Below are 72,089 nucleotides of genomic sequence, written 5' to 3' on the forward strand. Positions count from 1 at the left end.
GCCTGGAGAATTCTATGGAATGTGTATAGTCCATAGGGAAGCCAAGAGTTAGACATGACTAAGCAACTTTCACTTTCACTTTCATGATTTCATTGTGCTTTATCAGATAATCTAGGAAAATATCTCCATTTTAAGAGTCTTGATCACATCAACAAAGACAATTTTGCCATGTATGGCAGCATATTCATGGACTTTAGAGATTCTAGTCCACCTCTTGGTGGGGACAGGGCATGGCATTATTCCACCCACCATATCAAAATTTGAATTATGTTATTATTTGGTAGACAGTGTAGGATACTAACCCTTTCTCACAGAAAAGATATCTGATCAGAATATTAGGTCTAGGTTATTTGACTTTTTAAAAAAGATTAAATTTTAAAATTTAACTTAGACTGTTTTATAAGCAAACTCTATGTAACACATTATTTGTGACAAAAATCAGCATATCTTATTATCTAGGGAATCCTCCTTATCTTTGCTATTTGTATTTTGTGGATCAGATATATCAAAACTGTAATATTAAAACCAAAAAATAAAACTTCAGTGTGCAATTGTTGTGGATTTCAGTATGCCATTTAGTGACAAATATGAGAATCCTTTGAGGAAAGTGTTAAGGTATAAGTAGGGTATTGTGTGGCCATATAACTTGTGATTGGGGCCAGTTTAATTTTTCCTGGGGTTACATATGAATGAGAAAATGGGTGTTAGCATTTTTATGAGGTCACAAAATGTCAGTTGTTGAATAATGACTATGAATAAATATCCTATCCACAGAATTTTATTCCTCCTCCTATTCTACTTTGAAGGAACAGTTTTGGTAATGGATAGGTACTTTATTACCTATGATTTCATTGCAGGACTCACTTTACTGGTCCATTTTAACATTTAATAACCAGTTTATATTTCTATGGGATTCTCTGGTAGCTCAGATGGTAAAGAATCTACTTGCAATGTGGTGTTGCAGCCTGGTGGAGCAGAGACCAGAACCTGCCCCATGTCAGGAAGGTTTGGCAAACTGTGCCTTCCTGATTGTCCTAGCAAGCATGCAGAAGGGACATTTTTTGGGCAGGCATGCTTTCTGTTCCTCTTCACTTCCTACCCCTGCATCTGTCTACATGGAAACAAAACAAGATATTCCTGATAAACAGCAGAGCCTGCGCTAATCAAACTCCCCAGTATCATCATCCCTAATGATTTCATGTGTCTTCTGCCAATAAAAGCGTGGGCTGAAAGGAGCCATTTTGTCTTCCTGCCACGGAGAGCAGAAGGGCTCCCTGACTCCCGGCTTGCCAAATCATGTGTTTGTCTTTTTCACTAGGTGCTCCCCCTATTTCAGGTCTTCCTCATCCGCCACGCTGGACGTGGCCAAGCAGGAGACCCGGATTAAGAAGATATCCTGAAATAGGGAATGGCTACCCACTCCATTATACGTTAAAAAGCAAGTTATCACTACCTAACTCTTTAGTCAAAATCTCATATATGATTGGTACAAAATGTGATGAGTAAAATATAATATGATCTATCACTCACCTAGAGCCAGACATCCTGGAATGTGAAGTTAAGCAGGCCTTAGAAAGCATCACTACGAACAAAGCTAGTGGAGGTGATGGAATTCCAGTTGAGCTATTTCAAATCCTGAAAGATGATGCTGTGAAAGTGCTGCACTCAATATGCCAGCAAATTTGGAAAATGCAGCATTGGCCACAGGACTGGAAAAGATCAGTTTTCATTCCAACCCCAAAGAAATACAATGCCAAAGAATGCTCAAACTACTGCACAATTGCACTCATCTCACACACTAGTAAGTTCAGTTCAGTTCAGTTCAGTCGCTCAGTCGTGTCCGACTCTTTGCGACCCCACAAATTGCAGCACGCCAGGCCTCCCTGTCAATCACCAACTCCCCGAGTTCACTCAAACTCACGTCCATCAAGTCGGTGATGCCATCTCATCCTCTGTCATCCCCTTTTCCTCCTGCCCCCAATCCCTCCCAGCATCAGAGTCTTTTTCCAATGGGTCAACTCTTCGCATGAGGTGACCAAAGTACTGGAGTTTCAGCTTTAGCATCACTCCTTCCAAGAAATCCCAGGGCTGATCTCCTTTAAAATGGACTGGTTGGATCTCCTTGAAGTCCAAGGGACTCTCAAGAGTCTTCTCCAACACCACAGTTCAAAAGCATCAATTCTTTGGTGCTCAGCTTTCTTCACAGTCCAACTCTCACATCCATACATGACTACTGGAAAAACCATAGCCTGGACTAGATGGACCTTTGCTGGCAAAGTAATGTAAAGTAATGCTCAAAATTCTCCAAGCCAGGCTTCAGCAATATGTGAACTGTGCCCTTTCAGATGTTCAAGCTGGTTTTAGAAAAGCCAGAGGAACCAGAGATCAAATTGCCAATGTCTGCTGGATCATTGAAAAAGCAAGAGAGTTCCAGAAAAACATCTATTTCTGCTTTATTGACTATGCCAAAACCTTTGACTGTGTGGATCACAATAAACTGGAAAATTCTGAAAGAGATGGAAATATCAGACCACCTGACCTGCCTCTTGAGAAACCTGTATGCAGGTCAGGAAGCAACAGTTAGAACTGGACATGGATCAACAGACTGATTCCAAATAGGAAAAGGAGTGTGTCAACGCTGTATGTTGTCACCCTACTTATTTGACTTATATGCAGAGTACATCATGAGAAACGCTGGACTGGAAGAAGCACAAGCTGGAATCAAGATTGCTGGGAGAAATATCAATAACCTCAGATAGGCAGATGACACTACCCTATGGCAGAAATTGAAAACCAGAGACATTACATTGTCAATAAAGGTCCATCTAGTCAAGGCTATGGTTTTTCCAGTAGTCATGTATGGATGTGAAATTGGACCATTAAGAAAGTTGAGCACTGAAGAATAGGTGCTTTTGAACTATAGTGTTGGATAAGACTCTTGAGAGTGCCTTGGACCACAAGGAGATCCAACCAGTCCATCCTAAAGGAGATCAGTCCTGGGTGTTCATTGGAAGGACTGACGTTTAAGCTGAAACCCCAGTACTTTGTCCACTTGATGCAAAGAGCTGACTCATTGGAAAAGACCCTGATGCTGGGAAAGATTGAGGGCAGGAGGAGAAGGAGATGACGGAAGATGAGGTGGTTGGATAACATCACCAACTCAGTGTACATGAGTTTGGGTAAGCTTTGGGAGTTGGTGATGGACAGGGAGGCATGGTGTGTTGCGTTTCATGGGGTCACAATGAGTCGGACACGACTCAGCAACTAAACTGAACTGAACTGAATGTGATCTATAAATACCAAACAGGAAAATACTTAATAGAACTGCTATATCATGTGTTCAACATATCAAATTATTTATCATATTATATATTGAAAATTTCATTGTATGCTGGGAGATGGTGCCAATGTGATCAGTGGAGAAGAAAAAGAGTGAGTTCTGCATCTATAGAACTTCAAGAGGATAGGATTTCTTTACAAGAGCTTCCTCAGATGTAGTATCTGCTATGGAAGCAATGTTTTAGAAAGACTCTTACCTCCTGATTATACATGCAAGCTAAATTGGCTGATAATTATATTTGGACTGGCAGAAGAAGGGCATATAGCATTGCAGCTAAAGACCAGGACTCAAAAATATGAAAGAATTATGGTGAGGAAATGATTTCAAGTAATTACTGAAGGAAAGAACAGGGTTTACCTTACCTGAGGAACTAGTCCTTTCAAATGTACTTTACTCATTGCTTTATAGCATTGGTTTTATTGAGATATATTTGAAGTATAACACTATATTAGTTAAAGTATACAGCATGATTTTATATGAGTATTTATTGCAAAATGATTACCACAATGTTTCGTTAACAACCATCTCCTCACATAGTTACACAATTATTTTCTTGTGATGAGAACTTTTAAGATCTAGCCTATTAACAACTTTCAAATATATCATTAACTTTATTTACATATTTACATTATGTAATGTAATATACATTACAACCCCAGAACTTAAAGTTGGAAATTTCTTTAAGATTAAGTTCATGACCTTTTAATTGGAAGTTTGTACTATTTGACCAAGGGCTCCCCTAGTGACTCAGTGTTAAAGAATCCTCCTGCCAAGCAGGAGACACAGGGTTCAATCCCTAGGTCCAGAAGATCCCTTAGAGAAGAAAATGGCTATGCACTTCAGTATTCTTGCCTGGGACATCCCATGGACAGAGGAGCCTGGCAGGATACAGTCCATGGGGTCACAAAGCATCAGACATGATTTAGCAACTAAACAACAACAAAAACAAAGCCATTTGACCATCTTCACTCATTTTCCCCACCTACAATACCTTGCCTCTGGCAACCACTGATCTGTTCTCTATGAGCTTTGTTTGCTTTTCTAAAAAAATTTTTATATTTCACAAATAAGTAAGACCATCAGTTCAGTTCACTTCAGTCGCTCAGTTGTGTCCGACTCTTTGCGATCCCAGGAATCGCAGGATGCCAGGCCTCCCTATCCATCACCAACACCCGGAGTTCACTCAGACTCACATCTATAGAGTCAGTGATGCCATCCAGCCATCTCATCCTCTGTCATCCCCTTCTCCTCCTGCCCCCATTTCCTCCCAGCATCAGAGTCTTTTCCAAAGAGTCAACTCTTCACATGAGGTGGCCAAAGTACTGGAGTTTCAGCTTTAGCATCATTCCTTCCAAAGAAATCCCAGGGCTGATCTGCTTCAGAATGGACTGGTTGGATCTCCTTGCAGTCCAAGGGACTCACAAGAGTCTTCTCCAACACCACAATTCAAAATCATCAATTCTTCAGCACTCAGCTTTCTTCACAGTCCAACTCTCACATCCATACACGACCACTGGAAAAACCATAGCCTTGACTAGACAGAACTTTATTGGCAAAGTAATGTCTCTGCTTTTCAATATGTTATCTAGGTTGGTCATAATTTCTCTTCCAACGAGTAAGCATCTCTTAATTTCGTGGCTGCAGTCCCCATCTGCAGTGATTTTTGAGTCCAAAAAAATAAAGTCTGACACTCTTTCCACTGTTTCCCCATCTATTTCCCATGAAGTGATGGGACCAGATGCCATGATCTTCATTTTCTGAATGTTGAGCTTTAAGCCAACTTTTTCACTCTCCACCTTCACCTTCATCAAGAGGCTTTTTAGTTGCTCTTCACTTTCTGCCATAAGGGTGGTGTCATCTGCATATCTGAGGTTATTGATATTTCTCACTGCAATCTTGATTCCAGCTTGTGTTTCTTCCAGTCCAGCATTTCTCATGATGTACTCTGCATAGAAGTTAAATAAGCAGGGTGACAATATAGAGCCTTGACGTACTCCTTTTCCTATTTGGAACCAGTCTGTTGTTCCATGTCCAGTTCTAACTGTTGCTTCCTGACCTGCATATAGGTTTCTCAAGAGGCAGGTCAGGTGGTCTGATATTTCCATCTCTTTCAGAATTTTCCACAGTTTATTGTGATCCACACAGTCAAAGGCTTTGGCATAGTCAATAAAGCAGAAATAGATGTTTTTCTGGAACTCTCTTGCTTTTTCCATGATCCAGTGGATGTTGGCAATGTGGTCTCTGGTTCCTCTTCCTTTTCTGAAACCAGCTTGAACATCAGGAAGTTCACGGTTCATGTATTGCTGAAGCCTGGCTTGGAGAATTTTGAGCATTACTTTACTAGCGTGTGAGATGAGGGCAATTGTGCAGTAGTTTGAGCACTCCTTGGCATTGCCTTTCTTTGGGATTGGAATGAAAACTGACCTTTTCCAGTCCTGTGGCCACTGCTGAGTTTTCCCAATTTGCTGGCATATTGAGTGCAGCACTTTCACAGCATTATCTTTCAGGATTTGAAATAACTCAACTGGAATTCCATCGCCTCCACTAGCTTTGTTCGTAGTGATGCTTTCTAAGGCCCACTTGACTTCTCATTCCAGGATGTGTGGCTCTAGGTCAGTGATCACACCATCATGATTATCTTGGTCATGAAGATCTTTTTTGTACAGTTCTTCTGCGTATTCTTGCCACCTCTTCTCAATATCTTCTGCTTCTGTTAGGTCCATACCATTTCTGCCCTTTATCAAGCCCATCTTTGCATGAAATGTTCCCTTGGTATCTCTATTTTTCTTGAAGAGATCTCTAGTCTTTCCTATTCTGTTGTTTTCCTCTATTTCTTTGCATTGATCACTGAGGAAGGTTTCCTTATCTCTCCTTGCTATTCTTTAGAACTCTGCATTCAGATGTTTATGTTTCCTTTTCTGCTTTGCTTTTCACTTCTCTTCTTTTCACAGCTATTTGTAAGGCCTCCTCAGACAGCCATTTTTCTTTTTTGCATTTCTTTTCCATGAGGATGGTCTTGATCCCTGTCTTCTGTACAATGTCATGAACCTCCGTCCATAGTTCATCAGGCACTCTGTCTATCAGATCTAGTCCCTTAAATCTATTTCTCTCTTCTACTGTATAATCATAAGGGATTTGATTTAGGTCATACCTGAATGGTCTAGTGGTTTTCCTCACTTTCTTCAATTTAAGTCTGAATTTGGCAATAAGGAGTTCATGATCTGAGTCACAGTCAGCTCCCGGTCTTGTTTTTGCTGACTGTATAGAGCTTCTCCATCTTTGGCTGCAAAGAATATAATCAATCTGATTTCAGTGTTGACCATCTGGTGATGTCCATGTGTAGGGTCTTCTCTTGTGTTGTTGGAAGAGCGTGTTTGCTATGACCAGTGCATTTTCTTGGCAAAAGTCTATTAGTCTTTGCCCTGCTTCAGTCCGTATTCCAAGGCCAAATTTGCCTGTTACTCCAGGTGTTTATTGACTTCCTACATTTGCAATTCCAGTCCCCTATAATGAAAAGGACATCTTTTTTGGGTTTTAGTTCTAAAAGGTCTTGTAGGTCTTCATAGAAGCGTTCAACTTCAGCTTCTTCAGCATTACTGGTTGGGGCATAGACTTGGATTACTGTGATATTGAATGGTTTGCCTTGGAAAGGAACAGAGATCATTCTGTCGTTTTTGAAATTGCATCCAAGTACTGCATTTCGGACTCTTTTGTTGACCATGATGGCTACTCCATTTCTTCTAAGGGATTCCTGCCTGCAGTAGTAGATATAATGGTCATCTGAGTTAAATTCACCCATTCCAGTCCATTTGAGTTCGCTGATTCCTAGAATGTCGACATTCACTCTTACCATCTCCTGTTTGACCACTTCCAGTTTGCCTTGATTCATGGACCTGACATTCCAGGTTCCTATGCAATATTGCTCTTTACAGCATCAGACCTTGCTTCTATCACCAGTCACATCCTCAGCTGGGTATTGTTTTTGCTTTGGCTCCATTCCTTCATTCTTTCTGGAGTTATTTCTCCACTGATCTCCAGTAGCATATTGGGCCCCTACTGACCTGGGGAGTTCCTCTTTCAGTATCCTATCATTTTGCCTTTATGTACTGTTCATGGGGTTCTCAAGGCAAGAATACTGAAGTGGTTTGCATTCTCTTCTCCAGTGGACCACATTCTGTCAGACCTCTCCACCATGACCCGTCTGTCTTGGGTGGCCCCACAGGGCATGGCTTAGTTTTGTTGAGTTGGACAAAGCTGTGGTCCTAGTGTGATTAGATTGACTAGTTTTCTGTGATTATGGTTTAAGTGTGTCTGCCCTCTGATGCCCTCTTGCAACACCTACCATCTTATGTGGGTTTCTCTTACCTTGGACGTGGGGTATCTCTTCACGGCTGCTCCAGCAAAGCGCATCTGCTGCTCCTTACCTTGGACGAGGGGTATCTCCTCACCGCCACCCCTCCCGACCTTGAACACTGAATAGCTTCTCTAGGCCCTCCGGCGCCTGTGCAGCCACCGCTCCTTGGATGTGGGGTTGCTCCCCTTGGCCGCCGCGCCTGGCCTCAGGTGTGGGGCAGCTCCTCCTGGCCACTGCCCCTGACCTTGGACGTGAGGTAGCTCCTCTCAGCTGCTCCTGCGCTGCTGCAGCCTGGCACTCTCGGCCGCCGCCCCTGACCTCGGATGTGGGGTAGCTCCTGGAGTATGTCTTTTTCTTGTTGACTGTATATCAATCTTGGTAAATCAAGAGATTAAGAAAATTGTTTCTGGATTCAGAGAGATTGAGGTGATTCCTGGTTTTGTCACTCATCATGTGGATCTTCAACAAGCTCCACAAGCTTTCTGAGCCTCCATTGTCTGTGCTTTACCACAGGGATAACATTATCCACATTACAGATCATTATGAGGATAGATTTACATGTGTAAATTGGCTGAGTGGGTCTCAGACAATTAGGACAATTTTACTATCTTTTCCTCTCAAAAAAACTTCTTCATTTTGATTTTGAGGTATATTCATGGCTTTTTCATTCATAGTTTTTTCATCCATTCATTCATGGTTTTTTCTAGTTTGTGATGTCATGAGTTGTCCTCTTGTTGCTATTCCTTTGTTAAAATGTTAAAATGTGAGTTGTCCTATTGTTGCTATTCCTTTAATTGTTAAAATATTCACATTTTCCTTATCATCTTCTGATTTCTTATCCTTTGAAATTTGTATTTCACTCTTATCACCTCATCTATATTCCGTGCTTACTTACCATTTCAGTTCTTTGTTTGAAAAACTCTCCTTTGGCTTCCCTAACTTTATTTTTTCTCTCTTGATATTCTAAAGTTCTAACTATGCCTTCTAAGTCCATACCCAGACTTTTCATTATCTTGCTGACTTTAAAAACTTTATTGTTTAACATTATGCAGTAGGTCTTTCTCAATTTTCTCCTCATGCTCTCTTCTTTTGTTAATCTACTCCCACAATTATAGATAGCATGTTTCTGAATCACTTCTGAAGACTGGCTCTGACTAAGTGTATTTCAAACCTTTATTTCAGGCTGGATTGGACTTGTATCATGGATATCTTGAAGACAGTACATACTCAATATATCCAAAATTAAAAGTTATTGGCTATCAAAAACCGGTCTTCTCTTTGGATTCTCTTTCATGTTTAAAGGTCTCGTCATCCTTTAAATTTCCCTAAATAGAAATCGTCAGTAATTTTAAACACTTCCCCTTCCTGAATAGAGAGTTCATCAATTCTTGCCATCTTTTAGTTTTAAGGTGGTTTTCCACTTCTCCAGATTATCAGATCAGATCAGATCAGTCGCTCAGTCGTGTCCGACTCTTTGCGATCCCATGAATTGCAGCACGCCAGGCCTCCCTGTCCATCACCAACTCCCAGAGTTCACCCAGACTTACGTCCATCGAGTCAGTGATGCCATCCAGCCATCTCATCCTCTGTCGTCCCCTTCTCCTCTTGCCCCCAATCCCTCCCAGCATCAGTCTCCAGATTATAAAAACTAATGAATAAAAATTTTAAATAGACTGAGGGGACCAGACGGGGGCGCTCTCATGCCTTTTGAGGCTGCTGCTGCTGCTAAGTCGCTTCAGTCCTGTCTGACTCTGTGCGGTCCCATAGACGGCAGTCCACCAGGCTCCCCCGTCCCTGGAATTCTCCAGGCAAGAACACTGGAGTGGGTTGCCATTTCCTTCTCCAATGCATGAAAGTGAAAAGTGAAAATGAAGTCGCTCAGTCTTGTCCAACTCTTAGCGACCCCATGGACTGCGGCCTACCAGGCTCCTCCGTCCATGGGATTTTCCAGGCAAGAGTGCTGGAGTGGGGTGCCATTGCCTTCTCCGAGGCTAGCAGAGCCCAACAACACGAAAAAAGACAGGAGTCTTTTTTTTTTTTTTTCTTCTGAGCAAGAATTCAGGAAATGAGTTCTTTTTTTTTTTTTCTTTTCTTTTTTTTGGTAAATTATTTATTTTAATTGGAGGCTAATTACTTTACAATATTGTAGTGGTTTTTGCCATACATTCACAGGAATCAGTCATGGGTGTACATGTGCAACTTCCTTTCCCCTCTCGATAAATGTGTTCTTACTTTACTGTGTGGGGACTTGCACATGACTCTTCATGGTTGCAGACCCCAAATTGCAATTCCCTGCTAATCTCAAATAAAACCATCTTTTCTGGAGAAATATTCAGCAGTCTATTTGTTTGGGTCAACAAGTCTATCATGTTTTTCTTCAGAAAAAGATTGAGCTCTTCAACTTTCTCAGAAGGCTTTCAGTTCAGTTCAGTTGATCAGTCGTGTCCGACTCTTTGCGACCCCATGAATCGCAGCACGCCAGGCCTCCCTGTCCATCACCAACTCCCAGAGTTCACTGAGACTCACGTCCATCGAGTCAGTGATGCCATCCAGCCATTTCATCCTCTGTTGTCCCCTTCTCCTCCTGCCCCCAATCCCTCCCAGCATCAGAGTCTTTTCCAATGAGTCAACTCTTCGCATGAGGTGGCCAAAGTACTGGAGTTTCAGTTTTAGCATCATTCCCTCCAAAGAAATCCCAGGGCTTTAGAATGTCTCAAATAAAACTCTTTAGTGAGACATCAAATGTAATATTTTCCACGTCTGACTTTGCCAGTTTCATGTGTAAAACTTTATAAGTGCCCGTTCCCTATCCAATCCATATATTTTTTTTCCTACCTCCACTCCTTTTCCTCATGGTTTTACCACTGTACCACTGCTTGCAACATTTACTCTTCCCTTTCAGTTCTCTAGCTATTATAGTATAACTGGCCTCTGGAAGACATTCAAGGAGTTTCTCAGCCCTCATGAAATATCTTTAGGCAGTCAATAAGACATATTGGTGTTTTAATTTATTTGTATTTTTTGTTTAAATGTATATAGTACTTTAATTATTTATGACTCTCCTCTACTAAACCATAAAGTCAGGTAGTTTTCCCTCAATATGCCATGCAATGCTTGCACATCATAAACATGATATGTTTATTAAAGTGAAATAAAATTAGAAAAGAAGCCATAGACTTAATTATAAAATTTAGTCAAAATAAATATAACTCTCTTATAATTCAGGAAAGGCATACATAGAGCTGCGAGAGAGGAGGAGGAGAACAGCTGCCTAGGGAGTCAGACACTTTCAATAATATTTGGTAATTAGTTGGTTGACATGTTGCAACATGATCACCCTCTCATTTTAGAATAAGTTGACATCTGTGATACCTTTCTAATATTTAAAAGGTAAGAAAATAGACTCTATCAAAGCTGTGCATAAGTTGTTAAAATATGATCACAGATTTGAATTCATTTTGTATATTTCAATTGTGAAGAACTCCAATATCATTATTTAAATATTTATAATTGATACATAAAAATGGCAGCTGCTTTTTTGGAAAGTGTGGCAATGGATGCTTATAACAGCTTAAAATTTTACCTTAATTTAAAAGAAGAAAGATCAGTGTAGAGACTGAAATGCTTAAGCTCCAATGTCCACGATTTATGGCAGCTAAAGTTCACAAAGCCCTATTTAGAAGTTTAGAGATTAAAAAATCTTTCATGCTTATTGTGTTAGAGATAACACTATAATATTATTCATATTCTCTTTCATTTCAGCATAAGCAATAAGATCTTTAAGATATACATATTCCCAGGTATAAATGTGTTAAAAATAATAATATGATTTAAAAAATTCTCAGGTCTTTTTAATCTTTACTATCCTTATTTTTTTTTCTTCATTTTCAAAACATTGGTAAGAGTGGCTGACCTCCAGTTTTTTATAGGTATATATATTCCCTTTCCCCTTAAAATATAGATCTCCTCAACTTGAGATTGACAAGAATACGAAGAATCCTAAGACTTGCTCAGGAAAAGAAAAAAGTGTATTTGGCCCATGGGTATTATCAACATTACTTTTGCTTCTTCTGTTGTACAGTGGACCCTGGAGTCCTTGCTATGTCTTCTGGTCACTTTTCTATTTTAGGCTCACAGGTAGACTTATACACTGGCATCAGACCCTTTTATTATGTTTCAAGTATCTATTTTCTAACTTTCCTTCTGTCTCTATAATGAACCCATAATGTTAGATTAGTGTTTAACAACATTCCCCTGTTAGGCAACAGATTAAAATAGTGGTATTGTGAACTTACACATCTCTGCTTATTGATGGCAATCATTATTTTGCTACTTTTTCAGACTTATCTCTCTGTCTTCCTTTGTCCCACTTAATGTTTGCAAGGGCAAGAGGGTAGAGGTGTCTAATTAGTTGTAGCATTAGGGTTTCTCTACTCTCCAAACCTTTCCAGAATCCAAATTGCAAGCCTAAGCTTTTGAATAGATTCTGTGGGATTTTTATCTGGGTAATGTCTGTTAGAAATACCCCTTTTCTTAATTAACCAACCTAATGAGAAGAGATGATAGTTGAGTTTTGTCTCAGTGTATCTTAGGAATTGCTTCACCCTCCCCAGTTGAGCAATGTCCTTATTCTCATTATGAGTGTGAGCTTGCTCCAATACTCAAAAGGTTTTCTTTTAGTATCCAGCCTCATCGTGTCAATGACACATTAAAGGAAGATACTGGATTCTTCTTGCCTCACCAGTTCCATTTTGAGGAGCCTGAGGAAGGATAAGCTTAGTGAAGGTCTTCAAAGTCTGTATATAGAAGTTAGCCCATTTGCCTTACATCTAAGGGACATCATCCCTTCAGGTATTGTGATTCCCTCTTTGTGAAGGTGAGCAGCTATTTCGTCTTACTCTACCTTTTTCCAGTGTAATAACTAGAAGATTATGGTGGTAGGGTGTTAAGAATGAGGTAGTGTTTGTACTTAGTTCTTCTTGGGCAAACTTGGAGTCAAATATTGCCCTTAACCAGCCACTGCTTGCTCTGCTCTGAATAATATACCAGCTGAAACTAGAATCCCTTTCCCATACTCTCGTGAGTGCGTGATAGTTACTCAGTCATGTTGAACTCTGCAACCCCATGGACTGTAGCCTGCCAGGCTCCTCTGTCCATGGAATTCTCCAGGCAAGAATACTGGAGTGGGCTGACATTTCCTTCTCCAGGCATGCTCCTGTAATCATTATATTGTAAGCAAAGATCAACACACTTTAAGTTGTTCTCTGATGAGTTTTCAGAAAGCTGAGTCTCACATCTCAGGAGCCTTTGCTTTGCCAAATCCTTGGTTTAAAGTGCTTAGGTATTCAGACAAATCTATTAGTCATCAAATAAATTTGAAAACATCACATGCATAATATCTCCCTGTGGAGTTTTACAATGCACATTAGCATCATAAATTCTCTAAACAGAAATGTTGTAGGGAATTATGCCTAACTATGTTTAACACAGCCTTTCTCAAAGTTATTTAACCCTAGAATATTTTGTTTTCTAAGTAAAATCTCATAAAACTAATGTTCTATAAAAAAAAAATCTAAGAAATGCTGCTTTCTTAGAGGCTGGAAACTGGGAGGCTCCTTTTGATGAAAAGAAAAACTTGCAACACATAGAGAGTGATTAAGCCTGAAGAAGAACACCATGACAAGCTGGAGAAAAATTCACACATGCCTAATTCTTCTATCCTGTCCTTTTCTTTCCATTTTTCTTCCTTTTTTTTTTTTTTTAATGGTATTTCCCTAACTACTACCCAGTAGATATCAACATGATCAGGGGAAAAAAAAAAAAATGAGGTATCAAGTGACAGTATCTTTTCATCCCAAAGCCCAGATTGGGGTTATTATAAACAAAATAAGCATATAAAACTTTTTTTTGTTGTTTTTAATATGTCTTTGAAGTATAATAATATACTTCAAAATTCTTGCTTTTCTTATGCAAACCACACATTTTTATTTAACACCTAATCTATCAAATATAGTAATGTTTCCAGAAGTCATCATGCCTTTTTGTTACAACTTTATTACTTTTTTTTAGAACAGTTTAAAGTTCACAGCAGAATTGAGAAGAAAGTATAGAGATTCCTCTGTATCCATTGCCTCCATGTATGCATAGCACCTCCAGTTATCAACATTTCCCACCACAGTGGTACATTTGTTACAACTACAAATGTGCATTGATGAATCTACATTGACAGTTCATAATTACCCCAAGTTCACCGTTTACATTATGATTCACTCTTGGCTTTGTACATTCTATGGGTTTGGACAAATGCATAATGGCACATAGCTGTCATTACGATATCATATATTTTCACTATTATATATTTCATTAAAAATTCTCTGTGCTCTACATCCCTTCCCACACCCCCTGTTTTGTCTTTTTGTTGTTTTTTGTTGTTCAGTCACTAAGTCATATCTGAGTCTTTGCAACTCCATGGAATGCAGCATACCAGGCTTCCCTGTCCTTCACTATCTCCTGGAGTTTGCTCAAGTTAATGTCCATTGAGTTGGGGATGCTATCTAACCATCTCATCCTCTGCCACTCTCTTCTCTTTCTGCCTTCAATCTTTCCAAGCATCAGGGTCTTTTCCAATGAGTTAGCTCTTCATATCAGGTGGCCAAATATTGGAACTTCTGTATCCTTCCAATCAATATTCATTAGTATATTCAGTGAATAGTCAGGGTTGGTTTTCTTCAGTATTGACTGGTTTGATCTCCTTGCAGTCCAAGGAGACTCTCAAGACTCTCAAGAGTCTTCTCCAGCACTACAATTCAAAAACATAAATTCTTCAGTGCTAAGCCTTCTTTATGGCCCAACTCTCACAACTGTACATAACTACTGGAAAAACCATAGCTTTGACTATATGAAACTTTGTCTGCAAAGTGATGGCTCTGTTTTTTAATATATTCTCTAGGTTTGTCACAGCTTTTTTTCTAAGGAACAAGCATCTTTTAATTTTATGGCTACAATTACTATCCACAGTGATTTTGGTTTGTCTTTTTAGTAGAAATGTAAAGTAAAAAAAAAAAAAAAGGACTTGATCCTATCTATTTATCCCATACAGTACTGTTACAGTTGCTCATCAATGAAAGCATGATATTTGATTAATCAAATTACAACACAAAAATATAAAATTCATGAAGTTCTTAAAATTTTAAACATTAAAATTTCCAAGACAAAAGGACAAGCAATTTATCATTCTTTAGTATAATAAGTTATATGCTTTCTAAACCCCCTATCTCAGATAGTAAAGTTAGTCTTATTGAGTTTGTAAGTAATTTAGCTGTAGCCTTCAGATTTCATCCCATTATGTCATCTGAAACATCTCGCATTATGACATTACCCTCTCTGGTGATAGCTATTATGTTTATCTCTATGGAACAATTCATTATAATGACCTAATGCTGTCTTATCACCTCTAACTTATAAAGACTTCCTGCTTTATAAACTCTGCTTTGAAGCTAACACCTGCATTTTCTTTTCAGCTTTTTCTTTCCCTGTGATCAAATTCTAATTAGAGTTTAAGGTAGCAAAAAAAAAAAAAAAAAGGTGGGGGGGAAGCTAAGCTATTTTAATTTTCATTAATATTTTCATTGTTTAAAATAGTTATTATTTCAAGATAACTGATAATTTGGACTATGGCAATTTTGGAGGGGGTGGACTGGTACTTTTCCATTAATTTTGAGTTTTAATTCCTGTGTTTTCAAATTTATGCCATATCTATTTGCTATATTTCATCTTTGTAAAGTCTGACTGGCCATTCTATAGCTAACATGCAATATAGTGTAGATTATGAAAGGCTAATGAAAAACTGACCTTTGATTTAAGTAGTTTATTGAAACAATATTGTGTTATGAGTTAAGGAGCTCCAAAAATATGCTTTGCAGGTTTTTCTCGTCACTTCATGCAAATTTTGCCTTTTCAGATAAATTATCTCTTCCCTATACAATTCAATTCAATTTTACCTATTAGACATTTGATAAAAATATCACTGAGTATTTTCATACATGTCATGCACTGTCAATAGATGCTGGGATATTAGAAGTAGTTGAGTCTCTTTGCTGTCTCTAAGTACCTCTAGGTTATGAAAAATAATGTGTAAATAAAGACATAAACATATTTTTGTACAAAAATATGTACATATAATAGGTACAAATATGTGCATACATATTAAATACACACACACACACACACATATGTATTATATGGACCACTGAATAAAACAATCCAGTACTACTTCTCCTTAGGAATAGTTACATATTAGTTTTATATGGGATGACTAAATAGGAAAGTCCATTACTACTTTTCTTCAGAATTAGTTAAAAGAAGAGGTCACAGCCAACATAGGCCTTAAAGAAAGTTTCTTCTTATTTGCAGTCTTCTACTTAATTTGAAAGATTTTGCAGAGTATGGTTCCCACCATAATGTTATGTGTGTTGTGTAGACACAGATGGCATTCAATAGACTTTAGATTATGTTTCAAAACATCTACAGATCATAAAAGAAGACTCATTATCAGCACAAAAGCAAACAACTTATGAAGCCAGTAAGATGAGAAAAAAATATTGGTTTTCTTTGAGTGTTTAAAAAGCCCAGTTTTATAATTTATATTTTAAAAAGCAGAGACATTACTTTGCCAACAAAGGTCCATTTAATCAAGGCTATGGTTTTTCCGGTAGTCATGTATGCATATGACAGTTGGACTATAAAGAAAGCTGAGCACCGAAGAATTGATGCTTTTGAACTGTGGTGTTGGAGAAGACTCCAACAGTCTTGCAGTCCCTTGGACTGCAAGGAGATCAAACCAGTCCATTCTAAAGGAGATCAGTCCTGGGTGTTCATTGGAAGGACTGATGTTGAAGCTGAAACTCCAAATCTTCAGCCATCTGATGCAAAGAGCTGACTCATTTGAAAAGACCCTGTTAGCAACAGAAAGCAACGGAAAGATTGAGGGCAGGCAGAAAAGGGGACGACAGAGGATGAGATGGTTGGATGGCATCACTGACTCAATGGACATGAGTTTGGGTGGACTCTGGGAGTTGGTGTTGGACAGGGAGGCCTGGAGTGCTGCAGCCTATGGGGTCGCAAAGACTTGGACACGACTGAGTGACTAAACTGAACTAAACTGAAAATCACAACTGTATGCCCTCAGTATTTTCAAACACTGAGCCCAAGAGTTAGTTTACTTTTCACTTAGAGAAGAAATTTTAATTTTCTAAATCATCAGCAGTATCAATAATATAGTCTCAAGTAATTAGTTTAGTTTAGTTTAATTTGATTGTATGATGATTCAGTTTTGATATTATGGCATCTTCACCAATTTACATAATATTTTTCAAAATAATATTCTATTCTAAAAGAATATCACTGATTTATTGGTAAAATTAGATATATCTTATTACAACATGGGCTTCTCTGGTGGTCAGATGATAAAGAATCTGCCTGCATTGTGGGAGACCCAGGTTCAATTCCTGGGTTGGGAAGATCCCCTAGAGAAGGAAATGAAAACCCACTCCAGTATTCTTGCATGGAAAATTCCATAGACAGAGGAGCTTGGAGGGCTACAGTCCATGGGGTTGCAGCAGACATAAACACAATGTATCTTTCATGATGTTGGTCTTTGGAAACAATATCTTTGAAACAAGTTCATGGAATTTTGCTCAGTGCTCAATTAGGTATTGTTCCTAAACACATTATGCTGATGCATAATGTCTGTAGATGTGCTGTTACATCTTTTGGAAAGCTCCCTCCATCAATCCATCAGCTAAAGCCCTATCTTTCAAGTCTATGCTGAATAAAACCTCATTTGGAAGACCAAGCACTCTTTTCAGTGTTAACCGCTGTCTCCATAATGCTGACTCTGACTCTTACTCGTATTTCATATTTCTTTCTTCTTACATTTTGTACTGAATTTGGCCTACATATGTACTTCACCTTGCTTTGTATTTCCATTCCTTTAACTGGCACAATATTGTTATATAACAGGAGCACCGAAAAGAGAGTCAATGTGAACAATCTAATTGAAACTATATTCGGAGCTGCATCCAGCCTATGTAATAACATGGGCCTCTTGTATTGGGAGAAATAAGTGTGTTCCAGCATTTCGCTCTCTCAATCTCCATGACTATATCTAGACACACTATTATTCAATATTCTGGTAGGTATTCTACCTGTATCAGTGGTGGAGAATAAATATGAAGCTTTGTATTCGAGAGGCTGAGAAGAGAATAAGGTACAAATTAGAGTGTGCAAAGAACAAAAGTCAAATATTAGATCTCTTGATCTAGGGATTGTTTATATTAGAGGTTCTCTCACTCAGCGACCAGACTTTGGTAAATGCCAGTCACCAATCTATTTTAACTGTGATATATGACTATCCTAGCTTTATGTTCTCTAGTTGTTGAATCATAAAACTCAGTTTTCTTGTTCTAATTTCATGCTTTTAAAGCATCCTATTGATTTCAGTTTGGCTTCTCCTGTCTTTTGCCTATAATGAAAAATATATTCTAGCCTGACAAGCTGAATTGAGTTCCATTAACAGTTACAGATTTTATAAAAAATTAGTCTGTCTGTATTCTGTTTTATTATAAATGAAACAAAATTATTGCTTGTGTGGTATGTATGCATTACAAACATACTATTGCTCTTTTATACTTCAAGAAAGAGTTGCTATTCATAGTTGCTATATAGAAAAATGCAATATAGGCGACAGAGGAAGAGATAGTTGGAAGGCATCACCAACTCAATGGAAATGAGTTTGAGCAAGTTCTGGGAGATGGTGAAGGACAGGGAAGCCTTTTGTGCTGCAGTCCATGGGATCACAAAGAGTCAAACATGACTGAGCATCTAAACAACAACAACCAGAGTTTTGTTCTCCATTGTTTAGGGACATTTGATCTTATGTTTTTTTCCATCTCTAGTTCTTACCTAAGATAAATGCCAAATTGCCAACAGAGCAGGTTCCAGAAAATCAAGGGCTTTGGAGGATAACTCCACTTAGCTGTACCCTAATGTTTCCCCATTTGCCCATTTATTTATCCATTCATCTACCCACCAATCAATTATATATTAGGATGTTCTGATGCTAATGAAAGAGATACAAAGAAAAATAAGATACTATCACACTACATGGAGGGGGTTACAGTCTAGTTGAGGAACTGAAATGTGTTGGATGCTACATTAGAAGTGTATGTGAGGCAGACTGAGGGCACAGGGAGAGCGTAATCATTTATATTTGTTGACAGTGAAGTAGATGTGAGTAAATATTAATAGCTATGACAGTTTGATAATTGCTTAGAAAGGAGGTAAATGAACAAACTCAAGAGCCCCATCATGGGGTATAACCTGTAATCATGATGCTATAACTACACCACTTTAGGAAACTCATTGTAAAATAAATCATGCTTTCCCCAATATATTTTAAGATAATGTAATCACTGAAACTAATCACTGCTCTCTAGAGGTTCTCTAACATTCTTGGTTCTTCAGGTATAAATGTGGAAAAAAAACCTGCCTTCTCATTGTCTTTTCCTTCCTTTTAAGGAATGATAGAATATAATTTTCAGAATGAACTTTACTTAAAAATTAGAAACTAAAGGAGAGTAAAATAAACTAATGCACATTGAATAAGTATTCCTCATACTGGTATCTGTAACTACTTAACAGTTCTATTTTGTTGTTTCTTAGTAATTTAAAACTATAAATTTCCAAAGCAGAGACCTTAATTTTTGAAGCAAACTTGTCATTTTTAAATTGAAAATCTAGAAATCATCCATGATTCTCCCATTCCAGAGCTCACATGCAATTCAGCAAATGCACCAGGACTCCTTTAGTCCTATATCTCAAATTCTCTTTACCTCTCTCTACCTTTGCAGGCCTTGGTTTAGCTGGATGTCATCTAGACATCACAACAGACTCTTGACTGGGTCCCATTGATTCCTCTTCCATTCACCAATCCCTATAATCCATTCTCCACAGAGGGGCTAAAGATTCTTTTAAATAAAATTAGGTCAAGCTTGAAAAAAAGAGAGAAGGAAGGAAGAGAGGGAGGGAGGGAGGGAGGAAGGACAAACATTCTGAGGTTTCTCCATTGCTCTTCAGATAAAATCTAAACCTGTTAGGGAGGCCTGCAAACCCTCTGGCCTCTGAGCTCTGCCAGTCTCTCCAGCACAGTTCAAGATAATCAGTACCCTATATCTACTCCCTGTTCTTCAGCCACACCTACTCTACCAGCCCTGGCCCCCCACTAGCTAAGTACCTTCATACCTGTGTCTCTGTCATTTGTTTTTTTGTTGCCTTCCTTGAATTCTCCCCCTTCAGTGTTCCCTGTGGCTGGCTTGCTGCTGCTGCTGCTAAGTCGCTTCAGTCGTGTCCAACTCTGTGTGACCCCATAGACAGCAGCCCACCAGGCTCCTCCATCCCTGGGATTCTCCAGGCAAGAACCCTGGAGTGGGTTGCCATTTCCTTCTCCAATGCATGAAAGTGAAAAGTGAAAAGTGAAAGTGAAGTTGCTCAGTCATGTCTGAATCTTCACAACCCCATGGACTGCAGCCTACCAGGCTCTTCCGCCCATGAATTTTCCAGGCAAGAGTACTGGAGTGGGGTGCCATTGCCTTCTCCGATCTCTTTAAAGTCTGTTCAGAGACTTAAGTCTCTGTTCACAGAACTTAAGGCATTCTGGAATCATCTCGTTTATATATTTGTGACCCTTACTACAATATAAGCCCCTTGAGGGAAAAAGCAGTGTCTCTTTGGCTTTCCACTCGGTCCCCAGCAGTCACCACATTTTATAGTACACAGTAATTATAAATACTTGCTAGTGCATGCACATGCTACATCGCTTCAGTTGTGTCCAACTCTTTGCAACTCTAAAGACCGTAGACCACCAGGCTCCTCTGTCCGTGGGATTTCCCAGGCACAAACCCTGCCCTCCTCCAGGGGATCGCCTCGACCCAGGGATTGAACCCATGTCTCTTATATATCCTGCATTGACAGGTGGGTTCTTCCCAGTGCCACCTGGGAAGCCCAAATTCTTGTTAAATTATGTATTAATGATCTTAAGATAAATCATTTTGAACTGTATACTAACTGGCTTGTGCTTACTATCCTACTTATAGCTTTTGTTTCTTTTCTCCACCAATGCCTCTGTGTTTTTTTTTTTTTTTTTTCCTTAAGCAAGATTTACCTACCTAGACAGCTGACATCAGATGGTTTCATGTGTAAACTACTGATTTCAGTGGTAAGAGTCATTGTCTCTTGGAGAATCGTTTTCACATCTGCTTCCTAGATATGGTCATGAGCCTGTCTCCTCCAGTGTCAGGCTTTGCTTCACTACTTCGCTGACTTGGCTCCCTTCCTAGTCTTGGGCCTCATCAAAGACAGAAGCATAGATTATTTGCACCCAAGATTCCTGCTGTATCCTGTGCACAGCTCCACTCTGACCCTGCTTCTTAGGCCTCTTACCTGAGAATTTCTGGATGTTTGACTTTTATCCCTTAATTCTTCAAAGTCAGACAAAGACTGAAGTTTCCCTTTGTGTTTTATGTTCCAGAATGAAGACGTTTGACACCCACACAATGGTCATTATCTTTTCAAATCTAATTTTCAATCCCATTGAATTCTTAACTTTTTCTCAAATGAAAAATTAAACACTGATTTAAAAGTAAAACACATCTTCCCTGTAGTAAAGACATGCTATGGAATCATCTTTCATCAGAATCCTGGCCTAGCTTTTGAGAAATGACATGGCATTGGAAGAAATGGCTATCAAATAAAGATTTTTGACACAGGTTACTGACATTAAAACCTAACTCTGAGGCAGGCTGGCTCCTTTAAGTGGAGATACCAAATCGTCTGGAATGAAAATTATTTCTCTTTTTCTTTTGCTTGTAGGCGACTTTATCATTTAAATTTGTGCAATTTTCTGTGAGGGAGAGGTTGGGAAAGTGATTGTCGGAAAATAGTTTTTACCTTAGGTAGGAAAAGGAGTAGAGAATATCTGTATTTTTTTCAAGATTTTTTTCAAAATTTTTTTCAAAAATTGTGAGTTCTTCAGGTTGATATGAATTGATTATATTGCAAATGATATTTCTTTGTTTTCTTTTTCCCCTTTTAGCTGTGGAGATCTGTTTTTAAAAACTGTGGTTTAAATACATATATGTTTATATATATGTATACACATACATTTTAATAGTATGATAATATAGATGTGTAAATTTTAATACTCAGGATAAAAATGTAGAGTGCAGATAAGTCTTTCAAAATGGAAACCTTTCAAGTATGTCATTTATCACTATTTTTCTAAAATTAAAAAAAAGATATATTATCTTCATCTGCAACAACAGATGTAGGTATTAATGAAGATCCTTCCAGCCTCACTCCAGTCAACACATATAGGCATTTATTTAAGAAAAAGCATACATCAGCACAAGAGACAAGTGTTTGATTTCCCACTCATTTTGTTTAAATCACTTGTCATCTGTCTTTTAGCTCTTGAATCAGTATATAAATGTAATGAACAGATTTAAACATTCAAGTATGCCAAAGGCAATAAGCAATAAGCATATTTAAAAGTAAAAAAAAATTACAATCAACTGACTTTATGGAATTAGCTCTTCACTCTCTCAATTTTCACTTAATCTTTAAATAGAGACAGTCATTTGGTATATCTTTTCCTGCTGAGAGAAAACATACTGCTGTGCATTGGCAAATACAGAGAATAAACACTGACACTGATCTTTTCTTCTGTAGAGATTACAATTACTTGCAATGAGTTCAGAAATAAATGCATTAAATGGATAAATTTTCTTAAGCATTTACTAAATGACTGCCAGCAAACTTAAATGTATTTAGATGCAATCACACATTTAATTATATCAAAAAACTATGAGGTAAGTAATGTCATTAAACACATTTTATAAAGGAAATTGAATAGTTAATATATTAAATACCTTTAACATCATTTGGTTTACTCAGTTACAAACTCCCCATATCCATCACTAAATCATCAGCTGGACATGTACCATATTTTGTTCATATGTTTGCATAATTTTAATTTAGAGACAATTGCTGACCAGTGTGTTTGGTAAGTCCATAATACTACTCAATGGCTATTTCAATAAGTATTTACTAAATATTTATTATGTGCTAAATATATTCTTATAATACAGCACTTCAAAACAAATTCAGTGTTTACCATCTTCTATGTCTCCATTTTCCTAATAAATTACTCTCCTCCCAAATTACTGTTAAACATTCCAGCCTTTTGATAATTTAAATCAACTGTCATTCATAAAAATTTATTTTAATTATCATATCTTCTGCTATCCATTCTTCTTAAATTCTGAGCTGTTGAGAACAATAAATATTTATGTCTCTACTCCAGATATTCTCCCTCTCAAACTTATAATATTCCCATCCAGACTTTGACCAGTCAGCCAAGACCTTCCCCACTCCCTACAATTCAATGCTCATTCTAAAATAGGTTTTCTTTCCATTCAAAGTAGGTGACCAGTCAATAATCAAGATCCCTTTCATTGGGAAGATTTCCTCTTTCACAGTATTTCAAGGTCACCTCATATACCAAACCAATCCTTCTTTGAACCAAGCTCTGAAGTCATCCTCCTTCATTAGCTGATCACATGGGAACATCCATGAGTCATAAATGTGAGCACTCTCTAAGATTAACTTCAGAGACACTAGTGCAACAATGGTGGTTTACATGACAGTTCTGAGCTCCCTGCACATACAGTGTTATGTCCTCTGCTACTGCTTAGGTGATCTCTAGAATATACCACTTCATCTTACAATGGATATTTCATATTTTCTGGGCCTACATGACTTATGAGTTGGTGGTCTGACATTATCCATGACAGGAAATTCTGGCTACATTTGATATACTGTAGTTAGACTCTCTGTCTCTAGCAAGATCCAGCAGAATGTGAAAGTTCTGTAATGCTCTAATACATAAAACATGGCTTTCCTCCAGGACTCTAGTGGAATTAATCACAATGTCTTCATGGCAACCCACTCCAGTATTGTTGCCTAGAGAATCAATCCCATGGACAGAGGAGCCTGACTGGCTACAATCCATAAGGTCACAAAGAGTCAGGCATGACTGAAGCAAATTAGCATGCATAAGCATGCATCAGAAATACTTTAGTATCACAGGACATATTGGATCATATTTTTTAAAATAGGGAAGTGTTTTATACCATAATCTGGATACACTACAGAGCACATTTTTGTACTAGACTCCACTCAAAGCTGGCAGTTCTCTAGTCTATGAATCAGAGCAGCATTCCTGGTATGGAACATGCTGCCTTCCAAACTCAAAGAAATTTACTTGGCACTGTGTGACCTTCCTCATGGAGGAAGGAACAATATGCAACACTATATCCTTTATTGTAGAAGTGACTGTGATTTATTTCCCACCCATTGGAAGGCATGTGTTCAAAATGGTCACTAATGCACTAGATTTCATCTGGCATTATTGGCTTTGTATATGCTCAGTTGCTCAGTCATGTCTGACTCTTTGCAACTCCATGGACTGTAGCCCACCAGGCTCCTCTGTCCATGGGATTTCTCAGGCAAGAACACCAGAGTGGGAGAGTGGGTTGCCATTTCCTTCTCCAGGAGATATTAGCTTAGTGACTTTAATATAGTAGCCCAAGATATTGATGGAGCAGCATTCCTTCTGGAGGCTGTTTTTCCAGATTTCATAGGCTGCCTACATTTGGCTTACAAGCCTCTTCCTTCATTCTCAAAGCCAGCAACATTATACAAATTCTCATGATGTCATCTGTCTGGTTCTCTCTTCCAAGTCCCTCCTTTATTTTTAAGATTCTTTTGGGTCTACCAGGATGATCTAATATAACCTCTCTATTTTAACATGAGTCTTGATTAGAAACCTTAATTCCATGTACAAACTTAATTCACCTTTTATGTGTAATCAATATATTATTTGTTCTGGGGTTTAGGACATCTTGGCAGATATTTTTATGCCTACTTTAGGCATATATATAAATATAATATTATAATGTATAATATAATATTTATTTTTATGCCTACTATAGTTAATGTAACTTCCCTGTGACTCAGACAGTAAAGAGTCCACCTGCAATGGGGGAGACCTGGGTTTGATCCCTGGGTCAGGAAGATCCCCTGGAGAAGGAAATGGCAACCCACTCCAGTATTCTTGCCTGGAAAGCCCATGGATGGAGGAGCCTGGTGGGCTACAGTCCATGAGGTTGCAAAGAGCCAGACACAACTGAGAGACTTCACTTTCACTTTCATAGTTAATGTGGGATATTACTTTCACTTGCTTCTGAGTAGCCATGCTACCAGTTTTTATTTATCACCTCCAGTATTCATGCCTGGTTGTTATATCATGTAACATTCTTTGTATCTCAGCCATTCTTACAATTAAGCATTGGGACCTGATTTTCAGTTTTCTTTCTCCTCCCACTGTAGGAGAGGAGATGCTCTTCATATGATACCAGGCAGAACTGCTGGCTTCCACATTTAGTTACCATTAATTGCCAATTGATCATTCTCAACCATTTGCTCTCTTTTAACAAAGGAAGCAAGCTTAGCAATTGTGCTGTACTTAATGTTATTATTTTTTTCTCAGAATTCTTCAAGGCCTTGTACAGTTTACAGTTTGTGCATTTCCACCAGTAAATAGCACCCCAATTAATCAATAAAAGTTGCACTGCAACCTGGGGCCAGGAGTTCTGTATTCTTCACTCCACAGTGATAGGATCTTCATTTCCATCTGGGTGGTGGGCTGTCCAGTTCCAAACCCAATCTAAGTGTCTTCTTTTGGGGAACAGTTCTTCAGCAATATTTCCAGATTGAAATCTTTAGAAAGCAGAATCTAAAATGCAGATTAGCATACAGCAGTGATGCCTTGGAGAATTCTTAGATGAATTCCTCTGAAAGGAAATGGAAGAAAGAATGAATGGTCAGTGAGACAAATCAAGAAATCTCGATGGAAACCTCATACTATGCTATGAGGATTTCTCAAGATGCTATGGAAGAATGACAGCCTTGAGCCCAGTGGTCCTCTTCAGCTGAAGCAATACCTGAAGGCACTGTCAGTAGAGGCTAATAAATCTCTTATTTCTGTAGAGTATCTATATGAGAGCCATAGTATCCCCCACATTATTGTAACTCTGATTTCTCTCTCTCACCTCTCTTTTTCTTTTTTTCTTCAAAACGTCTCCTTTCTCACTTGAAATTTCTTCTTAGAAATGAAAAGCCACAAAACACTGCAAAAAACCACCTCAAGGCAAGAAAGCACAGAGAATATTAGTTGCTTGAACATGAGAAAGAAATGAAGAACGTGTACATAGGAAACATAAATAAGTATCTACTAGGTAATATGCCATATTTATGTTCCCAGTCCAAACTTTATTGAAAGTGCAAAATTGAAATTCTGGTAACATTATTCTTATACAGAGTCAAATTACTTTTCTTTGCTTTTCAGGTACAGTGTGTTTAGGGAATTGTACATAATCAATCTAGTCATTAATTATTTAAGCTAAAATTTCCCAACAAAAGTCCATCTGGTCAAGGCTATGGCTTTTCCAGTAGTCATGTATGGATGTGAGAGTTGGACTATAAAGAAAGCTGTGCACTGAAGAATTGATTATTTTGAACTGTGGAGTTGAAGAAGACTCTTGAGAGTGCCTTGGACCTCAAGGAGATCCAACCAGTCCATCCTAAAGGAAATCAGTCCTGAATAGTCCTGGCATGATGCAGTCCTTGGGATCGCAACGAGTTGGACATGACTGAGCGACTGAACTGAACTGATGTGCCTGGCCCTGAATCAGGTACAAGGGATCCAAAAGAGTATAAATGAAAATGAAAGCTGCATGGTGCCAATTCATTTCCCATGTGATGTTAAACGGTAAACAGAAAATAATCTTTAAAAAGAAAAATAATCTCAGATTATAACAACTCTTTTGATGAAAAGAAACTAGATGATGTGATAAAGTATAATTTGGGAAGATATTTTAAATAAGAATCATTTAATATTAGTCCAGTTACCAATGATCTTTATTATAATATTAATGAATCAAAAGTTATTTGAGATCATGTACCTAGATTGATCTCTGTCCTTTCATATTTCCTTCATTCTATTTGCAATCCCTTACCCACCTCTCCCCTTTCCATGAGTTCTAAAAGTTTCTAAGACAGTATGACATAGCTTGAGGTTTATATAAATTAACTGTCCATTGTTGTTTTTCTAGGGTATAAATATCTAATGTAAGTGCTATAGTATTGCTTTTTATTTCTTAAGTTCATTTTGAATCCACTTCCAATATTAATGGAAATAATTTATATATTATTACTTAAAGTATTAATATAAACAGTGGCCATTACTAAAAAAGGAAGTAGATTAATATTTTTAAAAAAATTTGTGTTGTTTTGTGGGATTTTTTTGTATTTATCACTTTTGCCGCACTTGTTGTGTCTTAGTAGTCAGTCCCCAAGTCATTTTTATTAAGCTCCATATAATTTGTCCTTCCTGTTACAGTTTGACTGTAATCCTGTCATTACTAGGTAGTAAAGTAGAAGGAGTCTTTCAATATAGAAAGTAGAAATCACCCTGGAAGAAGCATAAGCTGGAATCAAGTTGCTGGGAGAAATATCAATAACTTCAGATATGCAGATGACACCACCCTTATGGCAGAAAGTGAAGAGGAAGTAAAAACCTCTTGATGAAAGTGGAGAGTGAAAAAGTTGGCTTAAAGCTAAACATTGAGAAAACGCACATCGTGGCATCCGGTCCCATCACTTCACGGGAAATAGATGGGGAAACAGTGGAAACAGTATCAGATTTTATTTTGGGGGGCTCCAAAATCACTGCAGATGGTGACTGCAGCCATGAAATTAAAAGACGCTTACTCCTTGGAAGAAAAGTTATGACCAACCTAGACAGCATATTCAAAAGCAGAGACATTACTTTGCCAACAAAGGTCCGTCTAGTCAAGGCTTTGGTTTTTCCAGTGGTCATGTATGGATGTGAGAGTTGGACTGTGAAGAAAGCTGAGCGCCGAAGAATTGATGCTTTTGAACTGTGGTGTTGGAGAAGACTCTTGAGAGTCCCTTGGATTGCAAGGAGATCCAACCAGTCCATTCTGAAGGAGATCAGCCCTGGGATTTCTTTGGAAGGAATGATGCTAAAGCTGAAACTCCAGTACTTTGGCCACCTCATGAGAAGAGTTGACTCATTGGGAAAGACTCTGATGCTGGAAGGGATTGAGGGCAGGAGGAGAGGGGGACGACAGAGGATGAGATGGCTGGATGGCATCACTGACTCGATGGACGTGAGTCTGGGTGAACTCTGGGAGTTGGTGATGGACAGGGAGGCCTGGTGTGCTGCGATTCATGGGATGGCAAAGAGTTGGACATGACTGAGTGACTGAACTGAACTGAACTGAAGATAACAGAATTAGCCAGAGGGTTTAATTCAGAGACTGTCCTCAGGCAGGATACATTGTTATACAATCCTTGTAAAGACCAGACCTACTCCCATAATTTACATTTTAAGGTAACAGAATTAGCCAGAAGTTTTAATCCAGAGACTGTCCTCAGGCAGGATACATAATCCTAAGGAATATAGTGGGGGGAAAAAAAAAGTTTGTCCTTTTTTCCTCCTTGAGAATTTCATACCCCTCTCTCCTTGGTGACCCCTGGACTTCTTATCAACATGCCTAGGAAATGACTCTCTCACAATGAACACCCAGGACTGATCTCTTTCAGCAAAGTAATTTCTCTGCTTTTTAATATGCTGTCTAGACTGGTCATAATTTTCCTTCAAGGAGTAAGCGTCTTTTAATCTCATGGCTGCAGTCACCATCTGCAGTGATTTTGGAGCCCAGAAAAATAAAGTCAGCCACTGTTTCCACTGTTTCCCCATCTATTTGCCATGAAGTGATGCCAAAATTAAGATGTCATGATCTTAATTTTCTGAATGTTGAGCTTTAAGCCAAATTTTTCACTCTCTCCTCTTTCACTTTCATCAAGAGGCTCTTTAGTTCTTCACTTTGCGCCATAAGGCTGGTGTCATCTGCCTATCTGAGGTTATTGATATTTCTCCCGGCAATCTTGATTCCAGCTTGTTCTTCCAGCCCAGCGTTTCTCATGATGTACTCTGTGTATAAGTTAAATAAGTAGGGTGACAATATACAGCCTTGACATACTCCTTTTCCTATTTGGAACCAGTCTGTTGTTCCATGTCCAGTTCTAACTGTTGCTTCCTGACCTGCATATAGGTTTCTCAAGAAGCAGGTCAGGTGGTCTGGTATTCCCATTTTCTTCAGAATTTTCCACAGTTTATTGGGATCCACACAGTCAAAGCCTTTGGTGTAGACAATAAAACAGAAATTTATGATTTTTTGGCACTCTCTTGCTTTTTGATGATCCAGCAGATGTTGGCAATTTGACCTCTGGTTCCTCTCCCTTTTTAAAACCAGTTTGAACACCTGGAATTTCGTGTATCACATATTGCTGAAACCTGGCTTGGAGAATTTTGAGCACTATTTTACTAGCGTGTGAGATGGGTGCAATTTGAGCTTTCTTTGATATTGCCTTTCTTTGGGATTGGAATGAAAACTGACCTTTTCCAGTCCTGTGGCCACTGCTTGAGTTTTCCAAATTTGCTGGCATATTGAGTGCAGCACTTTCACAGCATCATCTTTCAGGATTTGAAATAGCTCAACTAGAATTCCATTACCTCCACTAGCTTTGTTCATAGTGATGCTTTCTAAGGCCCACTTGACTTCACATTCTAGGATGTCTGGCTCTCGGTCAGTGATCACACCATTGTGATTATCTGGGTCATGAAGATCTTTTCTGTACAGTTCTTCTGTGTATTCTTGCCACCTCTTCTTAATATCTTCTGCTTCTCTTAGGTCTATACCATTTCTGTCCTTTTTTGAGCCCATCTTTGCATGAAATATTCCCTTGGTATCTCCAATTTTCTTGAAGAGATCTCTAGTCTTTCTCATTCTATTGTTTTCCTCTATTTCTTTGCATTGATCACTGAGGAAAGCTTTCTTATCTCTGCTTGCTATTCTTTGGAACTCTGCATCAAATGGGTATATCTTTCCTTTTCTCCTTTGCTTTTGGCTTCTCTTCTTTTCACAGCTACTTGTAAAGCCTCGTGAGACAGCCATTTTGCTTTTTTGCATTTCTTTTTATTGGGAGTGGTCTTATTCCCTGACTCCTGTACAATATCATGAACCTCCATCCATAGTTCATCAGGCACTCTGTCTGTCAAATCTAGTCCCTTAAATCTATTTCTCACTTCCAATGTATAATTATAAGGGATTTGATTTAGGTCATACCTGAATCGTCTAGTGGTTTTCCCCACTTTCTTCAGTTTAAGTCTGAACTTAGCAATAAGGAATTCAAGATCTGAGCCACAGTTAGCTTCAGGTCTTGTTTTTGCTGATTATATAGAGCTCCTCCATCTTTGGCTGTAAACAATATAATCAATCTGATTTCATTGCTGACCACTGGTCATGTCCATGTGTAGAGTCATCTCTTGTGTTGTTGGAAGTGGGTGTTTGCTAAGAACAGTGTGTTCTCTTGGAGAAACTCTGCTAGCCTTTGCCCTGCTTCATTCTGTACTTCAAGGCCAAATTTGCCTGTTACTCTTGACTTCCTACTTTTGTATACCAGTCCCCTAAATGAAAAGGACATCTTTATTGGGTGTTATTTCTAAAAGGTCTTATAGGTCTTCACAGAACTGCTCAACTTCAGCTTCTTCAGCATTACCATTTGGGGCATAGACTTGGATTACCATGCTCTTGAATGATTTGCCTTGGAAACGAACAGAGATCATTCTGTCATTTTTGAGATTGCATTCAAGTACTGCATTTTAGACTGTTTTGTTGACTATGATGGCTACTCTATTTCTTCTAAGGGATTCTTGCCCACAGTGGTAGATATAATGGTCAGTTGAGTTAATTTCACACATTCTATTACATGGAATCATTGACAAAATCCTCTGTTTGCTATATGCCATGGCACTTTGTCATTTCTTTCCAAAAAAAAAAAAAAATGCCATATCATAATGTATTTTATTATTTATTGCCTTTGTTTTTAAAATAGCTCTAGAAGAACTGTACAAAAAAGATCTTCACGACCCTGATAGTCATCATGATCATGATGGGTGATCACTGACCTAAAGCCAGACAGCCTGGAATGTGAAGTCAAGGGGGCCTTAGAAAGCATCACTATGAACAAAGCTAGTGGAGGTGATAGAATTCCAGTTGAGCTATTCCAAATCCTGAAGATGATGCTGTAAAAGTGCTGCACTCAATATGCCAGCAAATTTGGAAAACTCAGCAGTGGCCACAGGACTGGAAAAGGTCAGTTTTCATTCCAATCCCAAAGAAAGGCAATGCCAAAGAATGCTCAAACTACCACATAATTGCACTCATCTCACGCGCTAGTAAAGTAATGCTTAAAATTCTCCAAGCCAGGCTTCAGCAATATGTGAATCGTGAACTTCGTGATGGTCAAGCTGGTTTTAGAAAAGACAGAGGAACCAGAGATAAAATTTCCCACATCTTCTGGATCATGTAAAAAGCAAGAGAGTTCCAGAAAAACATCTATTTCTGCTTTATTGACTATGCCAAAGCCTTTGACTGTGTGGATCACAATCAACTGTGGAAAATTCTGAAAGAGATGGGAATACCAGACCACCTGACCTGCCTCTTGAGAAATTTGTATGCAGGTCAGGAAGCAACAGTTAGAACTGGACATGGAACAACAGACTGGTTCCAAATAGGAAAAGGAGTACATCAAGGCTCTATATTGTCACCCTGTTTGTTTAACTTATATGCAGAGTACATCATGAGAAACGCTGGGCTGGAAGAAGCACAAGCTGGAATCAAGATTGCTGGGAGAAATATCAGTAACCTCAGATATGCAGATGACACCACCCTTTTGGCAGAAAGTGAAGAGGAACTAAAAAGCCTCTTGATGAAGGTGAAAGTGGAGAGTGAAAAAGTTGGCTTAAAGCTCAACATTCAGAAAACGAAGATCATGGCATCCGGTCCCATCACTTCATGGGAAATAGATGGCGAAACAGTGTCAGACTTTATTTTTGGACTCCAAAATCACTGCAGATGGTGACTGCAGCCATGAAATTAAAAGACGCTTACTCCTTGGAAGGAAAGTTATGACCAACCTAGATAGCATATTCAAAAGTAGAGACATTACTTTGCCAACAAAGGTCCGTCTAGTCAAGGCTATGGTTTTTCCAGTGGTCATGTATGGATGTGAGAGTTGGACTGTGAAGAAGGCTGAGCACCGAAGAATTGATGCTTTTGAACTGTGGTGTTGGAGAAGACTCTTGAGAGTCCCCTGGATTGCAAGGAGGTCCAGCCAGTCCATTCTGAAGGAGATCAGCCCTGGGATTTCTTTGGAAGGAATGATGCTAAAGCTGAAACTCCAATACTTTGGCCACCTCATGCGAAGAGTTGACTCATTGGAAAAGACTCTGATGCTGGGAGGGATTGGGGGCTGGAGGAGAAGGGGACGACAGAGGATGAGATGTGCTGGATGGCATCACTGACTCGATGGACATGAGTCTGAGTGAACTCCGGGAGTTGGTGATGGACAGGGAGGCCTGGCGTGCTGCGATTCATGGGGTCGCAGAGTCGGACATGACTGAGCGACTGATCTGAACTGATCTCAGTATATAAATTAGGATATAATTTACATAGTGCTGCTGCTGCTGCTAAGTCATTTTAGTCGTGTCCGACTCTGTGCTACCCCATAGACGGCAGCCCACCAGGCTCCCCTGTCCCTGGGATTCTCAAGGCAAGAACACTGGAGTGGGTTGCCATTTCCTTCTCCGATGCATAAGAGTGAAAAGTGAAAGTGAAGTCGCTCAGTCGTGTCTGACTCTCCGCAACACCATGGACTCTAGCCCACCAGGCTCCCCCTCCATGGGATTTTCCAGGCAAGAGTACTGGAGTAGGGTGCCATTGCCTGGAGTAGGGTGCCGTTGCCTTCTCTGAATTTACATACTAGCAAGGATTAATATGTTAGAAAGGTTGGGAAATGTTTTGGTGACAATTTTGCTTTGTAATCTAATAGGGGATTAAATAAATATATAAAATAAAAGTATGATTCTATTTATTTACTTTGATCAATGTAATTTTAGTAAAATTGTGCCTTTAGATGCAATGCTATAATAAAATTGTCCTCAAATTTTTGCCTCCATAATCTCAGACTATGTGGGCATTTTGATGTTTCGTTAAAAATATCCAATAATTCTTTTTGTTGTTGTTGTTGTTCATTCACTTAGTCAGCTCTTCCTATCAGGTTGCCAAAGTACTGGAGCTTTAGCTTTAGCATCAGTCCTTCAAATAAATATTCAGGACTGATTTCCTTTCATATCTGACTTTTTTAAGCCCCATGGACTGCAGCAGGCCAGGCCTCCCTGTCCTTCACCATCTCCCAGAGTTTGCTCAAACTCACGTCCTTTGAGTTGGTGATGCCATCCAAACATTTCATCCTCTGTTATCCCCTTCACCTTCTGCCTTCAATCTTTCCCAGCATCAGGGTCTTTTCTAATGAGTCAGCTCTTCCTATCAGGTGGTCAAAGTACTGGATCTTCAGCTTCAGCATCAGTCCTTCCAATGAATATTCAGGACTGATTTCCTTTCAGATGAACTGTTTGGATCTCCTTGCAGTCCAAGGGACTCTCAAGAGTCTTCTCCAACACCACAGTTCAAAAGCATCAATTCTTCAGTGCTCAGCCTCCTTTACGGTCCAACTCTCACATTCATACCTAAGTATGGGAAAACCCATAGCTTTGACTAGATGGAACTTTGTCAGCAAAGTAACGTCTCTGCTTTTTATTACATTGTCTAGGTTTGTCACACCTTTTCTTCCAAGGAGCAAACATCTTTTAATTTCATGGCCTCAGTCAGCATCTGCAGTGGTTTTGGAGCCCAAGAGAATAAAGTCTATCACTGTTTCCATTATTGACATATTGCCACTGTTTCCCCATCTATTTGCCATGAAGTGATGGGACAAGATACCATGATAATAGTGGTATTGAATGTTGAGTTTTAAGCCAGATTTTCCACTCTCCTCTTTCACTTCCACCAAGAGGCTCTTCAGTTCCTCTTCTCTTTCTGCCATAAGTGTGCTGTCATCTGCATATCTGAGGTTATCAATATTTCTCCCAGCAATCTTGATGAAGCTTGTGCTTCATCCAGCCCAGCATTTCAAATGATGTACTCTGCATGTACGTTATATAAGCAGGGTAACAATATAAACCTTGAGTAAGCCTTTCCTAATTTGGAACTGGTCCATTATTCCACGTCCAGTTCTAACTGTTGCTTCTTGACCTGCATGCAGGTTTCTCAGGAGGCAGATAAGGTAGCCTGGTAATCCCATCTCTTTAAGAATTTTCCAGTTTTTTCTGATGCACACAGTTGAAGACTTTGGCATACTCAATAAAACAGAAGTAGATGTTTTTCTGGAATTCTCTTGTGCTATGATCCAACTTTGTTTGTAGTGATGCTTCCTAAGGCCCATGTGACTTCATACTCCAAGATGTTTAGCTCTAGGTGGGTGATCACATCGTCATGGTTATCTGTGTCTCTAAGATCTTTTCTGTACAGTTCTCCTGTGTATTCTTGTATTTTTAGTATCTTCTGCTTCTGTTCTTTTAGTTATTTTTAACTTAAACCCATATTAATTTTTCTACGTTTAAATAAATAGGTAATATATTTTGGCACATGTGTTAGTCTGCTAGGGCTGCTATAATAAAATACCATTGTCTGAGTGATGTAAACAACAAGGATTAGCCTCTAGTTTTTGAGGCTAGGAAGTCCAAGTTCAAGGTGCCAGAAGAGTTTATTTCTATTTTGAGTTCTTTATCTAGTTTGCAGGTGAGCTGTGCTTTTCACCTGCACACCTTACTGTGCCCTCACATGGCAGAGAGAGTGAGAGAGAGAACTCTATTATTCAGCACATGAATTTTGGGGCACATAAACATTTAGACCATGGGATCACAAATAGACACAACTCAGTGATTGAACAACAACAAAACAGGCTATAACAGTAAAAATCTACTGTTTTTTGTTTGTTTGTTTCTTGTTCTATACAGTGATGAATACTTAGAGTTGGAAGCAATAAATATACAATATCTATTAAAAATCAAGTATCATTTCTTTCCCACCACAGGACTGGAAAACGTCAATCCTCATCCAAGTTCCCAAGAAGGGTAGGACTAAAGAATGTTCAAAGCATTGGACAATTGCACTGATGAGTGCATTCTGGTAAGGCCATGCTCAAAATCTTGCTTGCTGGGCTTCAGTTCAGTTCAGTTCTGCTGCTAAGTCACTTCAGTTGTGTCCGACTCTGTGCAACCCATAGACCGCAGCCCACAAGGCTCCCCCGTCCCTGGGATTCTCCAGGCAAGAACAGTGGAGTGGGTTGCCATTTCCTCCTCCAATGCATGAAAGTGAAAAGTGAAAGTGAAGTCGCTCAGTCGTGTCTGACTCTTAGTGACCCCATGGACTGCAGCCTACCAGGCTCCTCTGCCCATGGGATTTTCCAGGCAAGAGTACTGGAGTGGAGTGCCATTGCCTTCTCCAGTCAGTTCAGTTCAGCGTTATGCAAACCAAGAACTTTCCAGATGACCAAGATCATTTTAGAGAAGGCAGAGGAATCAGAGATAAAATTGCCAAGATTTGATGGATCATAGAGAAAGCAAGGGAATTCCAGAAAAACTTCCCTCTCTGTTTCATTGACTATGCTGAAGACTTTGACAGTGTGGATCATAACAAACTGTGGAAAACTCTTAAAAGGATGGGAATACCAGGCCTTCTTACCTTTTTCCTGAGAAACCTGATCCAGGTCAAGAAGCAAGTGTTAGAACCCTGTGTAGGACAACTGCTTGCTTCGGGGTTGAGAAAGGAGTACAACAGGGCTGTCTGCTGTCACCCTGTTTATTTAAGCTATATACTGAGTATCATCATGGAAATGCCAGGCTAGATGAGTTACAAGCTGGAATTAAGATAAGCAGAAGAAACATCAACAACCTCAAATATGTGGATAATGGCAGAAAGCAAAGCACAACTAAAGAGCCTCTTGAGGGTGAAGGAGGAGAATGAAAGAGGTGGCTTAAAAATAAATATTAAAAAAAAAATAATAAAGATCATGGCACCCAGCCCCATTCAGTTCAGTTCAGTTCAGTCACTCAGTCATGTCTGACTCTTTGCGACCCCATGAATCACAGCACGCCAGGCCTCCCTGTCCATCACCAACTCCCAGAGTTCACTCAGACTCACATTCATCGAGTCACTTATGCCATCCAGCCATCTCATCCTCTGTCATCCCCTTCTCCTCCTGCCCCCAATCTCTTCCAGATCAGAGTCTTTTCCAATGAGTCAACTCTTTGCATGAGGTGGCCAAAGTACTGGAGTTTCAGCTTTAGCATCATTCCTTCCAAAGAACACCCAGGACTGATCTCCTTTAGAATGGACTTGTTGAATCTCCTTGCAGTCAAGGGACTCTCAAGAGTCTGCTCCAATACCACAGTTCAAAGCATCAATTCTCAGCACTCAACTTTCTTCAAAGTCCAACTCTCACATCCATACATGGCCACTGGAAAAACCACAGTCTTGATTAGATAGACCTTTGTTGGCAAAGTAATGTCTCTGCTTTTGAATATGCTATCTAGGTTGGTCATAACTTTCCTTCCAAGGAATAAACGTGTTTTAATCTCATGGTTACAATCACCATTTGCAGTGATTTTGGAATCTAAAAAACAAAGTCTGACACTGTTTCCACTGTTTCCACATCTATTTCCCATGAAGTGATGGGACCAGATGCCGTGATCTTCGTTTTCCGAATGTTGAGCTTTAAGCCACCTTTTTCACTCTCCTCTTTCACTTTCATCAAGAGGCTTTTTAGTTCCTCTTCACTTTCTGCCATAATGGGTGGTCATCTACATATCTGAGGTTATTGATGTTCCTTTCAACAATCTTGATTCCAGCTTGTGTTTCTTCCAGCCCAGCATTTCTCATGATGTACTCTGCAATAAGTTAAATAAGCAGGGTGACAATATTCAGCCTTCCCCCATTCAGTTCAGTTCAGTTCAGTCACTCAGTCATGTCTGACTCTTTGCGACCCCATGAATCACAGCACGCCAGGCCTCCCTGTCCATCACCAACTCCCAGAGTTCACTCAGACTCACATTCATCGAGTCACTTATGCCATCCAGCCATCTCATCCTCTGTCATCCCCTTCTCCTCCTGCCCCCAATCTCTTCCAGATCAGAGTCTTTTCCAATGAGTCAACTCTTTGCATGAGGTGGCCAAAGTACTGGAGTTTCAGCTTTAGCATCATTCCTTCCAAAGAACACCCAGGACTGATCTCCTTTAGAATGGACTTGTTGAATCTCCTTGCAGTCAAGGGACTCTCAAGAGTCTGCTCCAATACCACAGTTCAAAGCATCAATTCTCAGCACTCAACTTTCTTCAAAGTCCAACTCTCACATCCATACATGGCCACTGGAAAAACCACAGTCTTGATTAGATAGACCTTTGTTGGCAAAGTAATGTCTCTGCTTTTGAATATGCTATCTAGGTTGGTCATAACTTTCCTTCCAAGGAATAAACGTGTTTTAATCTCATGGTTACAATCACCATTTGCAGTGATTTTGGAATCTAAAAAACAAAGTCTGACACTGTTTCCACTGTTTCCACATCTATTTCCCATGAAGTGATGGGACCAGATGCCGTGATCTTCGTTTTCCGAATGTTGAGCTTTAAGCCACCTTTTTCACTCTCCTCTTCCACTTTCATCAAGAGGCTTTTTAGTTCCTCTTCACTTTCTGCCAAAAAGGTGGTGTCATCTGCATATCTGAGGTTATTGATATTTCTCACGGCAATCTTGATTCCAGCTTGTTGCTCTTCCAGCCCAGCATTTCTCATGATGTAATCTGCATATAAGTTAAAGAAGCAGGGTGACAATATACAGCCTTGCCGTACTCCTTTTCCTATTTGGAACCACTCTGTTGTTCCATGACCAGTTCTAACTGTTGCTTCCTGACCTGCATACAGGTTTCTCAAGAGGCAGATCAGGTGGTCTTGTATTCCCATGTATTTCAGAATTTTCCACAGTTTATTGTGATCCACACAGTCAAAGGCTTTGGCTTAGTCAATAAAGCAGAAATAGATGTTTTTCTGGAACTCTCTTGCTTTTTCCCCCATTACTCATGGCAAATAGAAGGGGGAAATGTGAAAGTAGTGACAGATATCTGCTTCCTGGGCTCTAAAATTGCTGCAAATGGTGACTGTAGCCATGAAATCAGAAGACAATTGCTTCTTGGCAGGAAAGCTATGACAAACCTAGATAGTGTGTTGAAAAGCAGAGACAATATTCTGCCAACAAAGCCCCATATAGTCAAAGCTATGGTCTTCCCAGTGATCACTTATGGTGGTGAGAGTTAGACTGTAAAGAAGGCAGAGTGCCAAAGAATTGATGCATTTTAACTGTATGTTCAGAGAAATAAAGGAAAACAATAGAATGGGAAAGACTAGAGATCTCTTCAAGAAAACTGGAGAAACCAAGGGAACATTTCATGCAAAGATGGGCTCAATAAAGGACAGAAATGGTAAGGACCTAACAGAAGCAGAAGATATTAAGAAGAGTGGCAAGAATACACAGAAGAACTGTACAAAAAAGATCTTCATTATCCAGATAATCACAATGGTGTGATCACTCAACCTAGAGCCAGAATGTGAAGTCAAGTGGGCCTTAGGAAGCATCATTATGAACAAAGCTAGTGAAGGTGATAGAATTCCAGTTGAGCTATTTCAAATGATACTGGGAAAATGCTGCACTCAGTATGCCAGCAAATTTGGAAAACTCAGCAGTGGCCACATGACCACATTCCAATCCCAAAGAAATGCAATACCAAAGAATGTTCAAACTACCATACAATTGCACACATCTCACAGGCCAGTAAAGTAATCCTTAAAATTCTTCAAGCCAGGTTTCAGCAAGATGTGACTGTGAACTTCCAGATGTTCACGCTGGTTTTAGAAAAGGCAGAGGAACTAGAGATCACATTACCAACATCTGATGGATCATCAAAAAAGCAAGAGAATTCCAGAAAAAAAAAACATCTATTTCTGCTTTATTGACTATTCCAACACCTTGGACTGTGTGGATCCCAATAAATTGTGGAAAATTCTGAAAGAGATGGGAATACCAGACCACCTGACCTGCCTCTTGTGAAACCTCTATACAGGTCATGAAGCAACAGTTAGAACTGGACATGGAACAACAGACGGGTTCCAAATAGGAAAAAGAGTACATCAAGGCTGTATATTGTCACCCTGCTTATTTAACTTATATGCAGAGAACATCATGAAAAATGCTCTGCTTGAAGAAGCACAAGCTGGAATCAAGATTGAGGAGAGAAATATCAATAACCTCCAATATGCAGATGACATCACCCTTATGGAAGAAAGTGAAGAAGAACTAAAGAGCGTCTTTTTGAAAGTGAAAGTGAAGAGTGAAAAAGTTGGCTTAAAGCTCAACATTCAGAAAACAAAGATCATGGCATCTGGTCCCATCACTTCATGGGAAATAGATGGGGAAACAGTGGAAAGAATGTCAGACTTTATTTTTTGGGGCTCCAAAATCACTGCAGATGGTGACTGCAGCCATGAAATTAAAAGATGCTTACTCCTTGGAAGGAAAGTTATGACCAACCTAGACAGCATATTAAAAGCAGGGACATTACATTTCCAACAAAGGTCCATCTAATCGAGGCTATGGTTTTTCCAGTGGTCATGTGTGGATGTGAGAGTTGGACTATAAAGAAAGCTGAGCGCCGAAGAATTGATGCTTTTGAACTGTGGTATTGGAGAAGACTCTTGAGAGTCCCTTGGACTGCAAGAAGATCCAACCAGTCCATCCTAAAGGAGATCAGTCCTGGGTGTTCATTGGAAGGACTGATGTTGAAGCTGAAACTCCAGTACTTTGGCCACCTGATAGGAAGAGCTGACTCATTAGAAAAGACCCTGATGTTGGGAAGGATTTCAGGCAGGAGGAGAAGGGGACCAGAGAATGAGATGGTTGTATGGCATCATCGATTCAAGGGACATGGGTTTGGGTGGACTCTGGGAGTTGATGATGGACAGGAAGGCCTGGCGAGCTGTGGTTCATAGGGTCGCAAAGAGTCGGACACAACTTAGCAACTGAACTGAACTGAATAGGATGGAAGATCAAGCTTGTGTGTGTGTGTTTGTGTATTTAACCAGCTCTTTATTATATATTAATATATTGTATCTTATTATTCATTATTGAACAGCAGTGTTTACCATGAATATTTGTACTATAAAGTATAACTTTAATCTAAAATAAAACATTCACTTCAAGGTCAGATTATATCTTTCAAGTTATAGGCAAGAGTCAGTGATTCTTTAAATCAGAGTTTTATCTGTGTAACACCTTTCCAAATGAAAAATATCTTGTGAAGTTTAAGATGCTATAGAAGCAGGCAGTAAAGCTATTTAAAAATGATTCCTATAAGTATTTCTTTTCATAAAATGCTTGGAAAATTCCATTATATCCTTCAAAAATTCCATTGAAAAGATCTAAGATGTCTGGACCATGACATAGCCATACTTACCACACTATTATGTATATTTTACCACCAAAATTTTTAAATGTGATAGATTTGCCTTCAAACTAGAGAAGCTACCCACCCCTCAATTTGAGCCTATTAAAAAAACTCCCATTTAATCCTTTCAAGCAAAGCATCACAGTTCAATCCAGTGCTCTATATGATGAAGAATTGTTTTATCTAATAAAACGGTTCTATAATAAGCTTTGTTTTACACCTTTTCAATCATTAAGCAGTGAAGAATTGGTGACATAGGAAGGTGGATAGGCAAACTGACAGGTAGATATGCTCTCGGAGACAATTTGTAGAAAGGTCACATCACATTTTTATTGTCTTTGTTTCTAAAAAAGAATGCTGGTTGCCTGGATGCCTACAAATTGAAAGTGAGGCAATGATTTTAGGCAAAAGACTTTCCAATGGAAGCATTTCATTTTTCAGTGCAAAACAGGGATCTTGCACTGCACCCTCCAGGCTTTGACTTCAGCTGTGTCAGCTGAGAGGATTCTGATTCTGAATATAAAAATCTGATTCATAACAAGTTTGACACATGCTGCTTCAAAGAATTGAGGGAGCCTCCAAGTCTCATTCAGAGCTGCAGCCTGGCAACAGTTTCATTTTTGTCATCTAAGTTGTTTTTCTTTCACCCTTTTGCTTAACAGAAAGCAGAAAATGACTCTGAGAGGAGCTGCAGACTGCAACAGATGTGTTACACATAAATATACAGAAACATACAGAGCACTCTGGAGAATATAAACTAGTGTGATCCACAAAATCTGTCAATTACATATAATTCATTCCATAAAACAAAAATAAATATTACACTGATCTTGCCAATCATAATGAACAAAAGAATTTTACCTCCCAAGTAACATTTATGAAAATCTGTGAGTTGAAGAGAAAATAAAATCCAAAAGTGTACTATTCCTATTGTTATGTTTTAAAAAAAAAAAAGGACTGAGAATTTTTAAGCTGGTAACTTTCCTTTTTCTCATGTGCCCGCAGAGGCATCTGATTTCTTATTTGTACTGAATGCACCAATCATTTAAATATCTCAATATAAGTATTGTTAGCATAAAGTTATCCTGGTTCTGTGTACAATTTATTTCCCATAGTTTCACTTCAATTTCCTTCATCACAACAATATCCTTTAAATACAAAAATGGATATGATTAATTATTCATACTTTACTGTGCATTGTGAATTGAATGTCTGTATCCTTCCATCCCACCTTAATGTGTATGTGAAGACTGAATGCCCAATGTGATGATACTTTGAGATGGGACCCTTGATAGGTGAGCAGTTCATAAGATTAGAGTTTTCTTAGATGAAATTTGTGCCCTTATAAAAAAGACCCCATAGAGCACCCCATCCCTTCTACCATGGGAGGTTACAGTGAAAAGACAGCTATCAGTAAGAAGCAGGTTCTAAACCAAAACTGTATCTGTCTGAGCCAGGATCTCAGATTCCCAGTCTCCAGAATTGTGAGAAATCAATATTTATTGTTTACCAGCCACCCGATTTGTGGTAATTTTGTTGTAGCTGCTTGACCAACTAAGACAGTGTGAGTCCCAGTCAATATTTTATTTTCCCCCAAAATATTTGTACTTTGTGGTTCATGCAATATTCTCTAATCATGACACTGTCTCAGGTAAAAAGTCCTCTATTCTCATGTGTGGAGAAGGGCAGCCATTTCTCATGAAATAAGAAAAACCTTTTATATGAACTTATCTACTCCAACTTGAGATTAATCCTCTCCCAGTATTTTAACTTTTAGCAGACCACTATTTAAGCACTAGTAGCAATTTAAAAAATTAAATTTTATTATTTAAATACTTAAAATAATTTTAATGTTGGCTTCAAAGAATATTCATTTCAGAAATCTGGAAAATAGGTTGATCCCAAACTTTCTATTTCCTAGTAAAAGCTGGTAAACATATATATCCATATATATATATAGTTTCTCTCACGCTGGAAAAGATTGACAACAAAAGAAGAAGAGGGCCACAGAAGATGAGATGGCTAGACAGCATCACAGACCCAATGGACATGAATTTGAGCAAACTCTGGGAAGCCTGGTATTCTGCAGTCTATGGGGTCATGAAGAGTCAGGCACGACTTAGAGACTGGGTAAAAATGATAAAGTTTGTGTGTGTGTGTATATACATAAATATAGTTATTTAGCTATCATTGTAACCTCTATAAATGCTGTTTGCATAGATGTGTAACTACCTAAAATACTAATCAATTCAAGCATATTGAGGAAAAAATCTTTGTCATATTCTTTGTGCCTATCATCATGCAAGGCAATATAGGATTTCTAAATTAATAATGGATTGAAGTAAAAGAAGAAAATCTATCAACCTGTTTCTTTGGCTGAGTACATAAAGAAAAAGCGTTGCTGGGACAGGTAAATAACCAATTGTTAATCCAATTGAGTAAACTTAATCTTTATAAAACTCTAATTTTGATGTAAACCTAATATTGATAAAATTCAGTATCAACAAAACCAACCACAGGTAAACAAATACTACTTTAAAAATAATAATTTATCCATATAAAACTAAATTGGGCTATAATAACACAATTGTCTTCCTGTATTGACTTGACTTTTCCTGTAGGAAGTCAGAAATATCTATCAACAGTAAAGTGCCTGGAGGTCTCCATGAAATGCAAGTAGACTATGCATATAATAAAGTCCCAAAATGAAAATACAGAGCTTTATAGTCATCAATGTGAATTATAACTTTGACTTGCACTGTAATCAAAATAAACAAGAGTGATGGGTTATGCAGGTGAGAGTGAAGGAGTAAAAATTAGTAATTTTCATTAAATCAGTAAAACAATGGTATGAAATTTGGTAATTACTCAATTCTAAGACTAGTACATTATTTATATTTTATAAATATTAGATGCAAATCTTTGAAAAACCATGCATTGTACACAATTGAATTTCTTATACAGTATGCATATATTTTCTTATTTCTGTTTCCTATTTCTCTATATCTTACTTATGTTGATCTGATTTCTACAGTTTTTTATTAATATGGGAATATAGTTCACACTATGATTTATGGACTGTTAGATGGTATATTTTGTGATACATAATTCTCTCATAGTAAGCCAACACTTCCTTGACTGGATTTTGGTACCCCTGTTACCATTAAAAAAAAAATCAAAGCAAAACCAAACGACACAATAGGATCTAATACTAAATTAGAAAAAATCGTATGCACTCAATATTTGAAAAATGAAAACAAGAGGAATTGTTGTAGAGTGTATTTACTCAGAAATTACTAGTCGATGATTAAAACCTGATTCTTTTCTCTTTGACTTTCAATAGTCTGAATGATTCCTTGATGCCACAGTAATGTTAATACCACAAAGTAAACACAGAAATCAAGGAGCCCTCTTCTGTTTTGTCTTTCTCTTCTGTCATTTACAGCAAGGGGCACTACAGATGAGAGATGTAGCAGCTACACAGGTAAGATGAAATGTCATTGACATGATAGTAATATCACCCAAAGAAAAATATTTCTCTTGAGGTAATATTTGACATAAATGAGGATGACTATAATCTTAACATTTCTAATGGATTTTTTAAAAGTATCCCTTACCAGCAAAGGTAATGTAATGGTTAGTTTTATGAGTCAGCTTGACTGGCTACAGGATGCCTAGACATTGGTCAAATATTATTCTGACTGTTCCTGTGAGGATGTTTCTGGATAAGATTAACATTTAAATTGATATTGTGAATAGAGAATATAGCTTGCCCTACTGTGTATGGGCCTCATCCAGTCCCTTGAAGGCTTGATTAGAATAAAAAGACTGAAATTCTCTTAAGTGAGAGACAGTTCTTGCCTTCAAATGGAAGCAACTGCTCTTCCTGGATCTTGACCTGCCAGCCTTCAGACTGGAACCATTGGTTTCCTGGTTTCCATTGGTTTACCTTGGTTCTCTGGTTCTCAGGCCTCTGGATTTGGACTGAAATTACACCACAGGTTCTCCTGGTCCTAATTTGCACAATTACCCTGAATATCTAGGGACTTGTCAGCATCGGTATGGGCATGAGATTTCTTAAACTTCTTTCTATTATTTCTGCTGCTCTGGAGAACCCTGACTAACAGCTAGTATGAAATCATTTCTATATTTTATTTTTTATTGAATTATAGTGGATGTATGATATTCTATGAGTTTCACATGTAACTCATAGTAAGTGCCAAAGAATTGATGCTTTTGAACTGTGGTGCTGGAGAAGACTCTAAGAGGCCCTTGGAGAGTGAGGAGATCAAAACAGCTAATCCTAAAGAAAATTAACCTTGGATATTCATTGGAAGGACTGATGCTGAAGCTGAAACTCCAATACTTTGGCCACCTGATGTGAGGAGCTGACTCATTAGAAAAGACCCTGATGCTGGGAAAGATTGAAGACAGGAAGAGAAGGGGACAACAGGACGAGATGGTTGGATGGCATTACTGACTTGATGGACATGAGTTTGAGCAAACTCTGGGAGATAGTGAAGGACAGGGAAGCCTGGCATATAGCCGTCCATGTGGTTACAAAAAGACAAACATGACTGAGTGACTGAACAACATCAAAACAACATGTGTATAGTGTACTGACTCATAGTAAAGGTTATACTCTATTTATAGTTATTAAAAAGTATTGGCTACAGTCCATATTTTGTACAATATGTTCCTGTAGCTTATTTTTATACCTCTTACTCTGCTACCCCTATATTGCCTTTCCCTGCTTCCCTCTCCCCACTTGTTCTCTATATCTGTGAATCTGCTTCATTTTTGTTATATTCACTATGTGGTTGTATTTTTTAGATTCCACATATAAAATATAAAGTATTTGTCTTTCCCTGTCTGATTTATTTCACTTAGCATAACACCTTCCATGTATATCCACATTGTGGTAGATGGCAAAATTTCATTCTTTCTTACAGCTCACCTAGAGCCAGACATCCTGGAGTGTGGCCTCAAGTGAGCCTTAGGAATCATTACTACAAACAAAGCTAGTGGAGGTGATGGAATTCCAGCTGAGCTATTTCAAATCCTAAAAGACGATGCTGTTAAAATGTTGCACTCAATATGTCAGCAAATTTGGAAAACGTAGCAGTGGCCATAGGATTGGAAAGGTCAGTGTTCATTCCATCCCAGAGAAAGGCAATGCCAAAGAATGTTCAGCTACCACACAGTTGGCCTCATTTCACATGCTAGTAAGGTTATCCTCAAAGTCCTTCAAGGTTATCCTTCAAGCTAGGCTTCAGTAGTATGCGAACTGAGAACTTTGAGATGTATGAGCTGGATTTTGAGGAGGAAGAGGAAAGAGAGATCAAATTGCCAACATTCATTGGATCATGGAGAAAGCAAGGGAATTCTGGAAAAGCATCTACTTCTACTTCATTAACTATGCTGAAGCCTTTGACTGTGTGGATCACAACAAACTTTGGAAAAGTCTTAAAGATATGGGATGACCAGACCACTTTATCTGTCTCCTGAGAAACCTGCATGCAGGTCAAGAAGCAACAGTTAGAACATTACATGGAACAGACTGGTTCACAATGTGGAAAAGAGTATGACAAGGCTGTATTTTATCACCCTGCTTATTTAACTTATTTGCAGAGTAAACATGTGAAATGCTGGTCTGAATGGGTCACAAGCTGGAATCAAGATTGCCAGGATAAATATCAACAGTGATAACCACCCTAATGGAAGAAAGTAAAGAGGAACTAAGGAGCCTCTTGATGAGGTTGAAAGAGGAGAGTGAAAAAGCTGGCTTGAAACTCAAAATTTTAAAAATTAAGATCATGGCATCCAGCCCCATCACTTATGGCAAAAGCAGGAGAAAAAGGGGAATCAGTGACAGATTTTATTTTCTTGGACTCCAAAATCACTGTGGGTGATGTCTGCAGCCATGAAATTAAAAGACATTTGCTCCATGGAAGGCAAGCTATGACAAACCTGTGTTTTGTGTATGTGCTCAGTTGTGTCTGACTCTTTGCAGTCTCATGTACAGTAGACTGACAGGTCCCTCTGTCCATGGAATTTCCCAGGCCAGAATACTGGAGTGGGTTGCCATTTCATCCTCCAGGGGATCTTCCCATCCCAGGGATCCAGCCCGTGTCCCTTTCATCTCCTGCATTGACAGGCAAATTCCTTACCATTGCACCACTTTTGAAATCCATGAAAAACCTGGACAGCATATTAAAAAGCAGAGACATCATTCTGTTGACAAAAGTCCATATAGTTTTTCCAATAGTCATGTATATATATATGAGTGTTGTATCATAAAGAAGACTGAGCACTGAAGAATTTATGCTTTCAAAATGTGGTGCTGGAGAAGGCTCTTGTGAGTCCCTTGGACTGAAGGGAAATCAACCAGTTAGTCCTAGAGGAAATCAACCTTGAAAGGACTGATTTTGAAGCTGAAGCTCCAATACTTTGGCCACTTACATGGTAAGAGTTGACTCATTGTAAAAGACCCTGAAACTGGAAAAGATTGAAGGCAAAAGGAAAAGGGAGCCACAGAGGATTAGTTAGTTATATAGCATCACCACTTGATGTACATGAATTTGAGCAAACTCTGGGTGACAATGGAGGATAGAGGAGCCTGGAGTGTTGCAGTCCATAGGGTTGCAAAGAGTCGGATACAACTGAGAGACAACAACAATTAGTGATGCTGAGTATCTTTTCATGTGTCTGTGGAACATCTGCATGTTCTCTTTGGAAAAATGTCTATTCAAGTGTTTTGCTCATTTTTAGTGTGTGTTTTGATGTTGAGTTGTTTGTGCTATTTCTATATTTCTTATATTACCCCCTTATCAGTCATATATTTCCTCCCATTCAATATTATGTCTTTTCATTTTTTGGTAGTTTCTTTTGCTGTACAAAAGCTTTTAATTTTAACGCTTGAAAATCTACTGGGAAAAGTTGCTAATTGCTGAGTGTATATATTAATTAACCCTAAGTCAAAAGGATAAAAGCTAAAGTATAACTGATGTTTAGCAGCATCAGTGCTATATGGAGGATAAGATGGTTGGATGACATCACTGACTCAATGGACATGAGTTTGAACAAACTCAGGGAAACAGTGGAGGACAGGGAAGCCTGTCATGCTGCAGTCCGTGGGGTTGCAGAATCGGACACGACTTAGCAACTGAACAGCAACAATAAGCTAGCAAACACCTCAATTTTTGTTTTCTCTCAGCAACTCCTTAAACTGTCATATTGTCCATGGTCCTATTGGCCAAGGGTATATCAGAGCATTTTTAGCCTCAGTGTTTTGGCTGTATGTTAATAAATGGTACAAATAGCAAATATGAACACTTGGGACATTTTCTTAAGTAAAATGTCCTTTAGCTTCTGAGCTGCCTAAGCTCCTCCCCCCAGTCCAAATATAAAAAGACCAGAATTTTCCACTGAGAATACTTCTCAGGGAACATGGAAAATGACCCACTGAGGTCATTAAATAAATAAGAAAATTTAAGTTTCTATGTTTATAACCAAACATTTTTTTTTTTAATTGCTGATTTTGGTATATAGGGTGATCATATGGCTTCCACTTGGTCATTGTCTCATGTATCACCAAGCATGGGGGTTGTGTGAAGTACTGAGGAGGCAAGGTATAAATTCTAGGGGAGGAAGTGATTGACAGTAGCACCTTCTGTTCTTCCCTTATAATTTATGGAGTCCTACCTATGCCTGGCTAAATGGATACAAAGTATACTGTTAATTTTTAACTGAACTAACTCTTACAAAAGGCCAATGAGTAAGATATGTCTCCTTCCAAGAAACCACAAGTTGAAAATACCTCTGCAAATAAAAGCATAAATGAACAAAAAGAAGATAATAATCTGATACTAGGCACAACTCTAGTACAAGTGCTTCAGGTACACAATGAGGTTAAAGAAGTAATGATATATTTGGAGTTGATGGCATGAGAAATTCCCATGGAAACTTGTTTAGTATGGATTTATAATCACTGCTATTAACAATAAACAATAAACTTCACTTTGTGCGTTGATATACTCATAAATTATATTTAAAGTTCTCATATCTTTTTAATTTAAAAATGATTAATCACAATGTAATCCTTTTTGAATTTTATTTTGTGGTATCATTAAGCATATATATAATAATAAGTAAATAAATGTTCATGCATTGTGAATGCATGCCAATTTTTAAGCGACTAGACCAATAGTGTTATAGTAAATTGAGCACTATTTTAGAAGTTGATGTACAAGACTCTTTGCACAGATAAATATTATTTATTTAGATCTTAGCTCAAATGTCAAAACATATAAACTCAAAAAATGTTTCCCTTTATCCATCTATGTTAAGAAATAGCCTAATGAAGTCAGTCTCTCTCACATTACTTCTTTCCCTCATGGAAACCTATGATTTTATTGAAATTATCTTTTTTCTTTATTTTTAGAATGTATGTTTCATGCTGTTTGTTGTTGTTGTTGTTTTTAGCCAATGCTCTTTTCCAATTTCAAGTACTCTATCAAGCAAAAAGGAAATTTGTTTTGACTAAATGAATGTAACAATATTTTTTTTAAGTCATGAGTATTTTCTTTTGTTTCTGCCAGTTTTATGAACTGAGGAAATCCTAAAAAGTGTCTACATATTTCTGTTCTTTGATTTACTCATGAGTTAAAAAAATATTATCCTGGAATATGTCTAAGTAAGTCTGGTTTAAAATTTGAAGGAATACAATATGATAGCTATTTTTAGTTTTAGAGCTCTTTCTTTCACTTCCTACTCACTTCTTGCACAGGTCCCAGACCCTCAGCATATCCCTTTAGAAGGGTGAGTTTCCAGAGAAGAGATCACATATCTATATAATATAAAAGTGCACATCCTGTACATCTTGCAACATCAACACACTTATCTACAATTGTCTTCCTTTAAACTGAGACCATGTTAGGTCCTTCACACAAGAGTGGTAATAATTTACAACTTTGTGAAACAAAACTTCCCATCAATGAAATGAACATCACATGAGTACCTTGTTTCAATCATTACAGAATGAAGAATTATGCCTGGCTTCTCATCTTTGTTTCTTGTATTTGGCTGTCATCCAAAATGATTGAACTAGTGGAACAGCTCCCTGATGTTCCACAAAGAGTGTTCAATCTAGCAAGTGGGAATTGAAGAAAATCAAATGTTTTAGGCTCAACAAATCATTTTACTATTATAGATTAACCTTTGTGCTACAAATAGAAGGATCATTACTAAGTCACTTCAGTCATTTCCGACTCTGTGCGACCCCATAGATGGCAGCCCACCAGGCTCCCCCGTCCCTGGGATTCTCCAGGCGAGAACACTGGAGTGGGCTGCCATTTCCTTCTTCAATGACCTACCAATTTTAAAAATCCGTTATAAAGGCATTAGTGAGGTAACAAGTATACACATATTATTGCCCATAAAAATAACTAAAAATACTCAAGTAATTTTACTCTTTGAATCCTACAACAACAAATAAAAATTAGGATATAAGCTCATGTATTGATGTCATCAGAATATATTTAAAGAGCTGATTTATATATCTTCATCTCAAATGAAGGGATCCCTTTCCTTAGACTTTGCTATTCTGGAAAGCCATTATTACTGTCAGAACAGCAATAATGAACTATTTAATTCATTACTTAACCCTTTTACTGGTCAAACCTTGCCCATGGCGAGTTATGATCCATAGGGTCAGAAGAGTTAAACATGACTTAGCGACTAAACCATCATCACCACTATAATCTACAAGAGAGAAAGTATTTTCCTTTTAAAAACTCAGAATCATCAATAAAAAATAAAATGGACTATAAATGATAGTCTACTAGGATATCCACTAGAATAGTCCACTAATATTTGAATATTTTCACCTTAAATTTATTTACTCAATTACAAGTATTCAATATTTGTAACTACCATTGTTGCACTATTCCAAGCATCTATGAGACTCAGAAACTAAAGAGATATACACTCATTAAGACATGCATCATGACCAAATATAGGTTTTAAAGAATTTAGTTCTACATTTATATTCAGTCTATACTAACTTTCAGTTATATTTTCATTCTATTTGAAAGTTACAAGCTCATTGATTAGGGTTTCTGAGAACCAGACACCACGATACTGTTAGGGATGCAAGGTATTTATTGAGAGGAAAAACAAAGTGGTAAAAGTCAGAAGAGGAGGGGAGGCAAGGTCTGAATTCTGTGAAGGATAGAGAGAAGGAGGAATTTCAGACTGCAAAGCAGCTCAAAGAAAATTTCAGTCAGGCTGATGGGGAGTTCTCAATCTATAGTCTGACCTGAATAGGACTGCTTTTAGTTCTTGTCAGATATAGTTAATTTGGGGAAAGTACTGTGGGAAACAGAGCTTCAAAGCTAATATGATCTTGGGCTCTGAGTGTAGCACCTGAGACTATCAACCATGGTCCCCGCAGTATAAAATATGAGATGGGCATTTGCATGATCACCACCAGTCCACCCTACTCCTCTGCCCCTGTTGAAAAGCAGCTCCTCTAGTGGTTTTTCTCCTAGTGGCATGAACCATGGTCCCCACTGATGCAGTTGATTTATGGGATACCCTGGCACTGTTCATCTTCCTCCTGTCAAATTAACTAAACAGAAAAAAAAAAAAAAAATTAGAATGATGTGGTTTTAATGCCCTAGTGATCTTCATAAACAGCCAAAACCTTGGTCTGTAATGTCCTGTCTCTAGGTTAAAAAAGTAAAAATCTAAGAACAACCAATCACAAACAGCCAACTAGGCTTTTCCAAGTAATGTGACCACTTAACCTATAGCCGATCAATTCTCTTGTTTTGCTTCTACCTCTTCTCTGTAAAAGTCTTTCCCCTGGCTCTGAGAAGTGGTACACATTTTCAGCTACAAAGGGAGATTTGGGGTTTTCATCGTCACTCATCTTTGAATCATCAAAGTCCTCAGTATCCACACTTGTTTTTAAAATCTCCTCATCTTTTCCATTTTTTTTTTTAGATTTTTTTTTAATTGTTGGAAATATCTTTTAGTAATTATAAAATAGGCAGATAGAATATAGATAGTATATATATATATTTTTTCCCATACTTCTAATTAGTGATAGAAATATGCCAAATCCAGATAGATTCCATCTTTACTGGTGATTATACTAGTGAATGTCTTGAGATTTTTCGTAGCAGAGAAGGTATAATATATAGCACACTTAAAAATGGGTGTGTAAGTGAGAATTATATGGTTTCTATTTATTTCCTTTATGTCTAGGTAAGAACTACACATAGATTCTTAGAATCTTTTATTGTATTTTTCCTGTGAGTGTTTTTCAAATAATATGGTAAGGACTGCTGCTATTTGCTTATCTTGTTTTAATTATTTTGTTCACTTATTTAAGTATGTGGTTAGAGGAGTACTTTGTATAGTCTACTATTTCATTATAAACTGGAACTCTGCATAGAGCTTTAAATGTCATAAAATAAAGGAATTTGACTTCATTTTAGAGATGTTACTTTCTGTGTTAAGTAGTTTTTCTTTAATTAGTTTCAGTTAGCAAAGCAATTATTTCAAGGAAAGTGTTAGGCTTGCAATAATTTTAGATCTTAGGAGACTCAAATGACAAAATTCTTGAAAAAAAAAAAACAGATTTATTTACTCACCTTATGAGTTTTAAGAATGTTTTATGGAATTTTTATTTTCTTCGATTTTACCGTTAGAAATATATGTTAAGAATAGTCATATAATGCCATCTACTTGTTAGTTTGGAAAATGACTTGTTGAAACTTTGCCTTGAAAGTAACAATATATGAATGTATGTTTGATTAGCATAACTCCGCCATCATCTAGTAGGATACTACATTAGGTAAAAATAATAATTTGTATTCTTTAGTATTTTCTTCCTGAAATTTTCATGAATCTAGCATTCCTAGTGTTGATATAAATTTTTCCAAGTCGATAATGTCAGCTCTCATCTTCTGACAATGCACATGCTTTGCAGTTTAAAAAATTTTGTCCCATAATATTGAGTGTTTGCCTTTAAGGATACTATAGGATTTTGAGTGCAGTAATATGAAGAAATGCTTTATAGGCCCATTCCTTTGTGCTGTGTTGGCAAAAAATAAACCAAAATTGAGCTGAGTTGAGTTCAGATGCTCAGTCATGTCTGACTCTTTCTGAGGCCATGGACTACAGCACACCAGGACTCCCTGTCCACCACCAACTCCCAGAGCTTACTCAAACTCATGTCCACCGATTGGTAACGCCATAAAACCACCTCATCCTCTGTCATCCCCTTCTTCTTCCGCCTTCAATCCTTCCCAGCATCAGGGTCTTTTCCAATAGGTCAGTTCTTCGCATTAGGTGGCCAGTTCAGCTTTAACATCAGTACTTCCAAGGAACATTCAGGACTGATCTTTAGGATGGACTGATTGGACCTCCTTGCTGTCGAAGGGACTCTCAAGAGTCTTCTCCAACACAACAGTTCAAAAGCATCAATCCTTCAGTGCTCAACTTTCTTTATAGTCCAATTCTCACATCCATACATGTCTACTGGAAAAACCATAGCTTTGACTAAACGGACCTTTGTTGGCAAAGTAATGTCTCTGCTTTTTAATATGCTGTCTAGATTGGTCATAATGTTTTAACCAATGAGCAAGTGCCTTTTAATTTCATGGTTGCAGTCATCATCTACCGTGATTTTGGAGCTCAAAAAAAGAGTCTCTCATTGTTTGCATTGTTTCCCCATCTATTTGCCATGAAGTGATGGGACCAGATGCCATGATCTTAGTTTTCTGAATGTTGAGCTTTAAGAAAACTTTTTCACTCTCCTCTTTCACTTTCATCAAGAAGCTCTTTAGTTCTTCACTTTCTGCCATAAGAGCGGTGTCATCTGCATATCTGATATTTCTCCCAGCATTCGTGATTCCAGCTTGTGCTTCATGCAGTCTGGAATTTCTCATGATGTACTCTGTATATAAGTTAAATAAACAGGGTGACAATATACAGCCTTGGCATACTCCTTTCCCAATGTGGAACCAGTCCATTATTCCATGTCCAGTTATAACCGTTGCTTCTTGACCTGCATACAGATTTCTCAGGAAGAAGGACAGATGGTCTGGTATTCCCATCTCTTTAAGAATTTTCCACAGTTTGTTGTGATCCACACAAAGGCTTTGGCATAGTCAATAAACCAGAAATAGATGTTTTTTTGGAATTCTCACTGTTTCAATGATCCAACAGATGTTGGCAATTTGATTTCTGGTTCCTCTGCTTTTTCCAATTCCAGCTTGAACATCTGGGAGTTCATGGTTCATGTACTGTTGAAGCCTGGGTTGGAGAATTTTGAGCATTACTTTGCTAGTGTGTGAGACAAATGCAATTGTGTGGTAGTTTGAGCATTCTTTGACATTGCCTTTCTTTGGGATTGGAATGAAAACTGACCTTTTCTGGTCCTGTGGCCACTGCTGAGTTTTCCAAATTTGCTGGCATATTGAGTTCAGCATTTTCACAGCATCATCTTTCAGGATTTGGAATAGCTCAACTGGAATTCCATCACCTCCACTAGCTTTGTTCGTAGTGATGCTTCCTCTAAGGCCCACTAATTTCTCAACTGAAATTAGAATTCTTTCAAAGAAAATGTTACTAATTAAGTTATATTTTAAAATAAATACAAATGGATTTGACTTAAATTGCACTAATTTATTTTTATTCTCCCATTTTGCCATCATATAATTCAGCAATAAAACTACCCTTCAAAATTTAAAAAAAAAAAAAAACTACATTCTTCATTTATTTCTTCTCTTTAGGGAAATACCAGTCTCTTCTATCATGAAGCAAACCTGTTGAGAACTTTGAGAATGTAATTTCCACCATCTGTTTTCATATTTTTAGATAGTAAGCTTATTTTCTATGCTGCAAATAACTGTTGCTTCAAATATAGAGTTTCATTTCTTTTTCAATAACATTGAATGTTTTTATTCTCTACATACTCCATAGGATCTCAAGGAATGAAAGTGATAAAAGGAAGGTAAATGAAATACAAAGGAAATAAGAATGTGAAATAAAAAGAATATGTCCAATTTTTATGTGCAACAATGTGATCTAAAACTCAAACATGAAAATGTGCAGCATTCCTTAATCGGGTTTAGAATTATAGATGATTAAGGACAGGAATACAGCAGCATATTAGATAAGCATGTGGCTAAAATTTGTTGCTGTATAAATAAGACTACCACTAGGATTTTACAAATGATTATCACTAAGTAATATTTTGGAGAAGGCAATGGCACCCCACTCCAGTACTCTTGCCTGGAAAATCCCATGGATGGAGGAGCCTTGTAGGCTGCAGACCATGGGGTCGCTAAGAGTTGGAAACGACTGAGCGACTTCATTTTCACTTTTCACTTTCATGCATTGGAGAAGGAAATAGCAACCCACTCCAGTGTTCTTGCCTGGAGAATCCCAGGGACGGCGATGCCTGGTGGGCTGCCGTCTATGGGGTCGCACAGAGTCGGACACGACTGAAGCAACTTAGCAGCAGTAGCAAGTAATATTTACATGTTTTCTTGTGTGTTATTTCAGTTTTTTCATAACCTACTTGTGAAGTAGGAATTATTATCCTCATATCACATAGATAAACTGAGCTTCAGTAGTCACTTCAGTTGCTCAGTCATGTCTGACTCTTTGCAACTCCATGGACCGCAGCACACCAACTCCCAGAGTTTACTCAAACTCATGTCTACTGGGTTGGTGATGGCATCCAACCATCTTATCCTCTGTCATCCCCTTCTTCTCCTGCCCTCAACCTTTCCCAGTATCAGGGTCTTTTCCAATGAGTCAAGTCTTCGCATCAGGTGGCCAAAGTATTGGAGTTTCAGCTTCAACATCAGTCCTTCCAATGAATATTCATGACTGATATCCTTTAGGATGGACTGGTTGGATCTCCTTGCAGTCCAAGGGACTCTCAAGAGTCTTCTCCAACACCACAGTTCAAAAGTATCAATTCTTGCACGCTCAGCTTTCTTTTAGTGAGCTCAAAGACTTGCCAAGGGACACTCAATAAGTAGTTTACCATGCTAGAATTAATACTAGATAATCTTCCACCCAGTAATATACAGCAGAAAAGAGAAGTGTTTAGATTCTTAATGGTCAGTGTCAATGTTAGCTACTCAGTCGTGTCTGACTCTGTTATTATAGTATCATGGACTGTAGCCCACCAGGCTCCTCTGTCCATGGAATTTTCTAGGCAAGAATACTGGAGTGGGTTGCCATTCCCTTCTCCAGGGGATCTACCTTACCCAAGGATCGAACTGGGGTCTCCTGCATTGCAGGTAGATCCTTTACCACCTGAGCTACCAGGAAAGCCCAGTGGTCAGTGTAGCCAACAGTAAATGGTGAAAAGATCTAATTATACCAAAGTGAAAGTGAAGTCACTCAGTTGTGTCCAACTCTTTTCGACCCCATGGACTATAGCCTACCAGGCTCCTCTGTCCATGGAATTTTCCAGGTAAGAGTACTGGAGTGGGTTGCCGTTTCCTCCTCCAGGGTATCTTCCTGACCCAGGGATCGAACCCAAGTCTCCCACATTGCAAGCAGTTGTTTTACCATCAAGGAAACCCTAATTATACCAAGGCCTAGGTCTAATGACATGATACAAAGATAATGGTCTAAAATCTTAGAATAAGAAGACAGAGCTCAAGTGACTGACTGCAAAAACAAATCTTATAAACAAATGGAATTGGACACAAAGAGCCCAGTGTGCATTCCTGTCAATTCAAGGACCCTTTAAAATGCTGATAAACAAAGATATTCAACATGATCTTGGTGTAATCTTCCAAAATGTCAAAGGACGAATTCTTACTCAATATCTAAAATAAAGAACACAAACCTAAATATATTTTTACTATAATTAGGGACAGCTTGCTGGTTAAGCTTAATCTCTCCAAGGAGACCCAACTGCTTATGTTTTATAGAATATTTTGAAAACATGAAATCCAAGGACTGGTGGACTTTTACAGATGAGTGGGTTGACATAATTTGTCTATAGTGAGACTGCTGTTGAGTGGTTGACATTCATAAGAGAATCCTTTTTTAATTGCTTGACTTTTAGAAGTGAGGAACTCTCATTGATTGGTAGGCATGCAAAAACATGTTCACTGAGGTGAGGTTTCATTACTCAGTGATTAAACTGCTTTAGAAATTATTCCAGTGGCTGTGTATTATCTAAAGCCTAAATATAGACTTTCATTTATTAATTAGGCATGTTCAAACTGGTTCTGGTGACTGTTGTTACCTCAGCTACACAATAATCCACATTTTCTTAGGAATGTGGGAATACTTTTTTTTTTAATCATACATAAGTACTTACTATAGTTATTACTAATCTAGATATTCCATGAAATATATTATACTCATATGTTTTGAAATGTGAAATGTGTAGTCTCCCGTGAAGGATGCCAGCCGGTTTGACAGATTTAATTTGAACTGAAACTTGTATTTATCTGCTTCAGCTTGACTTCTCAGGGGACAGTTGTATCTTTAATTCATGTCATGTGTCCTTATAACATAGCTTTATTACCCTCACAAATACTATTATAACTCTAATTAAGTTGAAGAATTTTAAGCTGTTATAGACATGAATTCACATCATGGCAGGTGATGGTTGGAAGAGTAAATTCTTCCTGGATCAGTTTCCTAGTAGGGATTTTTTTTTTTTTTTTTTTCAAAATTTCTAAAACAAAAAAAACCTCTCCTTTTTGGGGCAAGAGCTATGAATGTTCTTTTGGGAATGTATGCACTTTGGGACTAAAAATGTTTCAGTTTAAATTAATAATGTAAACAAAATTATGCAAGTAATATTTAGTTGACATCAAAGACCTTTCAAAGATGGATATTCATGTAAGCCATTAATTTAACACTAATAATATTTATTTTTTGCAATTAACCCTAGTTAGCAGACTCCATTAGCCTGGTTAGAGTTTCTCTTCATGGTAATAAACCACAATAACAGTATAGTGCAGTATTTTAAAAATACAAATTGATCTTCATCCAGGCAGTCTGAATTAGCAGTTTTAATAAATGTGCTTAGAGCAGTAATGTAGAAAAAATAATCTAGAATAAGATGTCAAAATGTCTTAGCTCTAATCTTAGCACTGTACCAATCAGTTACTTGACCTTTCACTAATTGATCTCCTGAATTTAAATAGTACTACGGCTATGTTGACAATAAAAATTGATGCTATAATACATACATATGAAGCATTTACTGGATAATTTTAATGTATGTGTCAAAATTAGAAAATTAAGCTGACTCACAATAGGAAAAAAAAATTGTAATTTTTTCTCAAAAATATTCCTTCTTTTCATTTTACTCTGAGAGTATGAATCAATTAATTGCAAAGGTTTTGAATCAATAAACAAAAGACTGTTGATGCTTGCAGGCATTATTTAACATATGGAATGTACTTATTTTTTATTTTTTTTTAATTGCTAAACATTTTTATTTTTTTTAATTTCTTTTCTTTTTTTTTTAATTTTATTTTATTTTTAAACTTTACAATATTGTATTAGTTTTGCCAAACATCGAAATGAATCCGCCACAGGTATACCTGTGTTCCCCATCCTGAACCCTCCTCCCTCCTCCCTCCCCATACCATCCCTCTGGGTCGTCCCAGTGCACCAGTCCCAAGCATCCAGTATCATGCATCGAACCTGGACTGGTGACTCGCTTCATACATGATATTATACATGTTTCAATGCCATTCTCCCAAATCTCCCCAACCTCTCCCTCTCCCACAGAGTCCATAAGACTGATATATATATCAGTGTCTCTTTTGCTGTCTCATACACAGGGTTATTGTTACCATCTTTCTAAATTCCATATATATGTGTTAGTATACTGTGTTGGTGTTTTTCTTTCTGGCTTACTTCACTCTGTATAATAGGTTCCAGTTTCATCCATCTCATTAGGACTGATTCAAATGTATTCTTTTTAATGGCTGAGTAATACTCCATTGTGTATATGTACCACTGCTTTCTTATCCATTCATCTGCTGATGGGCATCTAGGTTGCTTCCATGTCCTGGCTACTATAAACAGTGCTGTGATGAACATTGGGGTACATGTGTCTCTTTCCCTTCTGGTTTCCTCAGTGTGTATGCCCAGCAGTGGGATTGCTGGATCATAAGGCAGTTCTATTTCCAGTTTTTAAAGGAATCTCCACACTGTTCTCCATAGTGGCTGTACTAGTTTGCATTCCCACCAACAGTGTAAGAGGGTTCCCTTTCCTCCACACCCTCTCCAGCATTTATTGCTTGTAGACTTATGGATTGCAGCCATTCTGACTGGTGTAAAATGGTACCTCACAGTGGTCTTGATTTGCATTTCTCTGATAATGAGTGATGTTGAGCATCTTTTCATGTGTTTGTTAGCCATCTGTATGTCTTCTTTGGAGAAATGTCTATTTAGTTCTTTGGCCCATTTTTTGATTGGGTCATTTATTTTTCTGGAATTGAGCTGTAGGAGTTGCTTGTATATTTTTGAGATTAGTTGTTTGTCAGTTGCTTCATTTGCTATTATTTTCTCCCATTCTGAAGGCTGCCTTTTCACCTTGCTAATAGTTTCCTTTGTTGTGCAGAAGCTTTTAAGTTTAATTAGGGAATGTGCTTATTTTAATAGTAGACTTAATAGGTGACCAGTTAATGGAAGCTGAACAATAATACCCAAATTTCTTAGAAAGTTATTTTGCAATGTCTACAGCCTCTATTTCCTGGGTCATCTCTCACTCTTCTTTGTCTCTTACATTGTATTCTAAATAAATTAATAACTCATGATTGCTCAGTTGTAACTGTTTACCTCAATGCTTCTGTCATATAGTTTTTTTGTTTTTTCTAATAAAACTTTTATCCTCTCTCTACTTGTCATATCTAATTCATACTTTTTATGAGGCTCTCTGCTTTCCCCAAATCAAAGTAGCAACACTTATCTCTTTCTGCCCAATATTGGAATAACATAGCTATCTCATATAATTTTTATAAAAAAGATATTAATAAATAAATAGCATCATTTGTATATGACTTATTTCCTCTATATATCTTACCTAAAATTACTAATTGCATACACATAGCTATAGTCATCAACTTAAAAAAGCCTGAAGTATTTTCACATAGGGCTTCACTAGTAGCTCAGCTGGTGAAGAATCCACCTGCAATGCAGGAGACCCCAGTTTGATCCCTGAGTTGGGAAGATCCCTGAGGGGGGCATGGCAACTCACTCCGGTATTCTTGCCTGAAGAATCCCCATAGACAAGAGGAGCTTAGTGGGCTACAGTCCATGGGGGTCACAAAGAGTTGGACACTGTGGACTAAGCACACAGTATATTCACATAATAATCAAATTTGGGAAATTAACTTAATCAAAGAATATACATTAAGTATCCACTTCTCTTTGTCTGGAAGAAATATTTTTAATATAAGGAATAGCTTAGGAGAATCCATTGCGATTAAGTGGCTATAAACATAATTACATACAAGATTTGCTGATGGCAGAGGCAAATAACAAGGATGCTGGAGAAGGAGCTATGGAGGTTCTAATTATTAATCAGAGTGGTATTTTGTAGAGAAAAGTCAAAAGATGATCATTGATTTAAATTTAAATAACAAAGATTTATTGATCAAGTACTGAGACAAGTTTCTACAGCTGAGATAATGAAAAAAGTTAAATGAATTCTTATGTGAATATATCACATTTGCTAAAAGTGCATTTTTCTGAGATAAAAATTACCTTTAATCATTCCACACTAGACTTGCAAAAGTTCTAAAAAGTGATGAAATAATAATGATACAATACATCTCAAAGTACTGTAACACCAGAAAAGAGCTGGAGTAAAGATTGATATTTTATGGTTTGTGGCCTCCTTCAAGATTTTCTGGAGATTTTGTTTGTTTTGACCTTAAACTTTAAGTTTTTGATAGTGAGTCCAGGGATGATAGAAATATTATTAAATATTTAGCAGTTATTTTAAAAACAAAAATGTAATATCATATGATATCATTTATATGTGAAATCTAAAAAAAAAAATTACTGATAAGTATGATCCCGTTGCCATTTACTTTATTGTTTTGGGTTAGAATTTATACACCATTTTTGTGTTTCCTGTCTAGAGAATATCCTTTAGTATTTGTTGGAGAGCTGGTTTGGTGGTGCAGAATTCTCTCAGCTTTTGCTTGTCTGAAAAGCTTTGTATTTCTCCTTCAGGATGCTTGGGGCTGGTGCACTGGGACGACCCAGAGGGATGGTATGGGGAGGGAGGAGGGAGGAGGGTTCAGGATGGGGAACACATGTATACCTATGGTGGATTCATTTTGATATTTGGCAAAACTAATACAATATTGTAGAGTTTAAAAATAAAATAAAATTAAAAAAAAAATCTGAGGAAACTAAAAAAAAAAGAAAAAAAAAAAAAGATACAAATGAACTTTACAAAACAAAAACAGACTCCCAGAGAATGAACTTTGGGTTACCAGGGGGAAGGATGGCAGGGAGGGAAACATTAGGAGCTTGGAATGGACACATATACTCTGCTATATTCAAAATAGATAACCAACAAGGACCTACTGCTCTTCAGTATTCTGTAATAATATAAATGGGAAAATAATTGAAAAACTGTAATTACATGTATTTATGAAAAATGAGTCTTCTGAGAAATATAAAAGCTTGGTAAATTTGAAATTCTCTTATGCATTTTGTGTTTCAGATAGAGACTTTATGTTAACAAATTCTTAAAATTTAAGAAAGCATGAAGAATTACATTAGGAATTCATAAAATCCAAACTGCCAGGCCTCACTGCCAGATAATCTGATTCAGTATGTCTGGGTTGGGGCCCAGGATTCTGCCTTCTAGCTAATTCCAATACTGGATCAAGGAAACCAGGACAGATTTTATCTGAAAAGAGTGTGGACCAAGGTCAGTTCCCAGATGCCTGTGTGGTTATTCTGCAGTGCAAGTAAATTCTGACATGCTTACAGAAACCTGGGTTTGATGTTAGCTCTACGTCATGGTTGAGCAAGACTTCTGTTTCTGAGTTTTAGCTTCTTCATCTGAAAAACAAGGCAAGAGTACCTAACATTCAAATTAGAAGCACAGATTAGAATAAGGACCTGTGAAATAGAAAGAATCCAGTAAGTGTTGTCTATCTCCTTTGCCTCAACATAATAATACGTTTTGGACTGCTGTCAGTTATAATGACCTATACTATTTCTAAGAATTGAGGACCAGGCCCTGCTGGAAAGGGGACTGTGCTTTCTCCAAGATATCAGGTACAGACCCAGCATTAGGAGTTCAGAACTTAGCAAGAATATATCATATTGTGAGAACATATCTCTAGCTCTAAATGATTGCCTGAGCAACCTTGGGCATTCAGCAATCAGGTGAAGTGCATTTCCCTACGGGAAAGGCTAATCCCATCAACCGAGTTGTGACGGCAAGCATGTGGGAAAAAGCATTGTTTTTTGGTTAGTATAAGTAAACAAAATTAGAATTTCTAGTCACAGGCCAAGGTTTTCAACTACCAGATTAATTTAAAATTTTTATAATTAAATCTCATTTATTTCTTGAGCTTGTTGGAGGCAGAATGTCTGTCATGACAAACATCAGTCAGTTCAGGAGCTCAGTCGTGTCTGACTCTTTCTGTGTGAGCCCGTGGACCATAGTATGCCAGGCTTTCCTGTCTATCACCAACTCCTGGAGCTTAATCAAACTCAAGTCCATCAAGTCAGTGATGCCATCCAACCATCTCATCCTCTGTCATCCTCTTCTCCTCCTGCCCTCAACCTTTCCAGCATCAGGGTCTTTTCAAATGAGTCAGCTCTTTGCATCAGGTGGCCAAAGTATTGGCATTTCAGCTTCAACATCAGTCCTTCCAATGAACACTCAGGACTGATTTTCTTTAGGATGGACTGGTTGGATCTCCCTGCAGTACAAGGGACTCTCAAGAGTCTTCTCCAACACAACAGTTCAAAAGCATCAATTCTTTGGTGCTCAGCTTTCTTTATGGGCCAACTCTCACATCCATACATAACTACTGGAAAAGCCATAGCTTTGACTAGATGGACCTTTTTCATCAAAGTAATGTCTCTACTTTTTAATATGCTGTCTAGGTTTGTCTAACAAATCAAGGAAACACATTCAGCCCTGGGTTCAGCTTTCACGATTGCTTCTCTTCCAAAGTCAAGGATATATGTGCACTCATCACAAACAGCTTAGACTGAGCCTTCTTTCAGATACCATCATCAGAATCTTCGTGGTGACCTGGGGAGAGGAGCTTCACCTTGTCCCTGAGACACAATTTATTTCCATTTATTTGCTGTTGCTTTCTTCCCCACTGCCTCTACTCAGTCAGGGAAAACATTCACTTACCTATAGAGCACTCCAAAGTTGGCCAAAGTAGGGAAAACTCAAGAAAAAAAAAAATTTATTCTGTCCTTTATTCCACTATTCCTATTTATGCGTCAGAGTCCTCTTACCTTAGGAATGCGCAAAAAGCCTTTTATATTACACTTTTGTCTCTCTAGTCCCTTTGTCTTGATTTTTAAGAGTTTGTTTGAAAACTGAAAAACGGAGGTTCTTTTCCTTGTATCTGTAGTATCAATTTTCTCCTCAACTCATTGCTTTTCTACATTAGATCAAACTTCAAGGAGCACAAGTTCCAGCTGACCACCCCCCTCCATTTCATAGCTCAGAACCTGTTGTGAAATCCAGAGTCACAAAACACATCTCGGTGGACACTCAAGACAGTGGAGTACAGTTTATTACACCAGCGGGTCCAAGGGGAATTAGTTCCCAACAAGGACCCTAATGTTTCTGAGAGGCCTAGTTTTATACCCCCCACTTCATGACTGGCTACATGTTAGCAAGCTCTTTGTTGTATATGATTGAGTTTTACAACAAGTAGGTGTTAGGAGAACAATTAAGATTAAAGGGGGAGGACAATGAACATATATCAAGGGGGGATGTCTCCATGGTTAATCTAACAGGGGCAGCCCTACCTCAACTACAATCTCCATTTGTCAGGAAGACTTCCTTCAGGAAGTCTCCAGGAGACCTGGTATTCACTAGCAACACTTTCCTCACTCTTAGGCAGGGTTCAGGCCCAGTTCACAGTCTGTCTTTAAGATGGATGACAGACTTCCAGATGGAATCTCTCCTGCTTTCCTCACACTGGTCCCAACAAAACTAATTGCCCTAAGCAAGGCATTAAATGTTTGTGCCCCTCCTTTTCCAAAATTCATATGTTGAAACCTTAATCTCAATGTGATTACATTTGAAGGTGGGCCTTTGGGAAGCAATCATATCTTGAAGGTACAGCCCCCATGAAGGGAAGTAGTGTCTTTGTAAGAATATGTCAGATAGCTAGCTAGGAAGACAGAAGGAGCAGGTGGCAAGCTGCAACCAGAAGGAACTCTTTATCAGAACCTGACCATGCAGGCATCATGACTGTGGATGCCCAAAATTGTGAGAAAAAAAGTATTTTCTTTTTTTTTTCAATATTTATTTATTTGGTTGTGCCATGTCTTATTTAAAGTAAATGGGGTCTTCAGTCTTCACTGAGACATGCAGTGTCTTTAATTGCTTCAGTGGTTAAGACTCCACTCTCCCAATGTAGTGGGCTTATCAATCCCAGGAAAGGGAACTAGATCGCATAATCCCATATACGGCAACTAAGAGTTTAAATACCACAACTAAAAAAATATCTTTTGAGAATCCAGCTAGTTTTTGATATATATCATCATAGCCATCCATTCAAACTAAGACTCTTTTTTACCCTTTATAACAATGGAGCATATTCTAGGTAGGTTTTTTTCCTTAGTTATTTTTTTTAATAACAAATTGAGATAGAGAAAATAATAACTGAATATAATGGTCATTGATCTGAAACAAATAAGTTACCAGGTATTTCTCCAGCAAAGATGGGTTTAATTGGGATTAGCAGAGAATTGCAATTCAAGTCTGCAACCAAGAGAAGACACATGCAAGTTCCCTGACAGCAAGGAAAGGAGAATAGCTTGTATAGAGGCGGGAAGGAAGTTGGGAGGGTTTAGTAAACAGAGTCCATAACTTTTCATTAGCTGAATCCTTGCCAGGAAGGAAGAGAAGGCACTAGACTGTGCCGGCATTTCAGGGCTTGAGAGCTCCCCCTCTGGTCTTCCAAATCTGTTTAGTTGAGGTAACTGTTTTTGTTTTTCTAATTTGTTTTACACAGTATAGTTGGAGAAGGAAATGGCAACCCATTCCAGTATTTTTGCCTGGAGAATCCTATGGACAGAGAAGCCTGGTGGAGCTACAGTCCATGGGGTCTCAAAGAGTCGGACACGACTGAGTGAGGGAGCATGCACACACAGTATAATACAATAATAATGTAATTGATGATAAAGTGTTAAAATATTAATTCATTGAGTACCCACTATGTGCCTTCAGTATTTTCTGAGTAATTTACATGAATTAGAATTTATCACTACAAACATATGAGATAAGTATTGTCAATATTCTCATTTTAAAAACGATGAAACTGAAACAGAGAAGTTAATTAACTTGCCTAAGCTCACTCAGCTAACAAGTGAAATAATACGAATCTTAGCTTGGTAGTCTGGCTCCACAGCCTGTGAATTGATTCATTAGGTTATACTTTTTACATACTAATTTCCCAGTCTCATACTATACAATCAGATAGATGTGGGTTTCTGTTCCAATTTGATCACTTAAATAACTATCATTTTGCAAGTTACTAATTGCCTTCTGCTTCAGGTTTCTTATCTATAAAATGGGAATAATATTAATACTTTCAGATACTTAAATTCTCTAAGATAATTTATCCATTTATAGATGGAAGAGACCATTCACAGATTTGTAGTTGAGGTTAAAAGAATATAGTTAAAAGAATATAGGTACATAAAGTGCTTAACCCAATGCCTAATTCATGATAAGCTACCAAAAATTAATGGTTATAAAATAAAATGAAATGTGAAGGTTCAGTACTCATAATTTTCTGTGTGCTAATTATAAAAAATTCATAAATTATTTAAAAAAATATTCATGCAATTCCTATTATACTATTGAGGTTTCCCAGGTGGCTCAGTGGTAAAGAATCCACCAACATTGCAGGAAATGCAGGTTTGATCTTTGGATCGGGAAAATCCCTGGAGGAGGAAATGACAACTCATTCCAATATTCTTGCTTGAAAAATCTCACAGATAAAAGAACCTGGTGGGCTACAGTCCATGGGGTCCCAAAGATCAGACATGACTTAACTGCATATATATACCTCATGGCATTTATGTGTTACAAGTAGACGTTTCTTTACTGACCATTTTATATCCATGATACCGAGATAGCTAAGAATACAGCTTTACATACTTTGTTTTGCAAATGAAATAAGGATAACTATTGCAGAAAGACAGATATTTAGCATTTATTAGTTGTATGATATTATTTGTATGATATTGAACAAATAATTAAACTCTCTGAGTTTTAATTTCCATTTCTATGAATTGAAACATGAAAGCTGTAGCTCTGGGTTATTTTGGCAATTTACTTTAAAGAAGAAATGTAAAATTCTAACCTAGTTCCAGGCACATGGTAGTGCTTCCTAGAGAGTTTATAGTTTCTGATACATATATATAGTTGTTAACTATGCATATATCACTCATGTGTGTATTATTTAAAATAGTAAGAGGTGTGTGTGTGTGTGTGTATAATAGAGAAAAAGAAAGAGAGAGCATGAATGTTCTTTAAATTCACTGGGGGCCAATTCTTTGAGAATCTGATGAAAATAATAGAATTTCTCTCAAGGAAAGTATGCAAGTGCAACTATTCTATGACTAAGTTTTATTTTTGACAATTAACTCTACTTGGCAGACTCAATTAGCTAATTAGAGCTGCGTTGTTCAGTTGCTGAGTCACGTCCAACTTTTTGCGACCCCATGAACTTCAGCATGCCAAGCTTCCCTGTCTTTCACTATCTCCTGGAATTTGCTCACACTCATGTCCATTGAGTCGGTGATGCCATCCATTCATCTCATCCTCTGTCACCCCCTTCTCCTCCTGCCCTCAATCTTTCCCAGCATCAGTATCTTTTCCAATGAGTCAGGTCTTTGCAACAGTTGGCAAAAGTGTTGGAAATTCAGCTTCAGTAATAGTCCTTCTAGTGAATATTCAGGGTTGATTTCCTTTAGGAAATCATTAGTTAGAGCCTGAACCTGACTAAAAACAAAAATATGAAGCAATAAAAAACAAAAGCTATGTGACTGCCCCAAATGTTGTTAGGTTCAGAACTAATAACCTGATCATTTATTCTTTTTTAATCATTTTATTTTATTTGGAGTATAGTTGATTAATAATACTGTGGTATTTTCAGATGAACAGCAAAGAGATTCAGTTATACATATAAATGTATCTATTATTTTTCAGATTCTTTATCCATTTAGGTTGTTACATAATATTGAGCAGAGCTTCCTGAGCTATACTAATTAACTCATTTACAAAGCATCTATTTATGCTTCAATCCTGATTCTTAGCAGGATCTTTCAAATGTTTGCAATTTTATGATGATGACATTTTTTACTGATTTACCCTTGAAACTGTGGCTTGTAAGCAGAGGAAAAGACAAAGGACTCCATCCTATTGCAGAAAAGTTTTCTGATGGAAACTTTCAGAACTCAGAATGGTTCTGCCTGAGGTCCGGGCAACCATTTAGTCAACCACTGGCCAGTATATTGCCAGTTGCTATAAACAGTTTCATATATGGGTCATTTGTTAGACTCTTCTCTTCCAGTTTGAACCTCTCTGTCTAGAATCTGAGATGACTGAAGGTGTGGACCATCCCACCACTCACTCCCTCTCTGATATTGTATATGAGCAGGAAACCAGCTTGTGGAGTAAACAATTCAGTGATTGGGGAAATGGCCCACTGATAAAAAATCCATGTCACGGTCAGGAACATTGATAAATGTTGCTCAAAGTAGTGTTTTTTAAATAACACTGATTATTCTTTTCCATCTCGTTTCACCTTTTATTAATTTCAGTCTAAATGTACTCTTTTTAAAAAGCTGTCTTTTAAAAATACCTACTTGAGAATTAACTCTAACTTAAATAGAACTCTAAGGATATGTCTCTACTGACAAACTAAATTCTAGAGAAAGATGTAGATCTTAGAGTAATGGCTTTGAATGTTTAAGAGTTTCTTCAAAGAGAGGATTTCTACAATATTCAATTTTGGCATACCACCAAGAATACAGATGCTTCTTTCCTATAGCTATTGTTTGGAAAGTAGAGAGGGCATAAGCAACGTTTTAAGAATTCACTGAAGCACAACTTCAAACAACATAACTAGTTGGGACCTGCTGGGAAACAAGGTCTCAGACAAATCAGCCTGGCGGGTGGCACTGAGGAGCCAGATAGTTGTTTCCAAGTGTTACCTTCAGAAAGAATGCAAGGGGAAGAGGTAGAATCTCCAGCAAAAACAGACTGAGGCAGCAAGCCCAGGGATGGGATGCTCTTCACGAGCACACAGAGGGTAGAGAATTGTTGCTTCTACACAGAGATTTTTTTTCAATAATAATTTTCCCCAATGCACTCTGATAATTACAGATCAGTATCACATACATGTGAACAGCACACACCACCTACACTTTACCACAGTTTGGAAAGAATGATGGAAAAGGAGGGGTGTTGCCTCAGGAATTATATGTGAAAACATCAGTCTGACAGGTGTGGTTGGGAATGTCACTCTTCAGGAAAGTTTATATTTGAAATCTGTTTAAAATACATGTATGGGCTTCCCAGATGATACTAGTGGTAAAGAATTCACTTGCCAATGTAGGAGATGCAAGAGATTCGGGTTTGATCCCAGGTTGGGAAGATCCCATGGAGAAAGGTAAGGCAACCAACTCCAATATTCTTGCCAGGAGAATTCCATGGTCAGAAGAGCCTGATGGGCTGCAATCCATAGGGATGCAAAGAGTCAGACAAAGCTGAAGCAACTGAGCATGCCAGTTTTCAAGTCTTATGAAAAGGGAGAGAGTTTTCTGTGGAACTTTATGTTTGGTAACTGGACTCTTAACCACAATTAAGATCCTGCAGAGCCTGAGCTTTTAGTCTTCATTAGCATTTTATAATGGTACATTTTTCTGACTGAGACCTGAATATGACAGATGTCAAATAAAACATCTGACCAGGTTGTTATATATTCCCAGAGCATTGTCCTTCCTTCCCATCTCTCATTTTTACCCTTTTCCTCTGATTTTTTTTAATATAAAACTTTGGGGGAAAAAAAAAAAAACTTTGAGTCTTTCCCCAGATCCGAGCAATAAAGTTCTAAAAAGAGAATATTTTTCAGTAACTTGTCCAACTTGCTTTTCTTCCAGTTTCCACATTTTTATTTATAAAACAAACAGCAAACAAACAAATCATTGCATGACGTCTGCACAATGCCCATTTCAGTATTTTAAGTCAATATCCCACATACCTTCTGGGTTAGCCATACTACTCACTAAGTTTGTTAACAGTTTGCTCCTGTTTCCTCCTCTGCTATTTTGTGTGTGTTAATAATCTAACAGAAAAGACCCCATAATCTCACTTACCATCGGCTCATAATGATGCAAGGATCATTTCAAAGGCCTTCTCTTCTGATAAAATATTCCTGATTACCTTTACTGTATATGATCTTACCATTATTTACTTACATAGACAAGCCATGTATCAATGAACCCTCTGCACTCTGTGAATCACCTCTTTCTTTCATGTCCTAGGTAAAGACCAAAACATAAAATAGACAAAAGCAACTTTTCAATGAAAACTCAACTATACTTTTAGGATAAACCATGAAATGGAATAGAAATCATGAGTTCTATTTTTAGATTTTTGAAGAGGCTCCATAATGTCTTCCATAGTGGTTGTCCCAATTTACATTCCCAGCAACAGTGCATTCAGATACCTTTTTCTTCACATCCTTGCCATCACATGCTGTTTCTTGTCCTTTTGGTGATAGCCATTCTGACAGGTGTCAGGTGATATCTCATTTGTGGTTTTGATTTCCATTTCCCCGATGATGTGTGATTTTCAGCATATATTCACATGCCTATCAGCCATCTTTATGTGTTCTTTGAAAAAGTGTCAGGTTTTCTGCTCAATTTTCATCAACTTTTTTTTTACTTTGATCAATTTTATTGAGCTTAAGAGTTATTTACATATATTTTATATCAACCTCTTTTCAGATATATAATTTGTAAATATTTTCTCCCATTTAGTAGGTTGCCTTTTTATTTTCTTGATGACTTCTTTCTAAAGGCAGAAACTTTCTATGTTTGATACAGTGTATTTGTTATATTTTGCTTCTGTTGTCATTGCCTTTGGAGTCAGTCCAAAAAACATTGCCAAGATTGATGTCAAAGAGCCTATTGCCTATGTTTTCTACTAGAAGTTTTATGGTTTCTGGTATTATATCAGAAATATTGGTCTATAATTATCTTTTTGGTGGTACCCTATTCTGGTCTTAATATCAGAGTAATGTTGGCCTTGTAAAATGAATTGAGTGTTCCTTCTTCAATTTTTCGGAGGAATTTGGAAGAGGTAGATATTAAATCTTTTTAGAATACTACATAGAATTGATAAATGTTTTTAAGTGTTATGCTTAGCTTCATTTGTCATTGTCTTTTATACGTTTTTTAGGTACATTATGGGTTTTTTGTGTATTTCTGGTTTATGGTGATCATAATGTTCAATATATACACAAATATACTTATATAGTTGTCTGTAAATGTAACAATATATTTTACATTAATAGCAAGTTAAGTTTAAATGCATTCTAAAACTCTGCATCTTACTCCACTCCCATGCTTTTGATGTCACATTTTATACCTTTATATTTTGTGTATCCCTTAGAGAAGGGAATGGCAACCCACTCCAGTATTCCTGCCTGGAGAATTTCATGGACAGAGAAGGCTGGCAGGCTACAGTCGATGGGATCACAAAGAATCAGACACCACTGAGCGACAAACACACACTTTAAGTAATTGTTGCAGTTATAGTTCAGTTCAGTTAGTCCAGTCACTCAGTCTTGTCCAACTCTTTGCAACCCCATGAACCGCAACACACCAGGCCTCCTTGTCCATCACGAACTCCTGGAGTTTACCCAAACTCATGTCCATTGAGTCAGTGATGCCATCTAACCATCTAATCCTCTTTTGTCCCCTTCTCCTCCTGCCTTCAATCTTTCCCAACATCAGGGTCTTTTCAAATGAGTCAACTCTTTGCATCAGGTGGCCAAAATACTGGAATTTTAAGCTTTAACATTAGTCCTTCCAATGAACACCAAGGACCAATTTCCCTTAGGATGGACTGGTTAGGATGGATCTCCTTGCTGTCCAAGAGAATCTCAAATGTCTTCTCCAACAAGCATCAATTCTTCTGCACTCAGCCCTCTTTATAGCCCAACTCTCACATCCATACATGACTACTTGACTAGACGGACCTTGGTTGGCAAAGTAATGTCTCTGCTTTTTAACATGCTGTCTAGGTTGGTCATAACCTTCCTTCCAAGGAGTAAGCATCTTTTAATTTCATGGCTGCAATAAACATCTGCAGTGATGTTGAAACCCAAAAAAATAAAGTCAGCCACTGTTTCCCCATCTATTTCCCATGAAGTGATGGGACCAGATGCCATGATCTTAGTTTTCTGAATGTTGAGCTTTAAGTAAACTTTTTCACTCTCCTCTTTCACTTTCATCAAGAGGCTCTTTAGTTCTTCTTCACTTTCTGCCATAAGGGTGGTTTCATTAGCATATCTGAGGTTATTGATATTTCTTCCAGCAATTTTGATTTCAACTTGTGATTCTTCCAGCCCAGCATTTTTCTTGATGTACTCTGCATATAAGTTAAATAAGCAGGGTGGCAATATACAGCCTTGACATACTCCTTTTCCTATTTGAACCAGTCTGTTGTTCCATGTCCAATTCTAACTGTTGCTTCCTGACCTGCATACAGGTTTCTCAAGAGGCAGGTCAGGTGGTCTGTTATTCCCATCTCTTTAAGAATTTTCCAGTTTATTGTGATCCACACAGTCAAAGGCTTTGGCATAGTCAATAAAGTAGAAGTAGATGTTTTTCTGGAACTCTCTGGCTTTTTTGATGATCCAGCGAATGTTGGCAATTTGATCTCTGGTTCCTCTGCCTTTTCTTAAACCAGCTTGAACACGTGGAAGTTCAAGTATTGCTGAAGCCAGGCCTGGAGAATTTTGAGCATTACTTTACTAGCATGTGAGATGAGTGCAATTGTGCAGTAGTTTGAATATTCTTTGTCATTACCTTTCTTTTGGATTGGAATGAAAATTGACTGTTTCCATTCCTGTGGCCACTGCCGAGCTTTCCGAATTTGCTGACATATTGAGTGCAGCACTTTCACAGCATCATCTTTTAAGATTTGAAATAGCTCAGCTGGAATTCCATCACCTGCACTTGTTTTGTTCATAGTGATGCTTCCTAAGGCTTGACTTCACATTCCAGGATGTCTGTTTCTAGGTGAGTGATCACACCATCGTGATTATCTAGGTCATGAAGATCTTTTTTTTTGTACAGTTCCTCTGTGTATTCTTGCCACCTCTTTTTAAAATCTCCTGCTTCCGTTAGGT

This window comes from Bos grunniens, chromosome 1, assembly GCF_055505025.1.
Source record: "Bos grunniens cultivar Pamir isolate PY7600 chromosome 1, Bosgru_T2T1.0, whole genome shotgun sequence".
Classification (NCBI taxonomy): Eukaryota; Metazoa; Chordata; class Mammalia; order Artiodactyla; family Bovidae; genus Bos; species Bos grunniens.